This window comes from Pinus tabuliformis, chromosome 1_2, assembly GCF_031772625.1.
Source record: "Pinus tabuliformis cultivar Carrire ecotype Pingquan chromosome 1_2, CPIR1, whole genome shotgun sequence".
Lineage (NCBI taxonomy): Eukaryota > Viridiplantae > Streptophyta > Pinopsida > Pinales > Pinaceae > Pinus > Pinus tabuliformis.
In genome coordinates, this window is record NC_142298.1 from 152,591,333 (window position 1) to 152,663,421 (window position 72,089).

Consider the following 72,089-nt stretch of genomic DNA (forward strand, 5'->3'; position numbering starts at 1 on the left):
GCATGGCTGAGATCTAGGTCCAGCTGAGCTGCCATCCTCAAAGTGTTATACTCAAAATCAATGGACAGCAAAGCTTTCTTCCCATAGACTAGCTCATAAGGTGTGAAGCCGGTGGTGGTCTTCCAAGTGGTGTTGTAAGCCCATGTGGCCTCAACCAGGCGATCTGCCCAGTCCTTTCTGCTGCTGCTCACCACTTTGGTCAAGATCCCTTCTAATGCTCTATTGGTGACTTCCACCTGCCCATTTGCTTGAGGGTGATAGGGGGTGGAAGTCCTGTGCTTGATCTTGTGATGAGCTAGAAGATCTTCAATCAAGTTGGATGTGAACTGGCTCCCCTGATCGGTCACCAGCTCTCTTGGGTAGCCAAACTTGTAGAAGATGTTCTCTCTTAAGAACTCGACCACCTTCTCTTCTGTTGCTGCTTTGATTGCTTTAGTCTCTGCCTACTTTGTCAAGTAGTCAGTACACACAATGATGTAGGATCTCTGCCTCGAAGAGGGATTGATTGGACCCACAAAGTCCATGCCCCACTTCTCAAATGGCTCAAGAGTCACTTGAGGTTGGAGAGGCATCTCATCCCTTTGGGTCGGTTTCCCCATTCTTTGGCATTGGTCACACTGGCTGACATATCTTCTGACATCTTGATGAAGTGTGGGCCAATAGTAGCCTGCCTGCAGGATCTTGAAGGCAGTTCTCTTTGCTGCAAAATGTCCTCCACAAGGCCCATCATGACAGGTGAGGAGGATGTCAAAGACTTCCTCTTCCCTTACACAACGCCTTAAGATCTGATCGGGGCCAAGCTTGAACAGGTTGCCCCCGATCCAAGTGAATGAGGCACTTTTTCTGATGATTTTGCTCTTCTCTTTTGAAGAGAGGTGCAGAGGGAACTGAGCTGAAACAAGGTAGTTTGCTATATCAGCAAACCATGGAGAGAGTACTGAGATAGCAAACAGATGCTCATCAGGCATCTGGTCATCCACCGTCCCATCTTCATCTGCAGACAAATCCAATCTAGACAAGAAGTCAGCAACAACATTTTCTCTTCCTGGTTTATCAACAATGGTTAGATCAAACTGCTGCAATAAAAGTAACCATCTAATAATACGAGCATTCACATCTGGTTTATTCATCAAATATCTAATAGCAGCATGGTCAGTATGTACAAAAGTCTGGTAACCAGTAATATAATGTCGGAACTTGTTCAGTGCATGGACTACAGCTAAGAACTCTTTCTCGGTTACAGTGTAATTCAGCTCTGCTTTGGACAAGTTTTTGCTGACAAAGTAAATGGCATATGGAAGTTTTTCCTCAACTTGTCCTAAAGCTGCACCTATGGCTTTGTTCGAGGCATCAGTGTGGATGTGGAAAGGTAGGGCCCAGTTTGGACCTCTCAAGATTGGTGCTGACACCAACTTGTCCTTTAACTCATTCAAACTCCTCTGACAATCGTCAGTCCACTTAAACTCCACATCTTTTGCCAACAGACCAAACAATGGTGAGGCTAACTTGCTGAAGTCCTTAATGAATCTCCGGTAGTATCCTGCTAATCCCAAGAAACTCCGGACATCCCTTACTTTTTGAGGAGGTGGAACCCTCTTGATGAGAGCAATTTTGTTAGGATCCACCTGCAATCCTTGGGAAGAAATGGTATGGCCTAGCACGGTCCCTTCAGTCATTAGGAATTCACATTTTTCAGGGCTGAGGGACAAGTTCATCTCGGTGCACTTGGTTAGGACCTTTCCCAAGTTGGACAATGCTTCCTGGAAGTTGGCCCCATAGGGAGTAAAGTCATCCATGTATATTTCCACTGCATCATGGACCAACTCCGAGAAGATGCTCAAGACAGCTCTCTGAAAAGTAGCAGGAGCATTGCATAGCCCAAAGGGAAGGACTCGGTAGGCAAAGGTACCCCAAGGACAAGTGAAGGTGGTCTTATCTTGGTCTTCCGGGCTGATTTGGATTTGATTGTACCCGCTAAACCCATCCAGGAAAGAGAAGAACTTCTTTCCTGCCAGTCCATCCAACACTTGATCTATGAAAGGTAGAGGGAAATGGTCTTTTTTGGTAGCTTTGTTCAGCTCACGGTAATCTACACAGATCCTCCACTTCCCATTCTTCTTGGGAACCAACACTAGAGGGGACACCCATTCACTATCTGAGATGGGGTAGATGAATCCGGCATCTAACAGTTTCTGCAATTCTTCCTTGACAATGTCCTTAAGGGCTGGATTCATTCTCCTCTGAGGTTGCCTAACCGGTTTACAGTCCTCTTTGATGTATATATGATGAGTACAGACCGAGGGATGGACTCCTTTCATCTCCTTATAGCTCCAAGCAAAAGCATCTAGGTGGCTGGCCAACAGGTTGCACAGCTCCTTTTCCTGAGAAGGAGATAGGGAGGAGCTGATTTTCAATGCTCTCTCAGGGTCGAACTCCACATTCTTAACTCTGGGAGTGACAGGGTTGGTTGTACAAAGATCCACTAAGGTGCTAGCTTGGGCATCCTCCACCAACTTCTCTAAAGATAGTGCACTGGAAGGTGGATTCTGGATCAGGGTCTCAATCAAATCATCCTCGGTTGGGGGATTTCTTCTAGTGGTATCTAGGGTACACAGAGGTGCTGAATACACCTCGTCTTCTTCTCCTTCCTCCAACCAGAGTGGTAAATCATGCTCTAAAGAAGGTTGGGCAGGAGGGTATAGGACTAGTTGCTTGGACATGGGACCATTTTTGATGGTCATGTTTCCTGCCCGACAACTTATGTAAGCATCTGCAGTAGCTAACCAAGGCCTTCCCAAGATGAGAGGATATCCAGTAAGCTTGGCCTTTGGTTGCAGAACCAGGAAGTCTGCAGGGTATTCCCAAGAATCAATAGAGACCAAGACATCCTCCACAATCCCTTCGGGAGTCACGGTGGAGCGATCTGCTAATTGCAGTACTGTCGAGGTCTTCCTCAAGGAACCCTGAAGATTGAGTTTAAGCATGGTATCCCTGGTCATTACATTAATGGCAGCCCCCAGATCAATCAGGGTGTGAGGTATGATGGTGCCATTGATGTGGACATCTACTACAGGACTTCCAGGATCTAAGTACTTTGGGCAGATGACTTGTCCTAGCATAAGGTCAGACAGTTGTCCTATGACATTGATAGTTGAAGCATCTTTCTTCCGTCTGCCTGGATGTTTGAAACACTTCTCCTTAACCAGCTTGTTATAGATTGGCACATCCTTGATGGCCTGGAGAAGGGGTATCTTCACACACAACTGCTTGAGCTCTCCCAGAAGCTCATCTTCTTCTGGGTTGGGTTGTGTGGTGGCTGTAAGTCTCTCAGGAAAGGGTGGAATAGGCTTTGGTTCACTTTCCTGATGGTCTTCCTCTTCCTCTGGGGGAGGAGGTTGGCGATCTGGAAGAGTCTTTCCAGATCTAAGATTGATCTCCTGGATCTCCACAGCATAGGTAGGGCATGAGGTCTCCCCAGTATATACCTGCTGAGCCTGTCTATTGTTGGGGTTCGGGTTCGGTTGAGCAGGCATCTGAGGTTGCCTTGGAGGAGCAGGAGGTAAAGGCTGAGGTTGAACTGGTGGTGGAGGCAAAATGGCAGGAGGAGTGTTGTATTGGGGCCTCCACCCCGACTGAGGTGCACTCCACTGAGGTTGTGATTGGGCATGTGAGTGATATGAGTGAGTAGTGGGTTGAGTAGGATACTGAGGTGGATAAGACCATGGAGGAGGCATGGACCAAGAAGGATGAGCAGGGGGACCCCAGGAAGGCATAGGAGTCGATTGGTTGGGGTTGTAATAGGCTTGTGGTGCCCCTTGCATTCCCTGCTGATAAGGTCTAGATCCTTGTGGCCTCCTTTGGTTGATGAAGTAGAGAGGTTCAGTGGGGGCTTCAGTCCCTTGGTACATGGCTTTAAACCCAGGTAAGGTGGGACACTGATTGGTAGGATGGTCCTCCTCACAAACAAAACACACTTCAACCGAATGCAATGGGCATTCGTTCTTAGGATGTCTTCTTGTGCACCTAGGGCAGAAGACAGCCAAGGCTCTCTCAGCTTCTTCTTTCTTCTGCTGGATCCTGAATGTGTCCAGCTGCATGGCGATGGTCTGTCTCACCTCACTCTTAAGATCTTCTAATTGGTTTGTAAACTCATGTTTGGAGAAAGGGACACCAGTGGAGAGGAGATTTCCTCTACCTCGTTTTCTAGCTGCCCTGGAATGATTTCGAAACACAGTCTTGATGTCCTCATAAGGCAGTTGGTAAATGTCCCCCCCAGCTAACATGTGAAGGGTGTCTAAGAGATCTTCAGGGACTCCTCGGAGTAGAACCAACTTGAGGGATTCAGGGTCAAGTGTGCACCTGGCCCGTTTATAGCTAAGTTGGAACCTCTCCTCATAATCCTCTAAAGACTCATCATTCCCCATGGTCATTCGAAAGATCTCTCCCTTGGTTTCCTTGGACCTACAATAATCCCTATACTTGGTATTGAAGGCTTGCTGCATCTGAGCCCAAGTAGCGATGCTATTCCCAGGTAATCCCATGAACCAGCGTAGTGCTGCATCCTTAAGAGTGGAAGGGAAAAGCTTCAGCTTTTGCTCATCTTCAGTATAGTCATAGGTTCTACAGAGGACAGCAAACTCAAATAGGAAGGTATCAGGATCCTCAGTGGTCAGTCCATGGAAGTGAGGCAAAGCAGAGGGGCTAATGTTTTTCATTTTCATCTCTCCATTGGTCTCTCGGATGGGGAAAGCTCCTTCTATTCTCTCATCTTCTCTATTGTCAGCCATAGCTTCGGATGGAGTGGTCTCTAACTCTTCTTCTTCTATAGGGTCTTGGTATATCTCAGGATGTTCACCTATAGGTTCCTCTGGGTCACTGTCACCAAAGAAGAGAGAAGGGTGACTCAGTGATGTGGTGGGGGTGTTTGGTAGGAATTTGCCTGATCTATCTCGGTTCCTACGAGGCATGAAATGGAAAGGACTTTTCTTTTTTTGATTGCTTTTGCCTTTTCTTTGGTACCTGCAAAACTGAAACAAAGTGATCTACAACTAACTATATTGCTCAAATGAAATTGCAGAATTGGAAAACTAATCTAGGAAAGCAAGAAAAATTAGTCTAGGAAAGCAAGAAATATTAATCTAGGAAAGCAGGAAATGCTAATCTAGGAAAGCAGGAAATGCTATTCTAGGAAAGCAGGAAATGCTATTCTAGGAAAGCAGGAAATGCTAAGCTACTTTTGCAGAATGGAAATGAAATAAACTACTGAGCAGAAGTAAGAGTACGAAAGTAGAAGAAAAACAACAATTACTAATACTCTGACGCTTCCCCGGCAACGGCGCCAAAAAGATGGTGAGCTCCAGTATTGTAGCAATAATGCTACAACTCCTGGGGCTTCCTGTCTCTCATTTTATCAACCCGGTAGTTCGTACAAACTTGGAAGCGACGGTGCTATATGCACAAGTACTAGCTCTTGTCGCATCTGTCACTTGGTCAGCTGGCACAAGTCCGCTAGGGCTCAAGCCAACTTCTATAGGCTCTCAGAAGAAGCTTGCTAATTGATGGACGAAAGCTAATCTCAAAGGAAAGCTACTTTACTTGACAAAAATGAACTGAAAGCAAATCAAAGCATGTAAACCTAGGAAACCCTAATTTAACTAGTCTAACCTCTACAATGCAAGAAATGTGAATGAAACTTCTACCAATGCTGCTGTTACCTCTAATAAGTGCAAATGCATGGATCTAAACTACTTGCATCATGAAAGATATGTTTTTGTATTTTTCCTTTAAGTGTGTGGAATGATTGTGATCTTGTGCTAACTAGGGTTTGGTTGTGCAGATGGGATGGAGAAGGAAGGAAAGCGTGGGACAGGTTGGGGAGGCTAGGAGAGGTCCCTAGGGATCCTTAGCATCCATCCACAGAGGTTCCTCGCATTCAGATGCTCAGCAACCGAGAGAGTGGCCTCCTACAGGATGGCTGCAGGGGATCCTACAGGATACTCTGGTTTCTACATGATGTCTACAAATGGCTACAGGATGACCTACCGTGAGTGGTTGGAGTGATGGAGGAGTAATGGAATGGTAGGGGGAGATGTGTAAGGTAGGAATGAGGCTGGTGATGGCTGTAGAAGTGGAGGGATAGGATAGGGAGTGAATGTAGGGAGTAGGTTGGAAGATAGAGGGCTAGGTCAATGAAAGGGCTAGAGAATGGAAGTACGTGAGGAGTGAAAGACTTTGGGAGATAACAGAGCGGAGCAGGGGTCGAAGATGTGTGTGCATGCGGGATCAAGATGGAGAATGAAGTAATGGAACGAGAGAGAGCAGTGTAAGTGAAACAAATGCTTATGACTGTCACCAAACCGAAAATGCATCAACCTAACTATCTGTGCTTATAAATTCAATGAACATCAATCTAAACGCGAAGGAGAATGTGCATGAAGCTGTGGTAAAGGAGTGTGGTGCAGGTGTGAATCATGTGGAGGCATCTAACATAACGTGACTGTGTTTGCAGCAATCATGGGACAAAGAAATGCGTATTTTTGGTGGCTAGTCATGGACTGCACTCCAATCCCAGATGAGACGGCAGTGAGCCTTAACAACCTTTTTGTTGGAGCTCCAATCGATTATATCTATCCTTTGCTACACTAAGCAAGTGAAAACAAATTCATCATAAGCAACTCCTATCTAACTCATGAAAAAGACCAACTTAACAACCTGTAATTCGAATTGCATGTACAAATGAAAAGCTCAAAGTGCTGAAATGAAATGGAAACAACACTACAGCAGAGGGGACCTATGGCTCTCAGGTTGGGCCCTAACCTGAGAGCTATAGTCTCCTTAAGAAACTCAGAACTAGATCACAAACTGCCTTCTTTATTCATAATCTGATGTCATGCCAAATTGGCTTACAAAAAGGAACGAAAACTGAACTGTGCTCCAAAATTACAATAGCAATACGAGAGTTTCAACAACCTATCCAAGGCTAAGGCCTCTATACTTATACAAAAACGATGATCCAACAAGTATCCTTGATTTTAGGAGCTCGGCTGTCCAACTTCGAGTTTAACTGCTGATCCTGTAGGACAGTCATAACTACTGTTCCTGTAGAACAGTTATAACTGTTGTTCCTGTAGGACAGCTGGCTGCTTCTTAAGCTCGGAGGGGAGATGGATTGGAGCTCGGAGTTCTTGGTGGGAATCACGAGGAATGTCCCAAGACCGTGGACATCCTCTCCTAAAAACCAGCAGTGCCACCTCATTGTCTCCTTATCTCCTTTTTCGTTGTCTCTTGCTCCCTTTTAATGCCAAAACCTGGAATCACAATGCATTAGTCACGTAGATAGAGTGCCTACCCTTCTTCCTACAAACAACATGAATAAACTAAGAAATGTATGCATAAGCAATAAAAAATGAATGGTTTGAGCAAGTAGAATAGGCCAAAATGAGCCCAAATTGTACCAAAATTGGGGCTCATCACCATTTATGAGTCCAATGTTTGGAATGAGAATTTCGTTTTGTACAATGTATTCTCTCACGCGACTGACTGTAAATACATTTAATACAATCCAACCATAAACACTACATTTAGTAAATACATGCCAAGCAATCACAAGTAGACTGTATATTCACACGTACAACAATTCAAAGAAACCACATGTCTTTGTACATTGTTTACAAAGAAATTAAATGCAGCTTAATGTTAAATCATGTTAGCCTCATACTTAAAATCAATAAGTCCAAAATAATTAAATTATGAAACTTGAAAAATATAATTCGTACTTGTCATTGATGTGATCGTCAATTTTTGAATGAGTATGTTCCTAATACTTGGGAGTTTGTTGAGGACTAGTTGGTTGAGAGGTTCTCTCCAACTAATTAGCTTATTAGATTAGTGTGTGGTTGAGATATTCACTCAAACAAGAGATTGCATGTCCAAGACAGACTAACTATCTCAAGACATAGCTTGCTGTATATATATTGTATCATCATTCTTTGTAAAATACAATCAGGCTAAAATCCTTTTCTACCAAAGTTTTTGTCTCTTGAATTATTTTTTTGTTTTTCATTAATTATCTTCAATTGGTATCAAAGCTGCAGTGAGATTTATCATAGCTTGACATGGGATGAGGGTTTGAGAGTTCAATATTTCCTTATTATAACTCGATAGAGAGTTTCATTGTTGTTCGTTGAAACCCTCATGGAAGCATGTGGAGAATGGATTGTAATTGCAAAGTGGAGTGTGGAAGTCATGTCTGCTAAGACTTGTAGCGTAGAGTCATGAAACATGGAGTCATATTTGTAGAGACGAGTCATATTTTCATTGTGGAGATCGTATAGAGTGACAACCTTTGAAAAGAGTCAAATCACAGAAATCAACTAATTGAAAATGTTGCTTTTCATGTTTCGGTCTCTAGAATGGAGGACTTAAATTTTGTTTCACCAAGGCATTAGGATTGCGTAATCACATAGTGCATTATGCTGGATGAATTTTGAGTGTTGTAGTATAATCCTTGATTATTGAAGGCATCATTTAGTGCTTTTTACGTGGAGAGCAGGATTTGGCATGTTAAAAGCCCCGGTGGTAACGATCGATCTCGAAGATTCTATCTATATGCTCAGTGGTGTTATGCAACAGTAAACGTTGTTTTGTAGAGGTCGATGTCGTTAATCGCTGCAGAAGAGACATGCTGGAGCTTGAGTGATCACTTTCGTTAACGAATTAGATCAATTATGCATGGATTGATCCTTGGGAGTGGATGTCAACAGTAAAACAATTGTACATGTTTTACCCCAGAATTCAATCTCACATGAAGACAAATATTGCAACCAATAGTGAAAAGATGGTACTCCCATGCACTTGAAAGGGGGAATACAACAATGAAACTCTCCTACATCTTAAGGGGGGAGTTCAAAACAAATGAAAATGGTTATGGTCTCTCCCATTAGTTGACAAAGGCGGGAATTGATGATGATGGTTGTTAGACTAAAAGTTTCGTTGACAACACAATTTTCCAGTGGGAATCAAAATTTGTCTGTGGGACAGTGATTGGATGTTGATTGAGAGTACATTTGTGGGCATTTTTGTTCACTTAGATGGTCATTGGACCCAACAAAGGATATATATATCCTTTTGCATTACATCTTGGCATTAGATTGAGTTGTCAAGCATTTTCAGGGATGTGTTAGACTTGCAGTTGATTCACTTATCTTGGTTCGCTCTCTTCATATTGGAGTCTTCGACATCTAGTTTTGGCGGTTTTTCAAGCAATTTTTCATTGAGGTTCAGCTCAACAATTTCAACATGAATTCTTGGAGATGATACCAGGTTTTTACTCTAGACTTATGATTGAGGGGGGGAATGTTAGCCTCATGCTCACAATCAATAAGTCCAAAATAATAAAATTATGAATCTTGGAAAATATAATTCCTACTTGTCTTTGATGTGCTCATCAATTCTAGAATGAGTTTGTTCCTAATACTATGGAGTTTGTTGAGGTCTAGTTGGTTGAGAGATTCTCTCCAATTAGTTGTCCTCCTAGATTAGTGTGTGGTTGAGATATTCACTCAACTAAGAGATTGCATGTCCAAGATAGACTAATTATCTCGAGACATAGCTTGATGTATATATATTGTATCATCATTCTTTGTAAAATACAATCAGGAAAAAATCCTTTTCCACCAAAGTTCTTATCTCTTGAATTATTTTTTTGTTTTTCATTAATTATTTTCAGATCCAAAATTTATTATCGAAATCATTCCATCATTATTATCTTGAGAAAAAAAGAAAAGTGTTATCTATCGCCATCACAATGATTCAATTCATCCCCTGATCCCGAGAACAATGTGGCATTGATGGTGGAGTTTATTATTATTTTTAGTTGTTTTTAAAATGAAAATTTAATTGAATTCAACATCTGAGTTGAGTGTTTCAATACAATTAGTCAAGTGCGAGTCTTCCTTTAGAAAATCTATACTTTACTAAACAATTATAAGTATCACTAGTATATTTAATGAATATAACATTATCGAAATTTCTTTTTGATTATCCATATAAATTGTTACTCATTCTTTATAATTAAGAAAATTTATTTCTATTTCAACAACCTTATAACCATTCTCGCTGTTTATGATTTATCATAAAATATCCAGCTGACATTTCTTGCATTTTTTATACATTGGGAACAACAAAATATTTGCATTTATCAACATAATTTAACATTAAAAGTCGATTTATGACCAATATGTTTTCTTAGTAGAGATAATATTGAAAATACCTTTAAAATACCCTAGTCACATTTTTATCTAGCACATCTTTTAGCTTGATGGAAGCTTCCCATCTAGATTTTCCAGAGTAATTTTCTTTCAAATTAATGTTCAAATGTTACAATGTTTGGTTGTTGTTATGGATAATGACATCTTACTTGTCATTATCATGTGAATTTTTATTTTTATTTTGATTTTCCACATGTGATCTAATTGTGGGGTCATCAACAGTAACACATTTGATTAACAATTTGGGGGTTTGTTTGTGAAGTGATTATAGGGTTATCAACATTAACACATTTGATTAATAATTTTGGGGCTGGTTTGTGAAGATCTTTCACTCAAACTTGGGCTACATTTACATTTAGATTACTTAACATATCACATTTCTCTTCACCTATGCTCTTCCTTACAAAGTTTCCTTTGCAACATGATGTGGTGCAATTATTTGTTTAAACAACAAGAAGTCATAATCCTTCTAGAAATTGTATTGCCAAGGTACAGCCAAAAAACCATTACATCTATTAGTTAGAGTATGTCAAATTAAGTTTAAGATAATAACTAATTTTTATTAATTAACAAGTTTAAATTTCAACAGTTAATAATTAATAATTTAAAAATAATAAATGAATATTTATTTTTAATTTTTTCAAAAACTTCAACAAAAGTTACTACTAATATATTATAATTTATACAAATAATATTTAACAAAAAAAACACTAATACTTAAATATATTTTAGACATCAAATAAAAATTATAAATTATATTACTTTAAAAACCAGCCTAGATACATCTTAACTCTTGATCTGTTGGAAGGGATCAAATCTCTTGCTATATAAACTTTTATTAAAATAAAAAGAGATTTAATCTCTCTTGGAGCTTGATAGACCCTGAGTTAAAATGAATCTAGCCTTTGATAAAACTTAAATTAAAATAGATCTAGAATTATCGTATAAATACACGAGTTTAATATATATGAATGACATACTTTCCAATTTATTTTATAATTTATTATTTAATCTCATAAATACATAAACTGCATCATATCGAATAATTGACCTGGAACTCCACACCAATATGATAGAGATACCCAAATTCAAAACAATATCAGTAAAGATTTTAAGACAGCCACTAGGAAACTAACACCCATATCAAAGAGAGATTAGTAGAAAGTTTTATTTAGTTATTATGGATTTAAACAGTATGCATAATTGTGGCCTGAGAGATCAATGCAGGCTTGGACGTGACTGACTATCAAATGGGAGGAGATTCAAAAGTTGGATGTTTCATTCCATGATTGGAACTTGTCTGCACTCTACAGACTTATGATTGGTGAAGCAAAAGGGACCCACCTGATGGGCCATTAAGCAAATGAGAATAGCAGGTTCACTACTACAAGTTATGAGTCACCATAGCAAATATATGAATTACTGTTGGATGGTAATGCCATACTTTCAACACCTGGAATTAAAAAAATCTTTGAAAAGATTACTGGAATCACAGTTCCTCCACTGAGATTGCACTATTTGTTGATGTCCTGGAAATTAACGTTTATTAGGTGGTGAGAAAGAACTTACGTGTTTCCCACCTTGGTGTCTGTCAAAAAAACAGTACAGATTTTTGGGTTGATGTCAACCATGAATTCAGTACCCCTCTTGCATGAAAGACACATATAAGTACAGGCTAGGAATAGGCTTGGCCTTACCAGATACAGTCAATTGAAGTTTTGAAGCTTTTTCCATGGAGTCCAGTAATATAGACAGTGATCAGGAATTCCTGCCTCTGCATGAGGAAAAGGGAAAGCAAGAGAAAGTAGAGGTGTCAGTAGAGGACATAATAGATGAATACGTTGGTGGCTTTGGGTATGCACAGCTTCTCCATGCTTTTCTGGCTTCCCTTGCCTGGTTTTTTGATGCCCAGCATACCTTGGTTACCATTTTCACAGATAAGCAGCCTGCCTGGCGTTGTGTTGATCATCAATCCCAAGTTTTGCATGCAAACATGAATTCCTGCACCAAGCAGAGTTCTATCTGTGAGATGGATAAAAGCTTGTGGGAATGGGTTGGAGGAGACAATACTTCCATTATTGCAGAGTGGGGTCTGGTTTGTGGAGATAAATTCAAAGCAGGGCTTCCTGCATCCATGTTCTTTATAGGATCTTTTCTAGGTAATGTAGAAATTTATTGAATGATTGGAATTGGATTTCCTGCTGCTCTTCATAGGATCGTTTCTGGGTTACAGTGTAGAATTTTTTTCAATAAATCAAATTGGACTTCCTGCATCTATTTTCTTCATAGGATCTTTTCTATTTTATTGACTGAATCAAATTTCTATAGTTTTTAGTAGACTATCTTATCAATCTTGCACTTGGTTTCAACTGACTGACTGCCCTTTTGAACATTCACTTTTCTGAAAGAAAAGTTCTTTCTTGCTACGTAAGGATGGCCACCAGGCATGTATGCAGGGTTTTGTCTGCAAAATAAGCATGCAGGCTGTGTTTTATATCCCAAGCCTCTTCACTCAGTCACAAAGGTGTGATTGCCTTGATCAGTGTTAAATGTGGCAATAATTTAACATTGTGCGCCCTTGTATTTGTATCCAAAATCTGCTGATTCAATATGTGTGAGATGGTCCCGATCATCCATTGGGTTGGAATTTTAATTTGTCTGGTTTAATTGAATTGAAATGTTTAATTTTTATTTATTGAGCTGTGCACCTGGTTCTATTCCCTTGGTTGTACTAAGGGAATGTTTACCTGGTTTTATTTATTTTTGGTTGAAGTAAGGGAATGTTTAATAAGAATATTTTTGGTGAAAATCATTATAAGAGTTTTGTAGACGTATTTATCTAGTGTGGTTCATGGTCTATGTTTTGTTTATACATTTCAAATTATCTAGTTTATACATTTTAAATTATCTAGTGTGTTTCATCATTAACTCACCATTTTTATTTAGTGTGTTTATTTTCTTTTATCTTCAAGACAAACTATTTAGTGTGTTTCATTGTCAAAACAAACTATTTAGTGCGTTTGATCATCAACTAGTGTGTTTAGTGTGTTTCATCGTCAAAATAGTTTAGTGTGTTTCATTGTCAAAACAAACTATTTAGTGCGTTTGATCATCAACTAGTGTGTTTAGTGTGTTTCATCGTCAAAATAGTGTGTTTAATGTGCTTAATGTGTGTTTCATCGTCAAAACAAACCATCTATTGTGTTTAATGTGTTTCATTGTTTAATGTTAGTGTGTTTAATGTGTTTCATTGTGAAGACAAAATAATTTCTAAATATTCCTCTAATCTTATATTGGTTTTTTTTCATTTTTAATCTTCATTGTTAGGTTAGGAAATTTTAACTTCAATTCATATATTATATCTTTGCCATGCATAATAATTCTATGCATAATTCTATTGAAGGCACCTTGTATTGCCTTCGATTATGTCTCTGATATCTAATAATTCATCTTTCAATGTTTTTGTTTTTTAAATGTCCTTTTTAATTTGAGTCGTAGTTTTAATCAGTATAGTGGTAGTTAGTATTGTGGTAGTTTATATTTTATGTAAAATTAAATATTTTAATATTAAATAAAAAGTAATTAAAATTTTTATTTTTATATTATTAAAAAAATAATTTATTTTTATTTAAATAGTAATTGTTTTTATTCGTTTACATAGAATCTAACTAAATTTTCATGAACTTCAACTTCATCACCAAAAGGCTATGTGAATACGGGAATTCTATATATGAGAGTAGATTTTGCATTTGTTATTTCATGACTGAAGCTTAGGAATTCAAAAAGAAACATGGGTGCTTTCAAAGTACTATTATTTTCTGCATCTAAGATATGCTCTCGTATTATTTATTATTTTGAGGCTAGAAGAATTAAATTATTTATTATTTTGATGGGAGATGAATTATGGATGTGCATCTGAAAAAAGTGTAGAAATATTTTTGAGTTGTCAAAAAGTTTCCCATAAGTTTTGGGAATGTACCTGAAATGTATATTTTATTTTTCATCAATACAAGAGATAGCATATTCCCAAGGCTTTTGTTGAAGGTTTTTCATTAATGTTATGAACAATGTTCGGATTTATTTTATTTTTTTTATTTTTTTTTTCCGGAGATAGGTGTTTTTCTTAGTTAAATATTAAAGAATTATTAATAATAATATATTAATAAAAAATAAATATTTTTATTAAAAAATTGATTTTTTAAACTATTTCATCCATAAATATCATACAATAAAAAATAGCCATATTTTAAGTTGCAGATTAATTATTAATAATTAGTTATATGATTTTATAATTATATATAGTTATATGATCTTATAATTTGTTTTATAATATTATTTTATAATTTAATAATTAAATGGTTTGATATAAATGTTTTAATTTTTCCACTAACTTTATCCCACAAAGAGATCTCACACTTGGCCACTAATGTGATCATTTAGTGCGGGCTGATTAGCTGATTAGGATTGTATTGTTTCATGTCAAAAGCTGTAGCGATTTCTATATATGATCAAATCACTTACCTTGTCTGGAAATCAACCTGCAGGGTCAGCTTTTCTGGGCCGCTTGGCAGATTCGTGGTTAGGCAGAAAAAGAACATTGACGCTGGCCTGCCTGTTGACCGCCACCACAGGATTTCTCACCGCCCTTTCTCCAAACTTCTGGATATACGCCCTGCTGCGTTTTGCAAACGGATTTTCCCGCTCAGGCATCGGAACCTGTTGTCTGGTATTATCAACAGAATCAGTTGGCCGGAAATGGAGAGGCCAAGTGGGGCAGTACGGATTCTTTTTCTTCACAATAGGATTCCTGGCCCTCCCCGCCATGGCCTATGTCACCCAATCCTCCTGGAGAGAGACTTATGTATTGATTTCTGCGCTGCCCCTGGTGTACTGCATTGGAATCCTGCCATTGATTTCAGATTCCCCGAGATGGCTGGCAATCAGAGGAAGAACAGAGGAAGCCATGGGGGTTTTGTCAGATATGGCCAAATTGAATGGGAACAGAATCCCGGACCATATTGTGATAGCAAGGGATTTGAAATCCCAAGAAAGTAGCACAAGCAAGAGCCTCTGGTCTGCTCGTTGGGCTCGCTGGAGGATGATTCTGGTAATGACAGTAGGGGTAGGAATTGGACTGGCTTACTATGGGATTCAATTAAATGTGGAGAATCTGAATTTCGATCTGTATTTTACAGTGGCTTTCAATGCCCTAATGGAGATCCCGGCTGTTTTTGGTGGATCTTTGCTGTTGACTTTTGTGGATCGCAGAATTCTGGTGGCCTCCTGCTCTGTTCTTGCTGGAATTTCTTGCATAATCTGCACTCTGTTCCATCAGTCTGGAACAGGGGTGTCTGTGTATCGCAGTTGGGCTCAGCTGATTGCAGAGTCCATTGGTTTCATGGCAGTGTCGCTGTCCTTTGATGTGATGTATATTTACAGTGTGGAGCTCTTTCCTACCAATGTGCGCAATATTGCTGTGTCGATGCTCAGGCAGGCGCTCATGTCTGGTGCAGCATTGGCGCCCTTGCTGGTCATATTGGGCCGCATCAATGCTTCCCTTTCGTTTCTTGTTTTTGGTCTGGTGGGAATTGCGAGTGGGGTGTTGACTCTGTGTCTCCCTGAGACCAGGAATCGTCCGCTCTATGAGACGTTGGAGCAGCAAGAGCAGCTGGATGATTCAGTGCCACGAGGCCAAGAAGTTGCAGAGCACTGGCCAGAGTTGGAATTGAAGCCAAATTCTTTCGTCATCGGCGAGATGGAAGTATAATCAGCAACTGGACATATGGTGATAAAGTTTCCAGTGATATTCATAATAACCAGCTAGATTAATCCTTTAAATTTGTATATATATATATATAAATTTAATGTCAATTGTATAAAAAAATATACAGTCCAGGTTCCTTTTACAACTTGCCCTCCTTTGCTTGAAGTGTAACTCTTTCAGAAAGACACAATATTATGCAACTCCTTGGAATATACACAAGATTATGTATATTTTATTAATTGTTGTCATTGTTACAGGCAGTATTTAAAACATATATTCAAAGGTGGTATTAAGTCTAATATCTAGGAAATTTGACAAATAAAATCAAAATGATGTAAATTTTTACATTGTAAACAAGTAGAATGGTAAGAATAGTCGAACAATCTTTATCGCCCAATAACAATAGCAATTTTCTGTTATCAACAAAGAACTAATCTGGTTAAAATCTTTTGGATTCTGGACATGGAGAAGATTACACCATTAGCATAAAGAATGTGTACCAATTGTTTGACAAAATGTCACTGAGAACAACTGCAAAAGAAGTGATGGTGATATTTGGTTAAAAAACATCTCCAGAAGACCACCATTACCTTGGAGATGGGCACATTGGACACCACTGCCAGGCCATGATTCAAGTCAAGGTGGGAATTTCTATGGCTAAGTAGGCAACTTTTGGAATTTGATAATAAGTAATTAAAAACAGTTGTTAATAGACCATCTTTATTTATGTAGGTTGTAGATTTTCTCAGATATTCGTAAAACTTGATTAAGTGGAATAAAGTATTTGACTTTTATCATATTTATTAAATTTGTAAAATATTCAAAATCTACCCTGATTTCCATTTACATCAGGAAAACATTTTTTAATTAAAAAGAGAAAAAAAAGAGTCATTAGCCACCATGACTGAAACTCCTTTACAAGTGCCAGCAAGGACCCCATCCCATCTTTTTGTACGAAAAAGGTTGCCTTACTGCCAGTCATGATGTCAGTGGCCACAGTGACTGAAACTCCTTTCGCAAGTCAGTGGCCACAGTGACTGAAACTCCTTTCCAAGTGCCAGCGAGGACACCTGCCATCGTTTTGTATGAAAAAGGTTGCTTAGTGCCACCCCTATCGCATTTGTTTTTTTTGGGTTATAATCCAAAAGGTGAATTCAGTGCATGGGGGATTCTGTTGGTTATCAAAGAAGAGCATGTTCTTGTTAAAATAACATGACCTCAACCATGAAGTATTTTTCAAAATTGTATTTTCTTCATTAAGAGTTATCTCACTTAACAATATATGGGTGAGCAGCCTAATATCTCTCGCGATCATTCGAATGAAATCCAATTGACAAGTATGGAACTTGGACAATGGTTTATGAATGCTAATGTTTGAAATTATAACTTAGACCATTCATTGAAATTATAACTTAGACCATGGTTTATGAATGGTAATGTTTGAAATTATAACTTTTGAAATTATAAAACAGAAAATGGTTTATGAATGCTAATGTTTGAATTTATAATATGAAAATGATGATTAATGTTTATTTAATATGGTTTATTAGAGATTAATTGACTCTTTAATATTTTATTTATATGATTAAAAGAAGGGAGATAAACCTTCCTATATCACTATAGTTTTTGTTGACTTAACAAGTCATGAAAGTTGGTAGTGTGGCAAAGGTTTTGGAAATGAGAACGGATGTGAGTGAGAGCCGAGCAATCCAAAAGAAAGTGTTTTTCATCTTCAACCCTCTTAGTATTGCAAAGATGATAGACTCTTTCGTCCCAAGTTGTTTTGAGAATTGACCAACGTCCGGTTTCACTCCAAAGCTCATGAGAATTAGTTCTTATCTTCACAATGTTCATTTTCTTCTTAACACTGATCAAGATAGAAAGATGATAGTTTAGTTTCAACTGTTATATAAAAAAATTAACTTGCATACATCAACCAACTAACAACACCTTATTAGTAATTAGGCCAATAAAACAAGAAGGCCAATAAAAACGAAGACTTTACAAATACTTTATCATTAAGAACTCTATATTTAATGTGACTATTTTCACATTAGTAGTAATTAGTCCAATAAAAACCAAGGCCCTACAAATACTTTATCATTGATTTTTTTTTTCCTTTGTGGTTCATAGTCCCTGGAGATCGGTGACTGCTATGTCCACAAAATATTTGTACTAGGCAAATCTACTAGAAAGGATCACTTCTTGCCGACTCAACTATGGAGCCTGACCCCGAGAGTGTCGATAGGATTGAACCCTTGACCTCTCAATAACAAAGGTGTTTTGACTACGAGGACTCGACTAATTGGGCTAACCCTTGAGGCTCTTTATCGTTGAAAACTTGAACTTTAATGTGGCTTCTTTTCATATTGATATCCAAATACACTAATTATGTTGAGACTATGTTTTCTTGATCTCTTTATGAACATGAAGGTTTTGTGTAGTGTTAGGGTCCTAAATATTTTATAGGATGAGTTATTGTTTTACCTGATTATTTGGGTTTGAGAGATGTAAATAATATTTCATCCTGCAAATTATTTCCAAGAAAAAATAGAAAAAGTAAAGAAATGGGCTTGCAAGACAAAATGCGCCCTTAGGATAAAGTAATTATGTTTTAGCATAAATTAATTTTGTTTTAATAAAGTTAATCGTGTAATTTAAACACGATTAATTAATATGTAACAAAACCTGCAAGCGACAAAAGACGATTGTCGTATCTATTAAGTTATGCGCTCCATCTGACGGTTCAATGGGCTCCTTGTTAGATCAAAGGCTGACAAGGTTTTTCACCCCCCTACCCATCCTACCTTTATCCATAGGGGGGGTCCGAAAAAGTGGTTTCCTCCCCGCCGGTCCCGCCACTACGTGTCACCTCCGCGTTATTTCGTACTCCCCCTCACAAACCACTTACCCCTTCGACCCCCCTCTGAAATCTGCCAACCTTAACCCCCTTTCCCACTAGCTTTTCCCATGTGCTTCCCTCCACTCCTATCCTGACACTTGGCCATGTTTGTTATGTAATGAACATTTGACCTTGCTATCACTCCTGCACCACTCATTGCCTGCCACTTGGACTGCTTTCCCCACTCACCTCCACGTCATTTCTCCACATCACCCTTGCGGACCCCACTTCCTTTCCACCAACCATGTGCCTCCACATCATTCCCCACCTCCATGTCACCTCTCGCCTCCACGTCATATGTATGTTTCATGGTCAGTTAAAACTATGTTTTTTTCTATACAACATAGTAATTTCAAACATGGTTTACAAACAACTGAGAACGAATTTTCAAAAACTGAAAGAGGTTTTTTTTGATAACATCCTCATGTACAAAAACCTCTCTCAGTTTTCTAACATCTATTATGGTTTGGGATATTCAGATGAAGCTTTGTAGGCATATTTTCCTGAATTTTCCTGTTTTTAGCCAGTGTTTTCAAATGCGGTTTCCGAGCAGGTGGAAATGAATTTTCAAAAAATGAAAGGTTTTTGTTTCCAACATCATCATTTACAAAAAACTCTCTCAGTTTTCTAACATCTATTATGGTTTGGGATATACAAAGGGATCACTAGACCCTATTTTTCAGAATTTTGGGAGGAAAAAGCTCATGGACAGTTAGTGACTTGGATGCCACCTCACCAAATAAGAGTTGCAATCAAATTCGAATTTATCTTCTTTATCACCAGCAATCCTCAAGGATAGTGCCAGAACTCTTCAAATAGTTTTAGTTGCCTTTATTTGTGTTCTATTTTTACAATCAGTTTTGGATATTTTGAAATGAATCTTGATATTTTAAATCAAGATATTTTGTAATAATTTTTTATAAATACTTCATCATTTGAAGTAAGAGATGTTGGTTTTTGTACAAAAGAAAGCTATTGTATATTTTTCAAGCCTCAGTGGACTTATTAGTAATAAAAAGGACATTCTTCACAGGATTCATGTGTTGGACTATTTGGTGAAGTGCTTTTCTCACTGTCTATGTGTTTATTTCTTTTATTTCCATACTTATGTGTTCTTAAATCTGAATTATTTTACAAAAAGTTGATGAATAGAATTTGTTGAAAGATACACTTTGATTTTGTTTGTGGATAATTTAAATATTTTCTTCTGATATCAAGTTAAAAAGTTCTTAATTGCTCTTTAGCTTTAATTGAACCTATATCTTTTCTTCTATTAAATTTCATTTAAATCTAAAAGCTCCAGTTAGTTCAGCTACCTTGCCCTGTGAAACTCTTTTGAAAATATGAGACAAATCCCTACTATCTAAAACATATATTCAAAGGTGGTATTAAGTCTAATATCTAGGAAATTTGACAAATAAAATCAAAATGATGTAAATTTTTACATTGTAAACAAGTAGAATGGTAAGAATAGTCGAACAATCTTTATCACCCAATAACAATAGCAATTTTCTGTTATCAACAAAGAACTAATCTGGTTAAAATCTTTTGGATTCTGGACATGGAGAAGTTTACACCATTAGCATAAAGAATGTGTACCAATTGTTTGACAAAATGTCACTGAGAACAACTGCAAAAGAAGTGATGGTGATATTTGGTTAAAAAACATCTCCAGAAGACCACCATTACCTTGGAGATGGGCACAATGGACACCACTGCCAGGCCATGATTCAAGTCAAGGTGGGAATTTCTATGGCTAAGTAGGCAACTTTTGGAATTTGATAATAAGTAATTAAAAACAGTTGTTTATAGACCATCTTTATTTATGTAGGTTGTAGATTTTCTCAGATATTCGTAAAACTTGATTAAGTGGAATAAAGTATTTGACTTTTATCATATTTATTAAATTTGTAAAATATTCAAAAATCTACCCTGATTTCCATTTACATCAGGAAAACATTTTTTAATTAAAAAGAGAAAAAAAAATGTCATTAGCCACCATGACTGAAACTCCTTTACAAGTGCCAGCAAGGACCCCATCCCATCTTTTTGTACGAAAAAGGTTGCCTTACTGCCAGTCATGAAGTCAGTGGCCACAGTGACTGAAACTCCTTTCGCAAGTCAGTGGCCACAGTGACTGAAACTCCTTTCCAAGTGCCAGCGAGGACACCTGCCATCGTTTTGTATGAAAAAGGTTGCTTAGTGCCACCCCTATCGCATTTGTTTTTTTTTTTGGGTTATAATCCAAAAGGTGACTTCAGTGCATGGGGGATTCTGTTGGTTATCAAAGAAGAGCATGTTCTTGTTAAAATAACATGACCTCAACCATGAAGTATTTTTCAAAATTGTATTTTCTTCATTAAGAGTTATGGCACTTAACAATATATGGGTGAGCAGCCTAATATCTCTCGCAATCATTCGAATGAAATCCAATTGACAAGTATAGAACTTGGACAATGGTTTATGAATGCTAATGTTTGAAATTATAACTTAAACCATGGTTTATGAATGGTAATGTTTGAAATTATAACTTTTGAAATTATAAAACAGAAAATGGTTTATGAATGCTAATGTTTGAATTTATAATATGAAAATGACGATTAATGTTTATTAAGATTAATATGGTTTATTAGAGATTAATTGACTCTTTAATATTTTATTTATATGATTAAAAAGAAGGGAGATAAACCTTCCTATATCACTATAGTTTTTGTTAACTTAACAAGTCATGAAAGTTGGTAGTGTGGCAAAGGTTTTGGAAATGAGAACGGATGTGAGTGAGAGCCGGGCAATCCAAAAGAAAGTGTTTTTCATCTTCAACCCTCTTAGTATTGCAAAGATGACTCTTTCGTCCCAAGGTGTTTTGAGAATTGACCAATGTCCGGTTTCACTCCAAAGTTCATGAGAATTAGTTCTTATCTTCACAATGTTCATTTTCTTCTTAACGCTGATCAAGATAGAAAGATGATAGTTTAGTTTCAACTTTTATATAAAAAATTTAACTTGCATACGTCAACCAACTAACAACACCTTATTAGTAATTAGGCCAATAAAACAAAAAGGCCAATAAAAACGAAGACTTTACAAATACTTTATCATTAAGAACTCTATATTTAATGTGACTATTTTCACATTAGTAGTAATTAGTCCAATAAAAACCAAGGCTCTACAAATACTTTATCATTGATTTTTTTCCCTTTGTGGTTCATAGTCACTGGAGATCGGTGACTCCTATGTCCACAAAATGTTTGTACTAGGCAAATCTACTCGAAAGGATCACTTCTTGCCGACTCAACTATGGAGCCTGACCCTAAGAGTGTCGATAGGATTGAACCCTTGACCTCTCAATAACAAAGGTGTTTTGACTACGAGGACTCTACTAATTGGGCTAACCCTTGAGGCTCTTTATTATTGAAAACTTGAACTACACTAATTATGTTGAGACTATGTTTTCTTGATCTCTTTATGAACATGAAGGTTTTGTGTAGTGTTAGGGTCCTAAATATTTTATAGGATGAGTTATTGTTTTACCTGATTATTTGGGTGAGAGATGTAAATAATATTTCATCCTGCAAATTATTTCCAAGAAATAATAGAAAAAGTAAAGAAATGGGCTTGCAAGACAAAATGCGCCCTTAGGATAAAGTAATTATGTTTTAGCATAAATTAATTTTGTTTTAATAAAGTTAATCGTGTAATTTAAACACGATTAATTAATATGTAACAAAACTCGCAAGCGAAAAAAGACGATTGTCGTATCTATTAATTTATGCGCTCCATCTGACGATTCAATGGGTTCCTTGTTAGATCAAAGGCTGACAAGGTTTTTCGCCCCCCTACCCATCCTACCTTTATCCGTAGGGGGGGTCCGAAAAGTGGTTTCCTCCCCGCCAGTCCCACCCCTACGTGTCACCTCCGCGTTATTTCGCACCCACGCCCCCCCCCATCACAAACCACTTACCACTTTGACCCCCCTCTGAAATCTGCCAACCTTCTCCCCCTTTCCTGCTAGCTCTTCCCGCGCTCCCCTCCACTCCTATCCCGACACCTGGCCATGTCTATTACGTAATTAACATTTGACATCACTGTCACTCTTGCACCACTCATTGCCTGCCACTTGGACTGTTGTCCCCACTCACCTCCACGTCATTTCTCCAAATCACCCTTGCGAACCCCACTTCCTTTCCACCAACCATGTGCCTCCACATCATCCCCCGCCTCCATGTCACCTCCCGCCTCCACGTCATATGTATGTTTCATGGTCAGTTAAAACTATGTTTTTTTTCCTTATACAACATAGTAATTTCAAACATGGTTTACAAACAACTGAGAACGAATTTTCAAAAAATGAAAGAGGGTTTTTTTGATAACATCCTCATGTACAAAATCCTCTCTCGGTTTTCTAATAGCTATTATAGTTTGAGATATTCAGATGAAGATTTGTAGACATTTTTTCCCGAATTTTCCTCTTTTTAGCCAGTGTTTTCAAATGCGGTTTCCGAGCAGGTGGAAATGAATTTTCAAAAAATGAAAGGTTTTTGTTTCCAACATCATCATTTACAAAAAACTCTCTCAGTTTTCTAACATCTATTATGGTTTGGGATATACACAGGGATCACTAGACCCTATTTTTCAGAATTTTGGGAGGAAAAAGCTCATGGACAGTTAGTGACTTGGATGCCACCTCACCAAATAAGAATTGCAACCAAATTCGAATTTATCTTCTTTATCACCTGCAATCCTCAAGGATAGTGCCAGAACTTTTCAAATAGTTTTAGTTGCCTTTAGTTGTGTTCTATTTTTACAATCAGTTTTGGATATTTTGAAATGAATCTTGATATTTTAAATCAAGATATTTTGTAATAATTTTTTTATAAATACTTCATCATTTGAAATAAGAGATGTTGGTTTTTGTACAAAAGAAAGCTATTGTATATTTTTCAAGCCTCAGTGGACTTATTAGTAATAAAAAAGGACATTCCTCACAGGATTCATGTGTTGGACTATTTGGTGAAGTGCTTTTCTCACTGTCTATGTGTTTATTTCTTTTATTTCCATACTTATGTGTTCTTAAATCTGAATTATTTTACAGAAAGTTGATGAATAGAATTTGTTGAAAGATACACTTTGATTTTGGTTGTGGATAATTTAAATATTTTCTTCTGATATCAAGTTAAAAAGTACTTAACTGCTCTTTAGCTTTAATTGAACCTATATCTTTTCTTCTATTAAATTTCATTTATATCTAAAAGCTCCAGTTAGTTCAGCTACCTTGCCCTGTGAAACTCCTTTGAACATATGAGACAAATCCCTGTTAAGTTTGCAGACTCCATTTCCCAATGGCTCTTCCCTTGCTATTCCAATCAAATGAATTCATAAACCAAACTCTAAACTTTCATAACTAGCAATATAAACAAATCTAAATCTGAAAGAGAGATCCCTCTCTGAAGCTAGCAAAGGCTTGATCCCAGTTTCCAAAGTGGTTTTGTGGTTACCTCTGCAATTATTTCTCAGCCTTATTAAATTATAGAGTGTTAACATGTAAGATTTGGGTTTAAGCCTTGGTTACTACCATGGTACCAAATCCCAACAATAACCACCAACGAGTTCAAAACTTCAAGTGACTATGCTTCTATTACCAACAATAAATCAACCTTAATTATGCTAAGATAACAATGCACAATCCCTCAACTTATTTCCAAACAAATGAGCAATGTTACTAGCTTGTTATGCCATATTTAGATAACCAAAAACTCAACTCATTGTACCTTTGCTTGCAATCACCATAAGTATGTATGTGCTTAAACTTCAACTACATTGTTCTTTGCAAGGAACTACTCATCAATATGTATGTATTCTTTCACAATAACTCTAATGACGTGAATGAAGCTTCATAAATAATTATTATTTAGATCAAAATTCCTTCACCATTTTAATGTGATTAAGATCAATTCCAAATTGACCTATCTATCATTATAACAATTTCTTAACTCACTTGAACACCATTTATTAAATCCATATGTAAGGCATTTATTTAATGACATGAGAAAGAAAAACAAGTCTACAAAAGCTAACCCTTTGAACCTAGGAATGCCCACACAAGATTAAGCCACGATATGTCAAATAAAGAAGAGAGGAATCATCATTTCTTATCCTTGTGAGCATCTCTAATTCAACTTATCCATCATTACTTGAACCACATAAGAGATGGCAATTTTTTATTCACTTAACATCATTTATTAAATCTATATATGCGAGGAATTTATTTTAATGACCTGGGAGATAAAAGCAAGGGCTTGAAAGCCAACTTTTTGAAACTAAGAATGCCCATGCAATCTTAACCCACAAAATGTTAAATCAAGAAGAGAGGAATTAAACAATTTAGGTTCTAATTTAGTTGCATGACTTACTACTTAGCTCTTCGCCAAAACATTAAGCAAGATTTGCACTAACTCAACCTAGTGATTGAATTGTATAACCTCAAAGATCAATGATAACCCAATGCCACACCAATATGACCTATATGGTCTATTTATGATCTTCAAGGAAGATGGAATGCCCTATGTGTAGCCATGGGTAAGCAAAGAACTTGATGTGTCTTCTCTCGACAATCAATAAGCTTACAAGCAAAATTAGAAACTTTCTAGAACAATGCAACAATCAATCAATGACATCCATGTGTCTCTAATCTTACAATAAAATGAATGGTGGTGAATAGAGAGCTATTGGAAATATCTATTTGCTAAGGAAGAACGAATTATGAAATAAATCTATAATAGAGATTGATTTCTTCCACCATTAAAATGACCAAGAAACCATTGAAATATAGTGTATTAATAAGAAACCACATTTTTTAGTGAAGCTTCTATAAATACAATGGGGAATTCTCCATTTTAACCATGAATTCAACTATAGGCAACATATTAAGCATAACTAAGAACAAAAATAAGTCATAACTAGTTTTTTCTCCTTGTCATTCTTAATTGTCACCATCAACACATCCAAAGAAGCACATTAAGAAAAAATGAGAGTAGCATAACTGGCACATAGAATTTGCATTAAAATCAAACACACCATAAACACAAATATTTTACCCTAGAAACCCAAATGGAAAACCAATGTTTGAATAATGAGCAATTCTCATTTTGGAAATCTTTGTTTACGATGCAGCGTATGGTCCTCTATGCATCTTCACCTCTTTTGTCAAATTTAGAACCTTTGATAATTAGGTTACAATAAGATATAGAAGAGGAGGATAATATGAAGGGAAATAGTCTATTTGTTCATTCCTAATTTGATATGAATTGGATAATTATTGTAGATTTTAGAGTGGAAAAAGTGAAGGAATCAACTCACAAGACCATTTTTACTAGTGGGACCTAGTTTCTCAAATTAGGGTCTGAAACCTTCCAAGAGCAGTTTAAGGCATCAATTTTTTTTTTGGGTGAAAACTTTTCCACTTATGTGCACACCATTTAACATTATTCTACACACAAATACCTTTCTAGTGACACAAAAATTTCCTCAATCAAAGTTTGTATGAAAAAGTTATGCCACTCAGAAGTTGACTTTCCTATTTTGACCACCATAATTTGAGAGGATGCCACATCAACCTCTGTTATTCATGGAAAATGGGCTAGCCATGTGATCATGATGAAGAAAACTCTAGAAGAGTCCATATCATAACTCTAGTTAAGAGTTGAATGAGTCAAACTTAACCACTAGTAGGCTATTGGGTTGTGTTATAACTAGGCCACTAGGAGGGAAAGAGGTTCTATTTTATTCGAGTGAGTTTTATTTATGCATTGCAATAGCCCATGGGCCGCATACCTCACTTCTTTGTACTTGCATAGATTTTCCATTCAGATAAAGAGAGTAGATCATCCTCACCTTCTAGTCGAGTTTTCTCCTAAAAGGGTTTTCCAAGTTATCTATTTTGTTAATTTGTGGTTTGTGATTTTTATTTTGCTATTCTTTATTTTTTGCATAATTATAATTTGCATGCATATGCAATAAATCATAATTTATAAATACAAAAATCTAAGTAGAAAGAAACCCTCATAGAGTATATATTATATTTTGAAGCGTAATTTTATCGAATCTATTGGGACAAATTATCCAATGGAATATCCACGATAGTTGTATTTCCTCTCTCTTTTCCTCTCCTATTTTCAATTTCCTGCTTTATTTAATTATTTTTTCCTCTCTATATCTCATATCATTCATTGTCCTTTATAGTTATCTAACCTTCATTAATTACCAAATTACATTTCGAGGAACTAAGTGTTACAACCATTTGCTTGTTCTGATCCATTTTGAAGCACATCTCTCCATTGAGAGGAGTTTTTTGTCTTTAAAATCTTATAGGACCAATATGGATCAATGTGTCTTATATCTACTTCTCCAAACCATGGGTCTAACTTTGGCTCTTGACTAAAGCTCTACCTATTGCCCTAGCTCAAGTCTTTGGCTAATGGATTTGGTTATAGTTATGGATCTACATCTACTTCCTGGCTCACTTGTTCCCATAATTTAAAGTATCATCTTTGAGAAATATTCATATTGGAACTATTTCACTAGAATTCATTCCCATATTCAACATGCAATTCCCTTGCATTCTCAAACTTGAACACAATCTATCTCAACCATTAATGAAACCAAGTTGAATCATTATTCCTTGTTCAATGTGATTCCTAGTTATTCCATCATATTGAAATTTCACAAGAGGATGTGTGGACTACCTTCTTCTAAGTCTAGGATCAATTACTTGATGACATGGAAATAACCCTTTAGTATTTGCATGTTCTTACTATCACTTTGTCTCTAGAAAAACACCACTTGATGACCTCATTGGTGTGTAATCATAGCACATTCTCCCACCCAATGCATTTGACTAATATTACACATGTATGGTTGTAGTGGGGAATTATTAATAAGCTATAATCTTGAGGAGGAGGGAATGCCTCAAGATTTGGATAATGCAAGGAAAAGGGACTATAATTAACTTCCCTCTACCAACCTCCAATAGATATCCATAAAGGGAAACTTCTTCTTAAAGACTGAAAGTAACAGTTGGAATGGGATTACCTCAATTCTTGGCATGAACTTGCTATCCTATTTAATGGTGATATAGATCTCCTATGCGGCTATCTATCCATAGACAACTTATATTCCTTGAGTTGGAGATGCAATGGGTTATTTTATCTTTGTTAGGATTCACTTTCCATGTTCTTACGTTGGTTATGTAGTTACTGGAGTGAAGCTCCAAATGAAGTCACAAACACTTTTCTTCCCAATGCCCATTCAACTTAATGGTGGTAAAATTTGTTAGTGCTGCTATATGGACTACTTACATAATCCTTTTCTCCCCTTTGTTGTAGACTCGGGGAATCCTTATTACCGTTCCTCCTTTAATAAAAATCTACCTCATGGCATGTGGTTTGATTCTCCCAGCAAGATGCCATCTAATGGGATTTCTTCCCATAAAATGAACACATTTCTTGGTACTGACAACTAGAAATGTTATGTCCTTTCTTCCTACAATAGTGGCAAATGAGGAATTCCCTTTCTAATGTAGGTTTCATAGCCTTATTCTCCTTGTTTCCCTAGTCGATTTGCTTGCTACTTCTTATAAGTGTTTGGTGCAATATAGATATTTGCACTTCTCTTAAAAATGCCCTTATGTGACCTTACCCAAGTATTTTCACTTCTCTTATCATTTCCATCATTTAATCTACCATAAGAAGGTTGAGGTGGTAGTGGGATTTCACCTTCATTTTCTAATTTATGTTTCTTCCTATAGGTAGGTCAATTTTATCATGTCCTTTGACTTCATAAATATGGTCTTATTGTTCACTTCCATTCGCTTTCCACCATCAAACCTAGCCCTTCATGCTTGGCCCTCATTCAAGTGCAATGCAGCTTAGGATGCATTGTCTCATCTTGTATGATCCTTGTCCAGTGTATCCTAGCTATCTTCGTAACTTGGATCCAATGCCTCTAGTATGCTTTTCAAATTAACCAAAAGGTTATTGTGAAATGCTTACCAAAGTTATTTGGGTCATGGTGTTGGATTTGACAATGGCAATGGAATGTCGCTTTACTTCCCTGGTCTCTTGGATAATAGCTTGTAGCTTCATCAATGCTTCTCCCTTCTCTAGTAAATCCTATTGCAACTAATTCATCATATACTTTAGTATATCCTCCAAACATCAATCCATCTAGAATTAGGGTAATTTAAAGGTAAAAAATGAACCTTAAAACAAAAAATATACCAAAAAAATCAACTTTAAGAGAACCAATAAGATTCAAGATGATGATGTCATCCTGAATGGTGAATAGTCTTGGAGGGAAAAGAAGAAAATTATTCTTTTAATGTATTTTTAGTTGATCTCCTTATAGGTTTACTCAAATCTTAATTATAGGCACATGCTAGATGTGGAATTAAAATTTTGCATCCAACTAGTACCCACTTTACATAATTTTGGTGGACCCACATAAAAAAATGAAAATACATGAAAAAATGGGTTTGTTGAAAGAAAATCATTTTCATAGAATTTAGAATTTCAATATTTTGGGATTTGTGATGAACATATTTTAGATCTCTGAAAACATCTTCCATTTTTTTTTTTTTTTTGAAATATTGATGGGGCATGCTTGAGACCAAAGAGCATAACCTTCCATTGGTACTCTCAATGAGGAACAACAAATGTTGACTTGTACCTATCATTGGTATTTATCCCACTCTGCTAAAATTTTCTTTTCAAATCAAACTTAATGAAAATATTGTTTGATCCAATATTTGCAAACAACACATCCTTTGAAGGTATAAGATATCTAATAGTAGAAGAGATTCATTTAAAGCTCTATAATTTATCACTAGATGAGGTTTTCCACTTTTATACTCAGAGTATTTATTAGGAATTAAGTGATCATATAGTTACATAGCTCTAGTTCTATAGGAGGCATTTGGTTGTTTGAATCCTTGTGGGGTTTTGGCTTATAATCCTCCTTTTATGGGATATAAACAAAATGTTTTTCTTCATCTAGATTACATATGAATAGTCTAATGTACATCCCTTCTCAATTTTATTCCTAATTTCACATATTACTTATACAACATGAAGTTCTTCATACTTTATGAGTTTATTAAGCTTTATCAATGCTTATACAATGTCTTCGATTTCATGCGAAGGACTGTAGGCTACTTTATTTGATAAAGTGTTTTTTCTTGGCACAATAATCTTATTTCCTGAAATATGGAAGGTAATAATTCCATGGCCGAATTCCATAAGCAAGTATCTGTTTAAAAAATATTTTCCTAAGAGGATGTTAGCTCTAGTATCAAAACAATATATATATATATATATATATATATATATATATATATATATATATATATATATATAGGCCTTACAACCGTCAAGGGAAACCAAAAAAATTAGGTGCATACCCTTTAATAGGCAACTTGGTATTGTTCACAACTTTGAAAACATTTGTTTTGGTTGCCAGGAGTAATGTGGGATAATAGTATATCTATCACAATACATAATTGTCCAAGTATCTATATGTGCATCTAAAGAATACTTCTTATAACTAGATACCTTTATATCAATGTTGATAACAATTCTATCTTCTAACGTATTCAATTAAGGTGCAAGAGTCATGACAATTTTTTCTTTAGGAATGTATTGACTAGCATCTTATTTAGTAATGGTTGTCTTGTTGGGACCAGATAATTCCGCAAGTTCTTCTTCTAAGGTATCTCTAGGTGTGCTCGCCCATTTCTTTTCTAGATTTTTCACTTGCATTTTATCTTTTTTAATAGATGTTAAGATTTCTTGGTTGAGATTTTTTTTTTACAATATTGAAATATTATTTTCTTGGATTTCATTTTGCAATTGCTTCCTTGTAGATAATGCCTCTATTGTTAGTGGTTAAAGTGGGGTACTTTTGAACCTAGCAAATCTTTAATTGCTGTTAAACACACATGGACAGTAAAACAATGTGAAAGATAAATCATGTGAGTTCGTTTTTTTATTAACAGGAGATGTACATTTATAATACAATGTTGTGACTCTTGGGTTTCAGATCCCAAGGTCTCTTGGACTGCTTAGTCTTTTCGGCTTCCGCACTAACCCTTTAGGATTAGGTGTCCAACATTCCCCCCCTTAATCCGAAGGGTTATGTATGAGTCCAAGAAGAGAGCTGTAATACAACATGTGCAAAAATGCATGGCAGCACTAGGCTGAATGTGCTCTCTGAAATGTTGGTATAAAGGGCGGTGGTTTAAGGATGACCACCAACACTGGAACGCTTAGTGCAGTTCCCGGAACTCTTCCAATACTGGCAAGAAACTGAAGTTTTCTGCTAGAGGAAGTGTTCTCAATCTGTGATGGTTTAAGGATGACCAACAACTCTGGAATGCTTAATGCAATTCCTGGAACTCTTCCAAAACTGGCAAGAAGCTGGAGTCTTCTGCTAGAGGAAGTGTTCTCAATCTGTGATGGTTTAAGGATGACCAACAACTCTGCGATTCCTGGAACTCTTCCAAAACTGGCAAGAAGCTGGAGTCTTCTGCTAGAGGAAGTGTTCTCAATCTGTTCACGGGCATCTTTGTCTCTGGCTACAACTCTGAAACTGGTGTGGCAGGTTGTAGCTTAGGCTCGCTTGATGTGACTTTGAAGCTTGTAGATGACCATCATTTTCCCCCCTGTCAGGTACAAGGTGAGAAGATGGAGAAAACTCAACTGCAAGACTGTTCAATACTCTGGAACAAGTTCTGACATGTGTTTGGAATATCTTCTTGGTTGTTGATGCCCATTGCCAAGAAGCGATCCATCCAAGATGAATCTTTGTTCTTGCAGGACGTTTGTTTCTGAAGCATCTGTGTGAAGAATGGCTGGTTTTATGACAGTGCTTACATGGATGAAGATCAAAACAGTGATCTTTCAAATGGCCAACTCGGTCACAGTGTTGGCATTTCACAATCTGCTGTTGTTGTTGCTGCGGTGAAAGAGGAGTAGAATCTGGAACAGCTGAAACTGAACTGTCATAAGGAGCAAGTGAACTGTCATGAATGAATCCAACAGTTTGAAACTGAATGGGCTTAGCATAGTCTGGAATATGAAAGGACAAGTCCTTGTCATATCCAAGACCAGTTCTGTGCTTGTTGTGGACAAACTGTTCCCAGGGCCTGATGATGGGCTTGGGAAGTGCAGATTGAGTTTCTGCATCTGCATGTACACTTGCTGCTTTATTGGGTACTGGATCTGAATGAACTTGAACAATATTGACTTGCTGTTTATGGGAGTCTGTTTCATTGTTCTGAACAGAAACAGGTTCAGAATGACTCCTTCGTTTTAATTCTTCTTGCTGCAATTGTGATTCAAGCTGCAAAAACTCTATCTTTTCTTGTGCATATTGTAAACATGTCTGAATTTCTGAGAGAGATCCTTTGCTGATTTGGAATGTTTCATGATTCGAGGAATATATCAGAGTTTTTAATAACTCTAATATTTCAGTAATTCGAGGCATATTCTTCATTGTCAAAATTACACCCCTTTAAAAGACTGATTACAACTATGACTCAATGAGTAAAAGTAACACCCACTCACAGTACAGTACAAAGACACAGAAAAATCCTTTGTAAATGTGCAGTAGATGAATCAAGGAACAGAACCTATAATGAGTTTTAAATACAGTTCCACAACTGGGGCAGCAACAACTGCAAACTTACTTGGATCCTTCAAATACTCCTTCGCTTTTGAATAAAAAATGATGGCTAACAAAACTTCAACAATTATAACATTGTCATGGACAGGACTTGAATGTTCATATGCCTTGACTGGGGTACGAATCAAATATGACAGATAATACTAACAAATGGCAACAAACACTTGGATTACATGTTGCGTTTTCAATCAAGAAAACGGAAAAGCTTAACTGGTTAGGATTCCCCGGGGGAAAAGCTATGCACAGATCGAAAAGATTTCTGGCAGTTCTCGAGCAATTCACAGCCACGAATAAGCAAAGAAACTCTATTGACGAAAATATTTATAGATTTAAACTTGCAGAGCTGGATATTATGAATAAATGATAAAATGTATAGCTGTCTGTCAGTTTTCTTTGGAGATCCAAATTGTCTGTCAGAATACCAAAACGATAGAAAAGTGTCCTTCACTGTACAGTTTCTTCCAGGTCAAAATTTGTTTTAAATCCCTTTTTCTCGCTATTTTCTGCCATATCCCTTCAATACGGGACCCCTCTAAATCAAAGGCTAATGATGTAGAATGAAAGATGCGGCTAAGCTTTGCAGCAGCAGTCGCCATGGAGGCTTCAGACTCCGAAACGGCGCATTTTCAAGTAAGCTACTTTTCACCATGAAAAGTCCTCTCCGATGTAAAACGCCATTAATAACTCTGTTACTGTAAATAATGAAAGCAACCAAAGGCTTATTACTCAAAACTACAGCGAGCTTTAGCAGAGGGGTGAGTGCGTGGCAACATGCAAACCCAATCTTCTGCACAATTTCACCTTTAGGAGGTGCTGTCGTTTGGAGCTCGGAGGGAGTGCAATGGACTGTCTCTGATGCAGTGGAATAAAAAAGGTGCTAAATGAGTATCGCACGGGGTGTTATTCTATGTGCAACACACTTCGCAAGAACTAGACGCCTTACAAACTAACAACATAATGATGGAGACATTCGAAGATGGCCACACCAGAAAATGGAGCAAACTCGTGCCACTTAGCACCATAGCCAAAACATGTAACATCGCTCCATGCAAACCATACTTAAAGAATGAAAGCACATGACTCCAATGCACCTCGTAATAGAACCAACAAGACTACAATTTCGAGTGAAAGAGATAAACTCCCTGCGGAACTGCGTCGAGAAGAAATTCGCCGAGAGGAATTGCTGAGAGAAGATATGCTACGCTATCAGGAGGAAGCAAGACGTGCAACACGTACTGATTATCCTCAGGCTCCTTTAACTGGTTATGGTGTTGATCCTGCTATAGCTGAGAGGGAGCTATTACGATATGGAGCTGGAAGGGATTATATTCCTCAGGCGGCTCTGCAATCTCAAGATCCATATGCGAGTCTGCAATCACAATCCCCACGCAGCCGAGAGCGGAGGCGGAGCAACGGCACCGCCTGTTGAAGAAATGGAGACCTTATTAGAATCCGGCGGACACGGGCACGGATTAGGACCGTCGTCGGATGAAGAATTGGTCGTCGTCCTAGTTGCAACAGGTTCAGTATTATTCACTGTAACTCTCGCACTTTCTTCAGCCAAAGCATCACAGAAGGCCCTGTGTGTTATAAAACTATCTCTCCTGAAAAAGAGAGTACTGCAATCGCAGCGATATTCTCTGGTGCCACAGGTCTTGGAATGGGCCTTCCAGTCGGACTGAACCGCATAACGCTTAGAACACTTGTCGCACTTCCATTTCTTCTCGCCGTGCTTCCGACAGAAGTGTTTCTTGATGCCCGTAAGGTCGCCCAACGCCCATCATTTCTAAAAGGTAACGGGCAACCTCATAATTCTCAGGACAATCCTCATGCTCCACATGGAATTGTAGCAGACCACAGGTAATGGCAGGCACTCAACGCATTCAAACAGGTGGTCAGACAGCGCAACAGAAGAGCAGGAGAATAATGTCGGACCAGCGTTCAAATGTCAGGTTTGTATGGAGCATAGCGCAGGGAATATAAATAGAATATGGCAGAAAACGGTTATAGAGAGTGCACAGAGCGTAGGAAAGAATATGGTGCAGAATGAGGAATACAAAGCTCAATAAGGTGGCAATTCTGATCAACTCTCATTAGTAGAAAGACAGAACTGACATGTAGGTAGAGACCACAAAACAAGTGGCTCAAATATGAGCAGGGCCAGAATTCGCCCGCTCTGATACCATGTTAAACACACATGGACAGTAAAACAATGTGAAAGATAAATCATGTGAGTTCGTTTTTTTATTAACAGGAGATGTACATTTATAATACAATGTTGTGACTCTTGGGTTTCAGATCCCAAGGTCTCTTGGACTGCTTAGTCTTTTCGGCTTCCGCACTAACCCTTTAGGAATTGCCAAAATAAATTTTTTGATGTAAAAAGTACCTTCCTTGGTATGGCTTTTAGGGACCCTTTTTGGAGCAAAGAAGGAAGACACATCATCATAGGGATTATATTTATGTAAATTCACCATTCTAGGCTATGTGAGAACTGGAGTTGTGATTGAAAGGAAGTAAGTTGTGATTTCAATTGTTGACAAAGTTTGAAGTCACTAGGAGTAAGTGAGGAAATATGAGATTCAATATGATGAATCTGTAATTGAAGTTATGGAAAAGAAGGATTAATATGAAGCATTTTCAACTATTTAACATAAATCAAGTTAATATCACCAGAAGAATTAGTGTTAGAATCAAAATGTACAATGAAATAGTGGAGATCAAGGTCATTTTCAAAAGTTTTAGTGATAAAAAATATTCACCATCTGAAAGAGGAGAAGAGACTTCTTCCCATTATGTTGGATCATAAGAATTATAGTAAAAATCAATAAATTTAGACTGATGTTTTGTTTTTCCTTGCAAAGGACACTGATTTTCCTAGTGGCTAGAATTTTTACAAATAAAACACGAGGATTTAGAAGTGGGAGATATTATTTTCTCAAATAATGACTTCGTTGGTTTGAAATGTTGTTTATAATATTTGGAATTTTAAAACTTATATATTAGGTTATATGCAGATTGAAACTTTTTGCAGTAACAATTGAACCCACAAGATTTTTTTTTCTTATGCTTGTTTCAACCAAAATGGTAAGTTTTAGCATAGATGTTACAGACATAATGATCAAATCCTAATTTCTTCTTAATGGATCTAGTTATTTTTCTTCAGATACATTCCTTTTGTATTATTTTCATTACTTTCTCATATAGGCCACCTAAAGACAATCCTTATATTTGTATCTTTTCATGTTCAAATCTTTCTCTAGTAAGGTCTGGAATTCTTCTTGGCATGAAATAAAGATATTTGCAGAAGTATGATACATTATTGAGATCATGTGTTGTATAGAGTAAATCCTACATTGTGTAAAAAGTTTTAAGCAACTCTTTGAGCGATCATAATTTTTAACTCATAAATAAATATTCATACAAGTGAGTATCAATTTCAACATTTCCATAGAACTCATGGATCACAACTTTAACGAGTTTTTCTAATGGTGTATCACTGTTCATTATGTATAATATATTAGACTCTTGGATTTTATTCCACCACAGTCCTAAGTTTCCTACAGTAAAATCCCATGTGAGTCAGAAAGCCAAATTTCCCCAAGTGACTCTACTTTTGAAAATGGATTTTTGAGTTTTGGCCCATTCATAACATTTTTGAATGATCGTCATTAATTCATTTATTGATTTGAAATTAAGAATTGTTGTCGGGGTTGGATCTATATTTTCTATAGAGATATGGAGAAATATGAAGAATTTGAAGGGTCATAAGGAATCTTTTTATTTGACTCATATTTTGCATGGTACCATTTCTCCCAAGCTAAGTAGAATGGATTCCCTCAACTATCATCTTCAAATGCTCATGGTTTCTCATCACCAAGGATCCCCAAAGATTCACCTTCTTCCTTGATAAATTTTATTTGTGGGATTTTGGACTTAATAAGCAACTGTTTTTCTTTGGCAAGGTCAATGGAAAATTTATTATTTCCAATTATGGATTCATTTTTCCTACTACCTTTACTAACAATTTCTTATCAAAGTTTTTCTTTCCAAATAGGTTATATGTTTGGGATTCTAATTCTCTTATATAAACGAGAGAAATAGATACTCCTTCTAGCACCAAAGATCTTTCTTCTTGAGCTAAACTCTCTTTTAAAGTAGTTACAACTTTTGTGATGACATCAAGCTTTCTTTGCATTTCTTGTAGATCAATAGCCTACTATTTTGATATTTCATTTATTTCAACAATATCAATATGTAGGCCTAAGATATGCATTTTACTTTGAAATACATCCTCTGCCAAGTCACCTAGATTATGACCTAGGTAGATAGACTATAATTGGAAAAAAAAATTGCATTCTAATGATTACTTATGGATTTTCTTTTGAACATGTTTTTATTCATGTATTTTCATTTTTTTGGTGTCGGTTCACTCAAAATTGTGTAGAGTGGGTGTTTATTAGATGCTGAACTTTAATTCCGAATCCAATGGGTGCCTTTAGTTTGCATTTGAGTCAACCTTTAAGGAAATAAGTTGAAAATATAATTAAAAATGTAGGGTTTTTTTTTTTTTTTTTTTTTTTTTTTTTTTTTTTTTTAATTCATAACTATTATTTTATTATTTTAAGTACTATTTTAGTATTCTCTTTAGGAGGCCCATTTTAGACCCTAAAATCCCCCGGATGGATGAATTTCTCTCATAGTTGTACAAGTTGAACTTTACTCATGTCCCAATTTGTCATAACTATGGTGAGGGAGTCTCGATGATCATCAAATTTATTCTTTAGCAATGGCAATAGTATTGTTGATGTCTCAAGGTTATTCTCCATATTTTCCATCCTTTGGAAGTACATCTAAACTTTCTCCTTATTGTGCCTCTTCTGTTCTTGAAACTGAGCATTGATCATCTACAATTTTGGCAACCTTTGTCTATTTTTTTTACCATATTGAGTATTCTTTATCTTCAAAACACTAACACAATCAAATATTTAGTTATTTTGGTACCATAAGATAAGTAAATGAGGGAGTTATAACTCACTCATTTCACGTGCATGGATACTTTATAGAATTAATTTTTTGAACTTTGTTTCTCTAACTTATGCAGAGATATTTGTTCTCTGAATGGACATAAAGCCTTTATTCCTAGTTCAATTCTTAGTATAACTACCCTTGAGGATTAGAGGTATGGCCTATGATTTTGGGTAACCTGCACACATAGATTATATACAAACACAATAGTAATCAAGCCAATAAAAACCAAGATTCCACAAATATTTTGTCTTTCATGCAATTCCTTTGCATATTTTTATATAAGAAAGCTAAATATGTAACAACGCTGGTGAAAATTCCATGTAATAAAAGTAAATAAAGGAAAAATAATAACCATGGATGATGGGACACTTATTCCAAGTTGAATGTTGGGAAAAATCCTAGTGATGGGGATCGCTTGTGATTGTTTATGGCTAAGGAAATTGGCAAAGGTAATGGCTAAGGCTTTGGACACGCAAAATTGAATTTTTGGCACATTTATTTATGAAAATAATGGAAATTAGGAGAAAAAGGAGGTGAAAGGTCATAGGTTTGCATGTGAGGAGGAAAATGAAGAAAATAGAGGCCTCATTCATAAAAGGGCTTTTTAGGATCAGTTGGTAACCTTTTGTCAGTTCAGTTTTGGAGCTCTCTTATTATTCTCTCTCTATCATACTCTTGGAGACTTAGAGTTTTCTTACAACACTCTTGGTGAGCATGGCATACTTGGATTCTTGGAGAAAGAATGCAAAGGAAGAGTAGAAATGTGCAAGAAAGCATCGTGATCAACAACTACATCATATTTGCTTGCAAGTACCAAGTGGCATGTATGATTTCCTCACTGGTTTTGGCATGCATGGCATATGCATGTGGATTATTGGTTGTGATCTGTCATTGGCATGAATGATTTCCTAGATTGACAATGGATTACCTAGCCTTGCCATTTCCTGGATAACCATGGCGATTGTGGGTTTTCTTTCATTGTGTGTCTTGGTTGGTTCTCATGTTTCCTTAGCTTGGGTTGAGTTACTAGTTCTTGGAGCCTTGGTTGGACAAACACTCTGGAGCCTTGTAAAAGCTTGGGTTGAGTTACTAGTCTCGTAGCCTTGGTTGGACAAACGCTCTAGAGCCCTTGGTGGGCTGAGATACTAGTCCTGGAACCTTGGTTAGACAAATTATTTGGATCTCGATGACAGTTGTAGGTTGATTTACTAGTCCTAGAGCCTTGGTTGGAACAAACACTCTGGAGCCCTAGATGGCTCGGGTAGATACCAATATGATGATGGTTTTGTGATGTCCGATCGTGAGGTGGAATCATTGTTTGATGGGTTGAGGTGGATGGCCTCTGGAATCCCTGGATGAGTTTTGATTGATTCGTTCTATGAGATCCCACATTCATGCTAGGGAATATGGCATGGGGGTGAATGGATGAGGAGATATTTGGCTCAACCATTCTATGGTTTGGTGGAACGTGGAAGTCCCATCCCGGTTTGGATTTTCGATCATTCATGAAAGGTTATTTCTCCTTGTATTTCTAAGAGCATTTTGATGGGTTATATGTAGTTTATATGGTTGTAATTTCATTAGTATTTTTGCTGCTATTATGAGCCTGGTTATGTATGTGTTTTATGACAACATCTATGTATGGATTTCATCATATTTTTACTTGTAATTGAATGATCAATGTATCTATGACCTAATGGATGGAATGGCAGTTGATGTGTTGAGGCATCAATGGTTCTTAGAAATTCTCAGCTAAGTATGAGACCCCTATGCCCATAACTGTTATTTACACTTGTAGTTTACATATTTGTGATATGTTTAACGAAATGCCTATCATGGCTGTTAGGGGTCCAGTCAAGGTATTAAACAAATATTTTCTTTATTACTTTCATTTCCATGTTATTTTAATGTTATAAATATATGGTTAAATTTTGGGCAGTGACCTGGGCTCTGGGCTTGAAAATGTGGCTCAAATCTCGGTGACGCAAGCATAGCACTAACTAAATGAGTCTCTGGACACTAGTAGGAAAGCCTGTGAGAGAAACTTTGGGTTTCTAGACACTGTCATGCCTATAACATGAGAGTGACTGAGGCTTAAGTATTCCAAAAGCTTAGTGGGACCCAAGGGCAAGTTGTCTAAAGTGTTTAATTGGTTCCTGAGGGTCCTAAAGCTGATGTTGAATGTCTATATGGTGTGTTTCCACCAGTTCCACTTCCTTAACATGAATTAGGAGGTTAGATCATATCATAGTGGCCTCTCATCGCATGTTTACCTGGGCTGGCCAATTTCTTGGGTAGATGTGGGCGGAGGGTGTTATAGAGTGGTATAAGAGCATGGTTCACCCCTTGGACTAGATGTGCTATGTGTTGGTCATGCATGCAAGTCAATTTCATGTGTGTCTCTCACACTTGCATTCTATGTGCTTGTTGCATTTGCATAATATTGTTCATGGTAGTAGTGATGTCGTCATGTGAAATTTGAGGTTGTTATTGTGGAATGCATCGTTGTGAGTATATGATTGGTTACTTGTCGTCTTATGTCACTTACATTTATTTTTGTAGTATTCTTGGTTACATTCTTGCATGTTGGGTTACATTTTTGTATGCTTGGTTGCATGTATCAGTCTTGTAGGTTTGGTTTCAAGTATCATACATCCATGCTTGATCATACATGCTTATGCATATGTGTGGAAGATTATGCATTTCTTATGCATGTTCATGTTTTCTTGTGGTCAAGTATATAGTGATGTAGTGGTTGTTGTCATGCATGAGGTCATAGTATGTTTTATTGTTAAGGTCATGCATTGGTGACTGGACCCTATAGCTAGAATGACTGTTGCATGATCATATGCTTATGTATTAAATTTCTATATGTTGTCATGATTATGTTATAATGTATCACGTTGCTTTGTTGATCTTGCAGATAAGGTATGCTCCCCGAGCTATGCTAAGGTACGTTGGTTTATTTTGATTTGGTTTAGTTGACATGATATACCTTGTAGGAAGAAATATCAAATGGCTAGCAAGATGGTTGACTACAAAGACTCTCCCTATGAATCTAAAGAGAAGTATGATGTTGGGAACTCTTCCTATTTGGCAGTTACACTGAGAAGATTAAAGGAAGAGATAAGGAGTTGTAAGGCAGATATTGAAAGAATGATACAGGCATAACAGAAACAAACAGAGGTAAATGCAGTGATACTTTAGAGTTTTTCATATTTGCAGTGATAGGGACCATTTGGATCAGCTACAAGCAAGAGGATAGAACTAACAGGGCATATGGTAGTCGGTTGCATGGTGGTCATAGGTCAAATAGAGGTGACATGGTCAGAGATGGAAGGTTGTTGGACACTCCAAGTAGGAGAGGGGATATACACATGTATTATTCCAGTTTTGATTCAGATAGGCATCATGATAGTCATCATTATCATCCTTATAGGAGGAGTGATAAGGGATATTTACCGGATAAGTTTAGGAAAACAAAGCCATCTACTTTTGATGGATAGATGAAGAAACTGCAGGGTGCAGAGGCATGGTTACTTGGCATGAGGAAATTCTTCAGATTGCATGATTATTCAGAGAACATGAAAGCTAGAGTAGCTACATTTAGTCTCAAAAGTAAAGAAAACATTTGGTGGGAAGATGTGAAGAACGTCAGATGTATTCATGATGAGGATCTGACTTGGAGTGAGTTTGAGCGACTATTTTTCAGAGAGCTACTTTGATGACAGGGTGAAAGAATTTTATGAGATAAAGATGGGTTCCATGATAGATGATGAGTACACTAGCATATTCTTGGAGTTGCTGAGGTATGTGCCTTATCTCACAGAGGAAAAAGCCAAGATTCAGAGGTTCATTAGTGGATTACCGGTTGCATTTAAAGACATGATTGAGTTTGATGAGCCTAGATCATTGGAGGAAGCCATTCGAAAGCTAAGGCAGTCCTATGAACAATCGGAGCATAGGTCTGAAACTAAGCCAGACTGGAGAGGTAATGCAAAGAATAAAGGAAAATGGGACAAGAAATGAGCAAGACCTCAGGATTCAGGTAATAAGGAGAATGTTGCACCACCTAAGAGGTTCAATGCATCAGATAGAGGACAGGGACACCGATTTGAGGAACAGAATAAGGAGCCCGTGCAGTGTTGGACTTGTGGAGGAGATCATCACATGAGAGACTGTCCACAATACCAGAGTGGTAGGCCTAATATATACAGTGCGCAAGAGGCACATACTCTTGGGAATGTTGGTTAGAGTATTCCACATATTTATGCAACATTGGATAAAAATAGGCAGAGCATTAGGCATATATCATTGAGATGGATGGTAAGCTTTGTGATCAAGTTATTTTTATTTTGATTGACCCTGGATCTAATTATAGCTATGTTAGTCCTAACTTGGTGGATAAGTGTGGTTTGAGTAAGAAATTGCATGCAAAATCTTGGTTAGTGCAATTGAATACAGGTACAAAGAAGAGAGTTCATCATTGGGTAAGAGCTTGTGCATTTGATTTAAATGGTATGCCTACTACAACACATATAAATGTATTATCTTGGGATCATACAATATATTGTTGGGCATGGATTGGTTGTATCTTCATAGAACCAAGGTATATTGTTATGAAAAAGTTATTGAGTGTGTTGATGACAATGGGGAACCAAGAGTCTTACAGGGTAAGAATATAACTACATCAGTTAGGATGGTGACAACTATGCAAGCAAAGTGTAGCCACAGGAAAGGGTGCAAGTTATTCACAATGCACATTTCTAGTGATAAAGGTAAATAGTTTGATGATATAGATGTGTTGAACAAGTACCCAATTTTGCAGCAGTTTCAGGATGTATTTCCCGAGGACATTAGAGAGTTTCCACCTCACAGGGAGGTAGACTTTTCTATTGAGTTAGTGTCAGGGGCAGCTCCAACATCAAAAGAACCTTACAGGATTAGCACACCCGAGTTGGTTGAGTTGAAGCTACAGTTGAAGGAAATGTTGGATAAGGGATACATTAGGCCAAGTGTATCACCATGGGGCACATCGGTATTGTTTGTGAAGAAGAAAGATGGTACTTTCAGATTATGCATTGACTACAGGTAGTTGAACAAAGTGACCATCAAGAACAAGTACCCATTACCAAGGATTGATGACTTGTTTGATCAGCTGAAGGGAGCAACAATGTTCTCAAAGATTGATCTAAGATCTGAATACCATCAGGTACGCATCAAAGAAAAGGACATTTACGAGATCACGTTCAGGACCAGGTATGGGAATTATGAGTTTGTTGTAGTTCCATTTGGCTTAACTAATTCTCTAGCTACATTTATGTGTTTGATGAATAGTGTTATGTGTTCGTACTTGGATAAGTTTGTTATTGTGTTCATTGATGATATACTGGCATATTCTAAAAATGAGGAAGAGCATGTTGAACATTTAACAGTAGTGTTGAGGTTGTTGAGAGAGCATCAATTGTATGCTAAGCTCAACAAGTGTAGTTTCTTTCAGACTGAGGTACACTAGTTGGGGCATGTTGTCTACAAGGAGGGCATTGTAGTAGAACCAAAAAAGATAAGAGCCATCATGGAGTGGGTAGCTCCTAAGAATGTGGACGAGGTGAGATCTTTCATGGGTTTGGCAGGCTATTATAGGAGGTTCATCAGGAACTTCTAATAGATTGCTTATCCTCTTACGTCATTGCAGATAAAAGGTAAGAAGTTTGAATGGACAGAGGAGTGTGAGGTTAGTTTTGAGCAGGTTAAGCAGTTGTTGACACATGCACCAGTGTTAAAGATTGCAGACCCAGACAAAGAATTCATAGTATGCACAAATGCTTGCAAGAAAGGACTTGGTGGAGTGCTTATGTAGGATGGATAGGTGGTATGATATGAGTCGCGAAAGTTGAATGAGCATGGGCAGAACTATCCCATGCATGATCTTGAGTTGGAAGCGATTATACATGCATTGAAGATGTGGAGACACTATCTTCTAGGCAGGAGGTTCACATTGATGAGTGATCACAGTGGTTTGCGATGTCTATTTGACCAACCTAATTTTAATGGTAGGCAGGCTCGGTGGTTGTCTACAATCAGTGAGTTTGATTTTGGGATCAGATATATCAAAGGTAAAGAGAACAGAGTGGTAGATGCTCTTAGCAGGCGGATACAGGTAAATCACTTAGCAACTATGAGCTCATATAGGACAGATCTACAAGATAGGATATTGCAGGCAGGTCAATAGGATGTCAGATATATATGGATATTGTACATATGTTACAGAAGAGTACTGGTACTGGTACAGGTTATGACACATTTATAGGTTATATTATAGGTACAGGTACAAGTATAGGTACGAGTACAGGTGAAGGTGCACATGATATGGATTATTGTCTTATAATAGATGGATTGGTCAGGTTCCAAGACAAGATATATGTGCCGGATAGCAGTGAGCTCAAGAAGGTGATCTTGAGGGAGTTTCATGTGAAACCTTATTAACTTCTCCCAGGATATCAGAAGACACTGACAACAGTGAAGAGATTTTATTATTGGCTGAATTTGAAGAGGGATGTAGCAGAGTTTGTGGCTAGATGTTTTGATTGTCATCGTGTGACGACAAAGTGTAAACATCCAGGTGGAATGCTACATTTGATTGCAATTTTAGAGTGGAAATGGGAAGTCATTTCAATAGACTTCATCACAAGATTGACAAAGACAGTGAGACATCATGATTCCATCATGGTTGTTGTGGATAGGTTGATACCTGTGCTAGTGATGTAGCACAGGTATTCATCCGAGATGTTGTTAGATTGCATGGTGTTCTAAAGAAGATTTTGTTAGACAGGGATACAACGTTCACTTCCAAGTTTTCGAAGGATTTGTTTGCAGGTTTGGGCACAAATTTTTCATTTAGTACAACTTATCATCTGTAGGAAGATGGACAGATAGAGAGGGTCAACAAGATATTGGAGGAAATGTTGAGGATGTATGTGATGCATCATCAACGAAAGTGGGAAGAGTACCTTCTACTAGTTGAGTTCACATACAAAAATGGGTATTAGGAATCGTTGAGGATGAGTCCTTTTGAGGCATTGTATGGACGAAATTCTCCTATCAGTTGGAGTGGTCTGGTTAACAGGGTATTGATTGGACCAGATATGTTGGCTGACATGGAACATGAAATGCAAGTAATCAAGAAGAATCTAAAGGCATCACATGATAGGCAGAAGAGCTATGCAGATCATAATAGGTTGTTCAAGGAGTTCCAGGTTGGGCAACAAGTGTACTTGCACATCAAACCCAATAAGATCTCCTCACAGATTAGATCATCTGCCAAGCTGGCACTACAGTTTTGTGGACCCTTCAGTATCATCGAGAGGATTGGGCTAGTAGCCTATCGACTTGCATTGCCTCCGACAATGAAATTCCATGTTGTTTTTAGTGCATCATTGCTTAAGAAGTATGTTAAAGATTTTGATCAAGTGATTGACTGGTTTGTATTGCAGGTAGAACCAAATGGAGAATTCCAGTCAGAGCCTCAATGTATATTGCAGAAAAAGGTGCTCATGCTCTGAAACCAAGTAATCGAGCAAGTTGAGGTGTAGTGGAAGCACTTTGGGCCCAATGAATCTACATGGAAGATGACAGATTAGATGCGAGCTATGTATCCTTCCTTGTTTTCCGTTGAGGAAAAGCAGTTTTGGTTTGGTGTTTTGGTATGGTGTTTTGGTATATGCTTTGGTATATGTTTTTATATATGTTTTGGTGATAATGGTTTATGCACATATGTATATGGATGTCAATACCACCATGAGCTACGTTATAAAGCTCCAATAAGTGGTATGGGTTTCATTCAATATGATGTTATGCTTTCTATGTTTCATGTTGGTTTTCTTCTCAACAGGTTGATCATTGTAAAAACTGCAATGAGCTAAGTTATAAAGCTCAATCGACAATATATTTTTCTTACAACAGTTTTTTGGTTATATGAGTTTTTGAATGCCGAGGACGGTGCTTCGGTGAAAATTCCATGTAATACAAGTAAATAAAGGAAAAATAGTAACCACAGATGATGGGTGACTTATTCCAAGTTGAATGTTGGGAAAAATCCTAGTGATGGGGATCACTTGTGATTTTTTATGGATGAGGAAATTGGCAAAGGAAATGGCTAAGGCTTTGGAAAGGCAAAATGGGTTTTTTGGCACATTTATTATTGAAAATAATGGAAATTAGGAGAAAAAGGAGGTGAAAGGTCACAAGTTGCATGTGAGGAGGAAAATGAAGGAAAGTAATGAAAAATGAAGAAAATAGAGGCCTCATTCATAAAAGGGATTATGAGGATCAACTGGTAACCTTTTGTCAGTTGAGTTTTGGAGCTCTCTCATTATTCTCTATCTCTTATACTCTTTGAGACTTAGAGTTTTCTTACAGCACTCTTGGTGGGTGTGGCATACTTAGATTATTGGAGAAAGAAGGGAAAGTAAGAGCAAGAAAGCGCAAGAAAGCATCAGGACCAACAACTATGTCAGATTTGTTTGCAAGTACCAAGTTGCATGTACGATTTCTTCACTAGTTTTGGCATGCATGGCATATGCATGTGGATTATTGGTTGTGATTTGTCATTGGCATGGAGGATTGCCTAGCCTTGCCATTTCCTAGATACCCATGGCGATTGTGGGTTTAATTTCATTATGTGTTTTGGTTGGTTCTCATGTTTCCTTAGCTTGGGTTGAAGTACTAGTTCCTGGAGCCTTGGTTGGACAAACGCTCCGGAGCCTTGTAACAACTTGGGTTGAGTTACTAGTCTCGTAGCCTTAGTTGGACAAATTCTCTGGAGCCCTTGTTGGGTTGAGTTACTAGTCCTGGAGCCTTGGTTGGACAAACATTCTGGAGCCCGATGACAGTTGTGGGTTGAGTTACTAGTCTTGGAGCCTTGGTTGGAACAAACACTCCAGAGATTTGGATGGACAGGATAGAGACCAACCTGATGATGGTTTTGTGATTATGGCTGTGAGGTGGAATCATTGTTTGATGGGCTGAGGTGGATGGCCTCTGGAAGCCTTGGATGAGTTTTGATTGATGTGTTCTATGAGATCCCACATTCATGCTTTGAATATGGCATGGGGGTGAATGGTTGAAGAGAGATTTGGCTCAACCATTCTACAGTTGGGTGGAACGTGGAAGTCCCATCCTGGGTTTGGATTTTGCATCATTAATTAAAGGTTATTTCTCCTTGTATTTATATGAGCATTTTGATGGATTATATGTAGTCTATATGGATGTAATTTCATTAGTATTTATGTTGCTATTATGTTGGTTATGTATGTGTTTTATGACAACAACTATGTATGGCTTTCATCATGTTTTTACTTGTAATTGAATGATCGATGTATCTATGACCTAATGGATGGAATGTTAGTTGATTTGTTGAGGCATCAATGGTTCTTAGTGATTCTTGGCTAAGTTTGAGACCCATACGCTTATAACTGTTATTTACAACTGTAGTTTACATATTCATGATATGTTTGACGAAATACCTATCATGTCTAGTAGGGGTCAAGTCAAGGTATTAAACAAGTATTTGCTTTAGTACTGTCATTTCCATGTTATTTTACTGTTTTGAAGAGATGGTTCAATTCTGGGTAGTGAACTCAGCTTTAGGCCTAAAAAAGTGGCTCAAATCCCTAGGACGCTGGAAAAGCACTGACTAAATGAGTCTCTGGACGCTGGCAGGCAAGCTTGTGAGAGAAACTCTGGGTTTCTAGACGCTTTCATGCCTATAACATGAGAGCGACTGAGGCTTAAGCTGTCCAAAAGCTTAGTGGGAAACAAGGGCAAGTTGTCTAAAGTGTTGGATTGGTTCCTAAGGGTCCTGAAGCTGATGTTGAATGCATGTATGGTGTGTTTCTGTTGGTTCCACTTCCTTAACATGACTTAGGAGGTTGAATCATATCATAGTGGCCTTTACCCCGACTGACCGATTGCTTGGGTAGATGTGGGAGGAGGGTGTTACAAAATATATCAAGATGATCAAGTTAATGGCTATTCTTCTTTGATAATTGTATGGACATGAAGGATCTACTTAGGCTTGGGTAGAAGGCTTGGTCACTAGTTTGATACCATAGGCCAATAATACCATCAATGAGTTCAAGTGAATTTTCTTCTATTGCTAGCAAAATATCAACCTTTGTGTTGCTAGTTAACAATGCACAATTGATTAGGTGATCAATATTTAGCTCAAAAATAAAAGTGTTCATAATTTCTCGAAACCTGAACAACCGTGTCCATCTCAGCATTATGATCCCAACACAACTCATTTCACCCAAAACTGAGCTCGTATGAGGAAGGTATCACGTTCTATCCGCGTTGCCAAACAAAAGAATTTTTGCAAAAAAAGGTACGGCCACTGCATATTTAGTAGTCTGTACTGCTGACGTGGTAGGTGACTGGGTAGGTCAAAGTTGGTCAAGGGCCAATAAGGTTTCGCCAAGTGACATATTGTGGTTGGTCGACGGGTTGATGATTTGGCTTCATTTTATTGGTCAGAGGATGGACCAATGAGGAGGGGACAAGTGGCAAGCCCGGAGGCTACCACGTGTCCCTCCCCAAAGGTATGACATATTGGCACGCTGTGGAAAAATTTATGTGCAGATCAGTGGAGTCAAACCTGCGACCTCGCCCGAAAAAACTCCATGACTTACCATTACACCGTGTTGATGGTTCTTAATAGTCAATGAACACAAGTTGTATTTAAAGTTTAATGACTTGGCGGTTGGGGGGATGAGGGAGCCAACCTCGCGGGTCAGCCCCCTCCCATATAACTAGTTGCGAAAACTGCCAGCCAGAAGTTAGTATAACTGACGGCTAGTGTAAACCTTGACCGTTAAGTTTAACCGTTGGCATTTATACCACGACATGTGTCCACTTCCATGAAGGCCGCCAAGCTAACGGTTAGCCTAACTGCGCACTTAAAGCACTAACCACAATTATGTTAATAAATCTTGCTTATTCGATAGTTAATTGTGCAATTAACTTGGCAGAGAAGTTGGTGGTTCGATAAATTTAGAGATTTCTCCATTTTTGGCAGGACTAACTGGAGTTCTCCAGTTTTACTAGGAAAAACAGTTTTTGCCATAAATTTTGAAAAATTCGACCAAATTGGGATTAGGAAAAGGCATTCCTAGATGATTTTGATGTTCTGAGCACATTGAAGTAGGTTTCAAGAGAATTAGAGCATTGTAAACAACACTTTTTCCATTGTGAGCTAATACAGGGGCCCAAGCCATGGAAGTTGGACCAAAGAGATGTAACCCAGGAGGGGGGAAATCCTTCATCAAAACACTATGTTAAGTGTTCATTTTGATGGTTTGTTGTACATTTGTTTGCTATTATTCAACATTTCATTTACATGCTATTTTTCTCATGAATTTAACATAAAACTTGATAAATATTTACCTGTTCATTCGCAAACACCATAAAGGAAACCTATGCACTTGAAGCAAATGATAAGTAGTTGTTTTTAATTCTGAAGTTGAAATTAGCACAACAAAATAACATTCAACAAAAGATCAAGTGGTATCAGAGCCAAGGTTATTTGCTTGATTGCTTGAGTTTTGTGCAAGTAGGGTTTTAATGGTTGCAAATTTGTGATGCTTACAAGGTTAAAGTTGCAGAGAGGAGAAGGGAAACTATTGGTTGCAACTCCTAAGGTAATGTCGAGAAGAAGGAGATCCACAAGGCCACAATCTCCACCCAAAGTTCCAATCCTAGTTGCACTTGAAGCACCTCAAGTTTTACCTTCAATTGAGATTGAGGAGGTACAAGCAGTACCAGAAGTTGAGCTTGAATCCAAAGCCATCATATTTGGAGCAGGAGAGACTGAAGGTCTTTCAGAAGAGGAATCATTCAAGAAATATTTCTATGACTTAACTGACATGGTTAGAGTCCTCTATGAAGAGAGGAATACTAGAATGGCTAGACAGAGTTCTAAGTCCCCACATGGAGAGGGAAGCTCAGGAGATATAAAAAGATAAAAAGAAGGATTCAAAGGGTAATGGAGGAAAGCCTCCTCCATCTCCACCATCTTCATCTTCCTCATCATCTTCATCATCTCAAACAACATCATCTTCCACTTCCACCAAAAAAACTGTTCATACTCATTCAAAAACCCCAAAGGAAAAAACTCCCTTACTCAAATTGGACATTAAGTTTGAACTTCCCATGTACAATGGTGAAGTGAATGCAAAAGAGTTAGAAAATTGGATTAAAAAATTGGAGGTTTATTGCGGAATTCAGAACCTTCAAGAAGATGACATAAAAATCCAGTTTGCTTCATTGAGGCTAGAAGGAGCAACATTAGTTTGGTGGGAAGCAAAGACTCAGGAGGAAATGTGAGTTCATGGTAAGATATCCATTTATTGGGTTGAATTTGTTTCTGCAATTAAAAGACAATTTTATCCTTTAGCCTATATGCAAAAATCCATTATGAGTTGGCAAAATTGTAGGGCCAAACAGTTCAAGACTATATGTAGGAGTTTAGGAAAAGGGCTTTGTTGTTAGGAGTAAACTTGAATTCCCAAGATACATTGTTGAAATATATTGGGGGTTTACATTCCTACTTAAAACATACTATCCTTATGTTCAATCCAAGCAATTTAGATGAGGTATGTGTGCAAGCCACACACCTTGAAGCAAGAGGAAAGAACATTCAGGAAGAGGGTAGTAAGAAGAATCCATTCAAGGGTAAGGAGAAAGAGAAGGGTGGAAAATGGAAAGGAAAGAAGAATGCAAGTGTGAAGAAATAAGGGGAGAAAACTATATGCCAACATTGTTCCAAAGTGGGGCATGATGAAACCCATTGTTGGAAATTACATCCTGACTTAAGGCCTAAGAAAACAAACAATAAGGGAAAACAAAAGATGATAACTACCACACAACATGATCTTGGATCAGATTCTGGTAATGAGACCAATATTTCAGCCATGGTCACAAAAGGAAAGGAAGCTAGTGCACAAAAAAGGAAAAGAAACTATTGCAAGCACTAGTTCCTCACATAGTCACAACAACACTCCAAATGAAGAATCGAGGATAAAGTTGTTCCATGTAAGGTTAATTTCAAAACATACAAAGATTGATGCATTATTTGATAGTGGGTCACAATCGAACTTAATTTCAGAAGACTTGGTCAAAAAGCTTAACCTTGAAACTATACCTCATCATAAGCCATATCCCGGTTGGATAGTCAATAATGAAACTTTGCAGGTTACAAGGAAATGCTTATTTAGGTTTTCCATTATTGAAAAACTCATTAATGAAGTTGAGTTAGATGTAGTTCCACTTGACATATCAGGAATCATTATGGGGAGTCCATATTCGTATGATAGGAAAGAGGTATTTTATCGCCATGAGAACAAATACCAATTGCTCAAGGATGGAGTGGAGTATATTGTGAGAGCCCATTGCAAAAAGTTAAACATTTCTTTGGTTAATGCAGGGCAGATGAAGAGACTAGTAAATGAAAGTAAAAATTTTGTGCTTCTCATGATCAAGAAAAAGAATGATATTGATTATGAATCTTTTGAAGGTTGTGATGATAAGTTAAAATCTGATTTGTTTGATGTGGTAAGCAAGCATGGCGAGATGTTTCAGGAACCAAAGGGGTTACCTCCCAAGAGGGGAATTCAGCATGAGATACAACTGTAGTAGGATGTTCCACTTCCAAAAATTGGCATGTATCACATGTCGATCATGGAGAGCATGGAAATCAAGAAGAAAATTCAAGAATTGTTGAACAAAGGTATCATATGCCCATCTACTTCGCCATGTGGTTCACCCATTGTCTTGGTGCCAAAGAAGGATGGGACTTGGTGCATGTGTGTGGATTTCCATGCACTGAACAAAATAATGGTAAAGAATCATTATCCACTCCCAAGAATTGATGATTTGCTTGATTAATTGAGGTATGCAAATTATTTCACTAAGTTAGACTTACGAAGTGGTTATCATCAAGTTAGAATAGTTGAAGAGGACATTTGGAAAACCACATTTAAAACTAAACAAGGATTGTTTGAGTGGCTTGTTATGCCTTTCGGTCTTACAAATGCTCCAACTACTTTCATGAGAGTTATGAATGATGTATTGAGACCATTTCTAGATGAATTTGTCATTGTTTACTTAGATGATATTCTCATATTCAGAAAATCCATAGATGAACATGTCATGCATGTGAACAAAGTACTTGATGTCTTGAGAAAAGAACAATTGTTTTTAAAGATGTCAAAGTGTGAATTTGGCAAGACTTGTTTAGTGTATTTGGGACACATTGTTGGAGGCGGTGAGTTGAAGATAGACCCCTCTAAGGTTGAGATCATTCTGAATTGGCCCATGCCCAATACATTTACAAAGGTAAGAAGCTTTCTTGGGGCAGCACAATATTGGAGGAAATTTATTGCTAATTTTTCTTCCATTGCAGCTCCACTACATGCATTGACTAGTGTCAAGAAAGCCTTCCATTGGGGAGATGTACAACAGAAAACATTTGATGATTTAAAACAAAAGATCATTTCAACAATGGTATTGGCTCTTCCGGATCTTAGACAACCATTTGAGATTCAAACGAATGCTAGTGATTACACCATGAGAGCAGTTCTTATGCAGCATGGTAAGCCCATTTAATTTCATTCTAAATTTTTTAATGGTGATGTGACTAAATATCCCACTTATGACAAATAACTTTACACATTGGTACAAAGTTTCAAAAAATGGAAACACTAATTGATGGGGAAGGATACCATTATCCATACCGACCATCAACCATTATAGTACTTATAGTCACAGTCAAAGTTGCAGCAATCATGACACTTCAGATGGATGGGTTTTCTACAACAGTTTCATTTGGTTATCAAGTACAAAAAGGGAATCTACAATAAGGTAGATGATATGATTTCTAGGCCTATTGTAAATTCATCTATTATACTCAAGCACAATTCCATTTCACATGAAAGTTACATTGAGCATTATGCATATGATAATTACTTTCAAGATTGAGGCAAGGAAACCAAATTGAAGAGTTAGATTACCATGTACATAACAATTTGTTGTATCACATGGGCAAGTTATGTATTCCACAGGGAGAAATAAATAGTATCATAAGGGAGGCACACACTTCATTGATTGCTTGACACTTTGGTGTAGGCAAGACAATAGCGAATCTCCAAAGGTATTGTTATTGGACACACATGTTTGATAATGTATCTCGTTTCATTAAAGGATGTTCTTTGTGTGAAATAAGTAAGCCTAGCAATAGGAAACTAGGATTTTCACTCCACTTTCGGTACCTTCACGTCCATGGGAGAGTATTTCAATGGATTTTGTAGGAGGTCTTCCATTGTCAAGGAAAGGTCATGATTACTTGTATGTAGTTGTAGACAGGTTCAACAAGATGTGTATTCTAACACCATGTAAAAAGAAAGTTACAGCTGAACAAAAAACTCATCTTTTCTTCCAAAATATTTGGGTTCATTTTGGTCTTCCTACTTCCATTGTAAGTGACCAAGATTCTCGATTTGTTGGGAACTTTTGGTCAAATTTGTAGGATATGATGGACACTAATTTGAAGAAGAGTACAACCTTTCATCCGCAAATAGATGTACAAACCAAGGTGGTAAACAAGATAGTCATTCATATTCTTAGAGGATATTGCAGCAAACATCCCAAGTTGTGGGATGAATAGTTGCATTACTTACAACATGCATAACAGGGCAAAGCATTCTTCCACAAACACATCACCATTTGAGGCATGTTTTGGGTACTTGCCAAGATCACCATTGGACTTCATCTTTGAGAAATATGTAACCATCTATGGTCATAATGACATCAATAAGGCAAGGAAGTTCATTGAGAAAATTTATTTGATACAACACACAATGCAAGAACAACATGCAAAGAGTCAGAGCACCTACAAGGCAAGGCATGACAAACACCGTGTCAATCATAAATTTCAATTTGGAGACGAAGTTTCGTTATATATTAGCAAAGAGAGACTTTAAGGGGAAGGTAAAAATATGAAGCCAATCTGTTATGGTCCTTTTAAAATTCTAGAAAAGATTGGTAACAATGCATTTAAGCTAGATTTGCCTCCTTATATGCAAATATACTCTATTGTTAATGTTGAGAATTTGAGATTGTTTGAGCCTCCTTTGATTGATGATCAAGGAGAGCATGTTCAGCTGCCATCAATAGATGATTTCTTGCCAGAATATCTTGATGAACTTCAACAAGATCTCATACTTGACAGAAGAACCAGAACTTCAAAGAGAGGGAATGTCAAATACCTTCGAGTGGGATTGAAGGAACAAAGTCCTTCTAAGGCCAAATGGTTGCAGATCAAGAAGGTGAGGCATTTGTACCCTCACCTACTGAACAATTGATAGTATATTTTGGGGTCCAAAAGGCTTCTAGCGGGGAGGAATGATTAGGTGATTAGTATTTAGATAAAAAAAAGTGCTCAAAATCGCTCGAAATTTGAATGACCATGTCTGTCTCGGCGTACAATCCAAATGCAACACGTTTCACTCAAAACCGAGCTCGTATGAGGAAGATATCATGTTTTGTTCGCTTTTCCAAACAAAATAATTTTTGTAAAAAAAGGTACATTCATTGCACAATTAGCAGTCCGTAATGCTGACGTGGCAGGGGACTGGGAAGGTCAAAGTTGGTTAAGAGCCAGTAAGTCTTCGCCAAGTGGCATATTGTGGTTGGTCGACAGGTTGATGATTTGGATTCATTTTATTGGTCAGAGGATGGACCAATGAGGAGGGGACAAGTGGCAAGCCTAGAGGCCTCCACGTGTCCCCCCCCAAAGGTCCAATATATTGGCGCGCTGTGTTAAAATTTATGGGCAGGTCGGTGGAGTCGAACCCGCAACCTTGCCCGAAAAAACTCCATGACTTACCATTACACCACACTGATGGTTCTTAATAGTCAATGAACGCAAGTTCTATTTAAAGTTTAATGACTTGATGGTTGGGGGGAGGAGGGAGCAGCCCCATGGGCCAACCCTCTCCCATGTGACTAGTTGCGAAAACCGCCAACCAACAGTTAGTATAACTGGTGGCCAACGCAAACCTTGACCGTTAAGTTTAATCGTTGGCATTTATACCACGACATTTTTCCACTTCCACGAAGACGCCAAACTAACAATTAGCCTAATTGCGCGCTTAAAGCGCTAATAACGATTATGTTAATTAATCCCACTTATCCGATAGTTAATTGTGAAGTTAACTTGGTGGAGAAGTTAGCGGTCTAATAAACTCGGAGATTCCTCCATGTTTAGTGGGACTAACTAGAGTTCTCTAGTTTTAGTGGAGTTTTACTAGGAGAAATAGTTTTTGCCATAACTTTTGCAAAATTTGACCAAACTGGGATCAAGAAAAGTCATTCCTATATGATTTTGATGTTCTGAGCACATTGAAGTAGGTTTTAGGAGAAACAGAGCATTTTAGACAACACTTTTTCCATTTTGAGTTAATACAGAGGCCCAAACCATGGAATCTAGACTAAGGATATGTAGCCCAGGAGGGGTGAACTCCTTCATCAAAACATTGTGTTAAGTGTTCATTTGGATGGTTTGTTGTACATTTGTTTGCTGTTGTTCATAATTTCATTTACATGTTATTTTTCTCATGAATTTAACATAAAACTTGATAAAAATTTACCTGTTCATTCACAAACACCATAAAGGAAACCTATGCACATGAAGCAAATGATAAGCAGTTGTTTTTAATTATGAAGTTGAAATTAGCACAACAAAACTAACATTCAACAATAGATCAACTATCTATAGACTTGTTTCTAGACAACATGGAAAACTATCTTTCTATGCAATATTTGACAATTGAGATCTTAGCTCAATGTACTTTCAATTGTAATCACCATAAGTATATACTCAACTTCAACTAAAACTTTCATTTTAATCCCCTTCTCATCAATATGTATGCATTATTCCCAAGTGATTGTAATGACATGAATGAATCTTCATTGGTAATTATAATGTAACTCACAAGGCATTCACCAATTTTAGGTGCTTATCATCAACTCCAATTTGACTTATACATCATTAATTGAACTGCATAAGAGATGGAAATTTCTTAATTCACCTAACACTATTCAATAAATATTTATGTGAAGAATTTATTTTAATGACATGGGAGAGGGGTGGAAGTCGTGACAAAAATCCAATGCTTTGAACCTAGAAATGTCCATACAAACTTAGCCCACAATATGCCAATCAAGGAAGAGAGGAGTTAAATAATTTAGGTTTTTATTTAATAGCCTAAATTACTACTTAGCTCTCTACCAAAACATTAAGCAAGCCTTCTAATAGCTCACATCCAAAAATTGAATTTTACAACCTTAGGGGATCAATGATATCCCAATGCCATGCTAGCATGACTTGTATGACCTATGTATAATCTTAAAGGAAGTTGCAATAACCTATGTGTAGTCATGGGAAAGAAAATAACTTTTTGTGACTCATTATGTCTCCCCTCAATAGTCAATAAGATTGACAAAAAGAATTTGAAACCCTCTAGAATAGTGCATCAATTAGTTAATGGGAGCCATAGCTCTTTAGTCACAAAATAAATTGAACGATGGTGAATAGAGCATTATTGGAATTTTTTTATTTTTTAAAGAAGAATGAAATTTTGAAGTAAATATATACAGATACAACAAATATTGAATTGTCCCACCATTGAAATAAGTAGGCAAGTATTCACATACAATATATTAATAGGGATTTTTTTTATGTGTGAAGTTAACTAACTCATTTTGACCATGGAATTAACTGCATGTAGCATACTAAACACAACCAAGAAATGCAATAAATCATACATGCTAATTTCTTCTTGCCATTCTTAATTATCACCATTAGCACACTCACAATAACACATTAAACAAACAAGAAAGCAACATAATTCACACATAAAATTTACATAATAATAAAACTAGAATCACTATACACATGAATATATTAGCCTAGAAGCCAAAACTGGTAACCAACATTCAAATCATTGCTCAATTCTCATTTCAACAATCATTGCTTATGATATAAAGCATGGCTCTGTTTGCATACCCACCTCTTTGGCCAAATCATCCTTTGAGAGTCATGCTACAATAAGATATGGGAAGGCCAAGAGATTGACGTTTCATTTCTCATTCATCTCCCTTTTCCTCTCCAATTTTCATTTTTCTATTCTATTCAAATAGTTTTTTCTCTATCTCATTTTTTTGTACTTGCATTATCCTTTATAGTTTTTCTAACCTTAATTAATTTTTGAATTACAATTGTAGGTACTAATCATTACAATAATTTGCTTGTTTAAATCCATTTATGATCAATTAAACTACATTTAGGAAAATTTAAGGAAAAAGGAAATAAGAAGAAAAGTTTGATCCTTGAAATGGGTAATTCATGGTATATTAATATGTATATTGGTGTGGATATTCCACTAGAAACTTTTTTAAAACAAATCTTATAACTCACTCTAAAGCAATATGAAAATATCGTCTATTATGCAACCTTTACTTATGAATACAATTGTAATGCTACAAACATAGCCCTAAAAACTATTCTTGCGCACTAAGAAAATAAAAAAGAAGCTACAACAATGAAATGAGAACATCATGATCAACATAAGAACACAAGACATACCATGAGAACCTAATATGTGAAAACCTAGAAAAATATTGTGCTTTGTTCTACATATTATTCAATGGTGAATCCTTGTGATGTGGCGAAAAAGTTTGTTTCTTTTGCAGATATGGTTGTCGGTTAAGCTAGATATTCTTCGGTTTCATACATATCTATGCTGAAATTTAGTTTTGGTCTTCCGGTGGTTCAAGAAATTTCTTCCCTCAATGTTCTAGTGGATGAAGAATCTTTTTGTTGTGAAAAATATTTTTCGGAGAATAGCTTGGTTTGAATGTTTAATGGGTACTAGCCGTGGCTAGCCAATCTGCATAATGGATCTCTAAAACATGGAAGCCCCTTTTGATGGACGAGCTGAATATTTACCCTATGGCTCAAGGTTTCTTCATTGTGGTTTTTTATAAAATTGAGGACAAGAAGGCTGTTTGTGAAGATGGGTTGTGGTTTTGGGGGAGTGTTGGCCTCTTCATGCAGCCCTGGACTCCCACTTTTGACTTGATAACAACATCAATCTCCATGACACCAATTTGGGTAAGGCTTCTAAACCTTCCCTTGCATTTTTGGTACCATACTTCGCTTTCCTCCATTGGGAATGCATTGGGAAACTTTTATTGGCATTATCCTGAAACAAAAAACTTTACAAGACTACTTATGCCTGCATTTATGTGGAGATGGACTTCAACAAGGGTTTTCCCGCAAAGATTAATTTGATGGCTCCAAGCTATGTTTGGGTCAAAAAGTTTGACTATGAGAATATTTCATTTCAGTGTAGAGCATGCTATAAAATGAGGCATGTAATTAAAAATTGACCCAAACGTTCTCAAAATAGAAAATATCGGAAAAATCTTGAAGGCCCAAATGGTGGGAAGGAGCACAAGGTGATCACTATACAGTATTCAAAGAGGAAGAGCTCCAGGACAAGAAAGAACTATAAGATAAGAAGGAAGCATATACAATAAAAAAAACCACATCCGCGACAACAAAATCTAAACAGGAAAAATCGCTTGCCAATGTGGATCCTTCGATCACCAATAAGCATTCCCTGAATGCAGCGTTAGTAGAAAAGAAACAATCCCTTGTGGAAAACAAATACCCTGCATTAACCACAACGAATATTATTGAAAAGGAAACTTCTTGGGCAAATCAGGTGGATGAGGAAGATTTCAAGAATATTATCATGCACTTGCCGAAGAATGATCCACTGGAATTTGCAGAAAATGTGGGTTGGATTCAAGTTGGAAAGAAAGGAAAAAAAAATCTCCAAGAAAAACTAGAAGTCAAACTAGATCAAAATAAAATTATAGTGAAAAATGGAATGTAAATGTGTCTATATTTTGGGGGTCTTTTTGAAAACTTTTAGTTGGAAAGAGACTAAAGTTTTTGTGTCACAGGGAACTTGCTTGAGGTCTTAGATTGAGCCTCCATGCCTAATCTCAGACTTGCAACAAAGATTGGAATATTTAAAGGTTCTGGCCTTGTAATCGAGATTTTTTTAATAATACAAATCTCTACCTATTTCATTTTAATTTTTTTTTATAAAAATTAATGATATTGTAAATGTTAAAAAATGAGAATTAATTTGTGTTGTTTGTGCATTTAAAAAAAATATATTTTTCATATTCAATCTTATTAGAAATGTAAACATCATAATTTTTTTAAAATGTATTTAAAGTCTTCTCCATCTAAGAGTTTCATTAAGACTCACATACATTTCTTGTTACTTTGCAGTGTTATTTTCTTCTAAAAACTAGTAACAACAAATAAATAAGTTTGATATATAACTTTAGGTTAGTTGTCATTTTTTTTCTTATTCTTAATATCATGATAGTGCAATATATTTTCTTTAAAGTTAATTGTGATAATACTAGTAATGGTATCAATATTGTTAAGGGCATCACGTTATACTATCACCTAATACCAAGGAAAAGTAACATCTCAAGTCCACCATTTATTTAGCATTAACTTTACCAGTGTTTAAATTTTCTATATGAGGCCTCTATTTATTCATGTTAGCCAGCGTATACTTGTACGATAAGTACCTTATCATGTTCTTTAAATAAGGATAGGGTAGGACATGTTGCTTCTAATTCTAAGATTGTGTATTATACAATGCTCCTAGATTTGCTCAAATTTCCTCCAACAATCCATTAAAATAATACAACCCTATAATTTCTCACAATATAGAATTATTCACCTTGTTTAGGAAATAGGAAAGGGATATGCAACTATACTACCATCATTTGACCATTCCATCCCCATGTAGTGGAAGATGGTAGTATAAGGAAAAAGGTATATATGAGTATAGAGGAGAATTTCGAACGGAGGAGCCTTCCCATGCATGAACTAATGGTGAATTATGACATAAGTTAATGTATACCTCCTCCCCCACCAAGAATTTATGTTGGCTCTATGAAAAATCATGGCAAGAAGGGAATGCATATATTTGTTGGAATTGCAGTGGATTTGGAAATTTGTTTACCACTAAAGAGTTTTGTGGAAGTAGGGCCTTCCTATTCTTTTCATGTTGAGCACCCTACCCATTAAGACAAATATTTCCTTAACATCCTTTCTCAGCATTCGACTCTAACTCCACAAATCAAAAGCAACAAGTAATAGGATGTATTGAAAAGCTCAAGTATTGGTAGATCATATACTATAAGTTAGATGGAAATATAAAAAATTTAGATAATTGAAAGTGTTTACCCAAAGCCACCACCCACTTATGAAGTTAGACATCTAGCCATATTTGCAAAGAAAAAACCACCTTGCCACCATTAGATCAAGAAGAGATAAACATAAGCTCGACATTAGCCATAAGTTGTGAGTAAAGGCATAGGCTAACAACCATACATAGAATTTGCAAGTTAGAAGAAGAGGTTAGATAGAAAAGAAAATACATTACTAACGCATTGACATATGAGGAACTAGACAAAATAATATTGGATATGGGGCACACTAAAGATTGAGTTATCCACTTCTCTACCACACTTGATCTATAGTGGAAACCAAAGAATCAATAGCATAATACTATAATGAGATGGAAAAACATCATACCAAGGATTTGTTAGCAATTCAATTTGAGCTTAAGAAGTCAAATACCAATTATCATTTTCTCCTACATGTAGTCTAACACTTAGCTAAGAATTATGCAAATTAGACTATGAAGATGACGAAAATATTCTTGGAGTGAACTCCCTACCCAATCACAATTGAGGGGATTAATGCATGACAAACATGGCATTTGCGTGCTTCCATATTTTGGTTATTTTTATATTGTTTTCTTTTCTAGGTATTAATGTCTAATACTCATAAGAAGAGGCAACAAACCGAACCTATTTTGTAAAAAAATTTAATTTCACGGCTTCAAACCAAGGTAAAACATTTGAATCCATAAACTTTATATGAATAAAGGCTAAGAAACTATTAAATATAGCTATTATATATGGGCTTATAGACTCGATTTTAGACATGAACTACCTTAGAAAGATCCATATTTGTCACTAGTTTTTCAGTTCCAAATAAGGTCAAATTTTATAACACTATTTTTTTCTCTTTAATATAATGGCCTCTATGCTTACTTAAAAAAACATACATAATTATTGGGATAATAAAAATTGATGAGCCTCGGTATGGCAACAAGAATGCTGCAACTCCCAAGGCTACGAACTTTAATTATCAACTCGAGGTTCATGCAAACTTAAGAGGTATCAACACTATATATGCAGCATACAATGTGTCCTTCCTTTGTTGTCATGATGTAATGGAGTCCATGCAATGAAATCAAATCCTAAACTAATTGCAGAAAATGAAATGCTTGAAATTGAAACCTTAACCTATTGCAAGAAAGAAAGAACAAGGAAAAAAACTTATTCTAATTGCATAAAGTAAAGATCATGAAATAAATTTCAACCATTAAATTTCAAATAGTTTAGATCCATTAACAGAGTTCATTGGATGTGACAATCAAGAAAATCATCATTGTATTATCCAATTCATAAATCTATCCATTAACCCAAATCACTGAAATATTTTGCATGGGTAACGAGGCAAGTCCTAAGTGGTCTATAGTATTTCCTAATAATTTATTTAGACCCTATGGGTATTGATTCAACCTTAAGGGATCATAACCAAGCTTCTTGAGCAAATCTGGGCAAGTATATACACGCTGGAAGGTTGTTACAGGGTTTTCTGTAATTTACTACAAGAAACAACAGATTTGCTATAAGGAGTTATAATTCACCGAATAGACAACCAAATCAAATCCAATTTGGATGGAATTTTTTTTTAATTATTGAATGGAATTTTTTTTTTATTGAATAGGATGTCTTAGGTCTCCATTCCAAGTGGAATCACTCAAAAATACCTTTGTTAACCCATGGTAAAAAATGACAAAAAATTACTAGTCTATAATCTAGAAATTTGAGAGTTAGTGAGCTAGTAAATCTATCAAATTCCTAACCTAATCAAGTGCAAATTAAATGGGGTAATTTTTGTTATTAACTAGAATTTTTTTGTGATCTAATTCAAGTGGAATCAACTCGATTGAAGCTCGTTAGCATGCTCTAAAAAATAGCAGAAATTTACTGTTATTTGCCACAAGGGACTTCCAAAAATCTAGATTTGGGAATAAGCAAACTAATCCAAGTAGCTCAATGATTACTATGACCTTCAAAAGTTGTTCCAATGATTAAATGATGCTTTTGATCCTGCAAAATAACTTACTTCAACCATTTAACCCAATCCTACAACAAGAAATCATTAATACTAAATGCAGAAATAGAAAAAGACAAGAAAAAGAGATGCATGTGAATAAGTAAAATGAAGAAAAGTAAATGATACAAAAGGGCTTTGAGGCCCCTAGGATGGCCAAGCCCAAGGAAACTCAGATTCCTATGAAGGAAACCAAGGTTTAGAAGTTGAACATGACACCAATATTCATTATTTCCATCAATACAATTACATCCCTGCAAGAAATGACAATGGCGCTGCAAAAATACGAGTTCTCTCCACAAGAAGACTAATAAAACCCACCCCTAGAGAAAAATTCAGCTTGGTAATTATACAAAATGATTATGAATCATTCCCTGTGAAAGGAGGAAGCTTTCCCCACCAAAATCTCTTGATTAGTGGATCTGGTTCCAAATACTAGGAATATGCATTAAATGGCAGGGAACACATTCCTAGATTTTCTCAATCATTGGAGCTCCACAATCTGTGCCAAAATTCTAGACTATCTTGTTGATTTATTATTTAATATTGATCCTCCTGTAGTAGGGAGAAATTCCCTAAATTATTTCCTCCTCCAAATCTTCATAATCTGCCCAATATTCTCACAATATTCCACAAAAATAAATAATATTAGGCACAAATATGCAATTATCAATAAACCTTCCTAATTAACATATTAAAGTTAAAAACACATTATTTAATGCAAAAATAGAGGTTTAATGTGATGAAGGATGGTCAGATGGGCCTTAACTTATGTCTAATTTAGAGGCCCGTCATACCCCCCTACTGAAAGTGTTAGTCATCCTATGAGAGGCTTAGTGACCTCATTGTGCCCCATTAATGGCCCCGATGGCCTCTCTCTTGTGCATTCCTCAATCCTTTCGTTTACGAATCTTGGCTATAAGTTCTGCAAGGATAAGAACAAAAATGTAGTTGCTCTTTTCATGATTATTTAATAGTCTTTCAAGCAAAAAAACATAACTTTCCTCTTTGCAAGTGAACTCTATTGGCTTGTAGATCCATTTCATTCATATCCTCTCCCTTGAAACCTTCATTCCATTTTCACTCATTTTTACAAAATTGTTTGTACATAGAAAAAATCACAATGTTTCTTGAGACCATTAGCTTGCCTTCTTCCCCTTATTGAAGATGGGTTCATGAATATTTTTTAGTTTGTGAATGTCTTCCACATCCTTTTCCATCCTCCTACTACCTTTTGCCACGATTTCGACACCTCTAAAAACCTTCAAAATGCCTTTAGATGAGAACTAGGACATTCTATAGTAAATTTGTGTTTCATGTAGTAAACTACAGGAAACCCTGTAGCGATTCTTGTGGTATTATAGGAAACCTTGTAGCAGTTCCTGTAGTATTACAGGAAATTCTGTTTAAAACTGTTTTGAGTAGAAATGATAGTTTGAGCCTAGGGTAGGCCCTCAGCTTAACTTCCATACCTTTCTCCCATTTCTATAACATCTTTTAGGCCTTGTACAAAAGCTAGAAAGAGATTAGAGACATCTTGGAAAGTCTCTTTTCATCACCACAACTTGAGCTCTATTTTGATGGTGAATGCCTTCTTTCCTTTTGTTACCTTCTTCTTCTCTTTTGTGGCCTAGATGATTGCCTAATGGCCTTGGAGTTCTCTATTTTGATTAGGTCTCTCTTATGCACTACCATTTTGGGTTTTAGCACAATTTGTTCCTTTCTTACTTCTTGTAGCAACATTATGCTTCCTGTAGCAGTCATTCCTTCTGTTTTAGGGTCTTCTAACTGTATGAGAGTGATGAGAAATGATGTAGAGGATTTGGAGGATGATGCTAGGGCTCAGAGGGAGTAGTGTAGGTTTGTGAAAATGGAGAGGATGTGCTCTATGTGTTTTTTTTAAGAAATTTTCAGGGTGAGACAGAGTGTAGGGTTTGTTCTTGAAAAATATTAATTTTTTTCTTATGAAATGGGATGGATGAATGATGGATAGATAGTGGATATGAAGTGGATGGAGGGCTTGGAGTGTTGTGGTGACTTGGCCTTTGCAAAAATTTCTTCTTTTAACTATTGTCCCCATTCCTCGAAATCATCACCCTTCCTAATTTGGATTTTCCACATTGCATGAGTGAAGGAGTGAGTTGCAATTAACTAGTTGAAGGTGGTTGAGACTGCTGACCCATCCTTAGCTTATAAAACCTCATCTCTCATGCATTGAAAAAAAATTTCTAACTATAATATGCTCAAGGGAAGAGGTCAAGAATATTTCATACCTACCTGATGGTTGTTGGAGAGACATGCATGCTGATGTTGAGTTGATGATCGATCCATGGTCCTTTGGAGGTAATAATGTCCTTTGTTTTCCTCTGCACAAGTCTTCATATCTTGGTGATTCTAAACCTCTGTCTTCTAGTTACCATGAGCAAAATATCTTAGTCAAATCCGGCCTTCTTAGAGTGCTGGGCTTGGCCATGGGTGATGTTCACATTCTCTATACCTTATTCCACCATTAGACGCCTTTCCCACACTTTATTTCACCTTATGTACCTTCCTCTAGCTTTCAACCTGTTTCCTGTAGTAAACTAGGACTCCTGTAGTACTACAAGAAACCTTGTAGCATCCTTGTTCTATCCATATCTCCCAAACGGTAGAATGGATTGACCTGAAATTTTCTAAGCATGTTGCAATCATCCTTATGCATGTCCCCATAAAAAAAATTGGCAAATGGTTGCATGAATCTCGAGAAAAATAAAAAATGGTTGAAGTTGATGAAGGCTGATTTCTTGGAAACCATGCACTGGAATTTGCTGAGATTGCTCGGGCATGTTACCATCATCCATATGCATCTCCCCATGAAAGAAGTTTTTAAATGGATGCATTAATATTGTGAAAAAATAAAAAATGGATGTAGGTGATGGAGGCCAATTTCTCGAAAACTATGCACTGGAATTTTCTGAAATCACTTCAGCATGTAACCATCATCCATATGCATCTCCCCCTGAAGCAGATTGACAAATGGATGCATGGTTTTCAAGATATGACAAAAATAGTTTTCTGGTCTATGTATTTTTGTTTCCTGTAGTAAAATAGAACATTCCTGTAGTATTTCAGGACAAGAAGGAGAATGAGTGGTAAAAGGTTGGGAATGATGAGTGGATGGTGGAATTAGATGATGGTGATGGATTTGCATGGCCTTGGTCCTTTTGGAGCATCTGAGCAAAGGAGGAAAAATTCCAAATGTGACTTCCTTTGACTAGAATTTTGGACCAATTTTTTCTTTTCTTTGTGCCAACTTGTTTTTGTTGCTTGTAGATGTTAGAGAGAACCTACATTCATCAGACAGAAACATGGAGCAAAGGTTTTTTTCTTCTTCTTTTTTTTCTTTTAGGTCTACTAGCTGCCTCAATGAGGTTTTCAACTAGTAGGTCTGCCTAGGCACCTCAAAGGAGGTTTTCACCTAGGATCCTTTTTTTTCCTTTTTTTCACCCAACCCATTGACCACCTCATGGAGGTTTTCAATCAATGAGTCAAACTTAGGCACCTCAAAGGAGGTTTTCACTTGAGATTTTTATTTTTTTCTCTTATTTTTCATTTTTTATTTCTTTTCCTATCCTACTATACTTGAAAAAACAAAATCATTTTCAAGTGTAGGAATACTTCCAATGGAGCCATGTGCACATCAAGATGACAAATAAACGGATGTGTAGGCTTTCAATATATGATTTGACATGTACCTGAATTTCAAAGACCAAATGCTTTGACTTGGAAAATATCAAACACAATTGAAGAAGAGAGTGATGCTCCATCTTGTTGATTTTCTGGAACCGAACCTCAATATGACTTTGATGCCCTTGGTTTGCTTGCTTATCTGGATCGTTCTTCATGTCTTCTTCTACCATGACCTTCAAATATTCCTCTTTTTGTTGATCATTCTCTTGAATACATGGAGGATCTGATGGTAACCATGAGGGAGCTTTCTCAATCTTTGATTTTGATGTCTGCTCTTCATCAAGTGCAGCCCATGATTCTTTGGTCTTCTCCTTTGAATCTTCCTTTTCTACATGTTGTCCTTCAATGGCACCAAGAGAAACAATTTTTTGTAATATTCTTCCTAAGATGAGATCAATACTATTGATATCAAGAGGAGATATTTGGAAGTGTTGTACCTCAACATTGTAAGTGGGTTGAGCTACTTCATTGTGTGGGTTTGGAAATGGTGGTACAGGTAGTTGAGTGGGAGTGGATATTTGAGATGGATTTGTTTGGGGTTATGGTTGTGGTGGAGGTGGATGGTAGGGATAACATGGAGTTGAGTATGTAGGATATTAAGGAAAATATTGAGGATATTGTGGATGGCTCCCATAAGTTGTGTTATCCCTTAGAATTTTCCTTAGAAGTTATCAAAAGAAGGAAGAAACCGAGGTAACCACAAACCAATTTTTTAAGTATAGGCTCTAGCCAACCTATGACTTAGAGAGGGCTCTCTCTATATAATTTAGCTTTGTTTCTTATGGGATTTTAGGCTAGTTCTTAGTGTTCTTTGGGGTTTTGGTTTTGATTTGAAGGTTGGGTGGTGGAATTCATAGAGCAGATGGATAGAGCTAGGTTTTCAAGCCATTGGGCTATGGATTCAACAAATGGATAGAAGGACTGGAACAATTCATTAAAGGGAATGTTCACAGGGCAGGCTAGTAGAGAAAAATGCAAATCTTTAGGCCTAATGGGTGAAGTAATTCTAACCAGGGTGAAAGGACGCTCAAGAATCCTTAAACCAGGATCAGAATGGAGAACATAGGATATTAATGAACAAAGGGAAATTAAGAATCCTTTGCTATAGATCACAAGAAGTCACCTAAACTAAGGAGCAATCAAGAATTCCTTAACTTAGATTTGTGAAGAAAACATATAATAATGCATAACAGTCAAGGCAGAGTGCATTTAAGCAATTTCTGAAATATCATTCCATGTTATAACATTTAGATTTTAGAGATACATAAAAGATTATGGAAAAAAATTGAAGGAAAACAACATTGAACATGAGAGAATACTTATTTGTATTTCACTTTACACAAGAATCGTGTGAAATATCTAATCTTTATTCCTTGATCCAGTAAGCCAATCCAGTCATTGATACAATAGAATTTCTGATTCGAGAGAAAAAGTCTATAGAAATGTTTTGGAATCCACACTACATACTTCGAATTGTGAAGTATTTATACAAAAACTAATTACAAAATATCTCAAAACAACTTGAGATTTATTCTAGGAAATACAAATATCTTCTAGCAAGAAGATAGAGATAGCTAATGAACTGTGTCTTGTTTTCCATTTAATTACGGTTGTGCTGGCCTTTGTGGTTGAGGTGTATCCCTTTATGTTGGCTAATAGTTGTGGCATTTTTACATTGGAGTCTTCTTTACTTTGATCTTTCATCTGATACTCTTTGACCCTGTTGTGCTATTTTTACCTGTTTTACTCTGTTGCCTTCATTTTTACTGCACAGTAACTTTCAGTTGTTTATTTATCACAGTAAATTTGTCATTGTCTCCCACCATTCTGCACTTGGTAATTTCACATTTACCATTCTCCTGTAAATCTCATTAGCCTCGGTATATTTAGCAAAATTTGGCTTAGTGAGGAACAAATGTTTTACCTCATGCTCAAGGAAAAACAAGTTCTCAAATGTGTCATATAATACTTTTCCCGTTGGCAAGGCTTTAATGGATGAAGAGCTGGCTTGTTCCTTAGCCAACTGTTTGAGTCTGTTGCCATAGTCCAATTGTGTCATGAGTTTATCATTGATGACCATAGGACTAGGCAGACCCTTTTCCCTCAAAATTTGAAATTTAGCCATGAACCTATCAATGGCTACCTGCATATTGTGGCACTTTTCTTCCAAATTAAGCATAAGGTTCCTTTTAGAAAGGACCTTCCTTATTTCTAGAATGGTGGCAGTTTTGTCTTCAATGTTCAGCTCATGTAGCTCATATCTGTTTTTTCTATTGAGGAAATGGATGAGTCTATTTGCATCCTCAGGCTTATTTCCCAATTCCTCCTTCACTTTCTGGATAGCTTCAGTAGCTATCTTTACTAGCTCTGTTTGCTCAAAAATAACTTGGATTGATGGCCAAATATCATTGACAGAGTCAATGATATTGGCCCACAACATTTCCTTGGTTTGTCCAAGTGGCTTCTCAAGTGTCAAATCCTTTTCCAAGATTTTGATCCTCTCACCCATTCTCTGGGCCCTTTGTGTTTCCTCTTTCTGCTTGAGTTGGGAAAGTTTGCAGTCAGTTTCCAAACTTGCCACCTTTTCCTTCAATATTTTCATCTCTGTAGCCTGGATAGACATATCTTCCATGGCTTTCACAAGTTCTGCTACTTTGTCCCCTGGTGCTCCTGCTGCTGTAGTAGATTATGTTGTTACTAGCAATGTTGTTGCAGGTGGAGTTGTGGGTGTCAGTGATACTGCCAATGTAGAAGGAACTGTTGTGGATACCATGGGGATGGCAGTTTTGGAAGTTGTGGCCAAGTCACTTTGCTTCGATTGAATTAAACTATCCAACTCCTTCTCTGTCTCCTTGAGTTGATCATTCAGCGTCAGGACCAAATCCATGAGCTCTTCGTGTCCTTGCTGGGCTTCTAGGACCTCTAATGTTTGTGGGTGATGCATCTGGGGTATCTTTAGCTGCTTCTTCAGTGCAACGATATCATCGTTTTTCTTCTTAATTAGCTGCTATGTGGCTTTTATATCCTTGGGATCGTGTCCCAATTCAATTACTAAGTCCTCTAAGGACTTGATTCTTGTGTCATTGGCCTGTGAGGAGGCATTTTCCAACTGGAATTGTGCAGATATGTTTTTTAAGGAATTTTGTAGTTGGTGGGAAACTATGGCCTTTCCAGTCAAATTTGAGTATATCATCTCCCCTGTTTGCTTGTGTAGCTCAATCTGGTCATGGGATGGATATCCCTTGCCAGCACTTCAAAATCTACTTTCTTGAAATCTGAGGCAGTTTTTGGCTGTTGAGTTGTAGGCTTGATAAAAGTCATCTACATTTTCCCCTCTTTGATATCAAAGGCTGACAGTAGCATTGTTTGAGTGGTAGGGCTCATCTTCAGGCACTGGGCATAAGTTTGGACATTAAGCTTCTCATTCCTTTCTTTTATTTCCCTGTACCTCTCCTGATGTCTTAGTCTTTGTTAGCAAGCATTCTGAAGGAAGATACCTCAAGACTGAGTTGCCTTTCCAACCCTTGAGTTTGTGATGTGGAGGGTGTGCCTCTGATGGGGTGATGAGCCTGCTCCTGTTTCCTTCTGTGCTGGTGAATTCTGATGTTTCCTCTATGTATTCTTGTTTAGAGACAGGATTCACTCTCTATCTTTTTTCTTGGCTTGTATTTGCATAAGTCTGTGAAGTGGCCCTTGCTGATGTGGTGGCCTCCTCCCTACTTCTTTTTAGGCTCTTCTCCTCATTTAGAGGAGTCTGCACAATTGTAGGGGTACTCATGGTTGTCTCTGGTTTGCTTGATTTCTCTGGCCTGTTCGACTGCTCTAGCCTGTTTGACTGCTCTAGCACCTGCAGGAAAGGACCCTCATCAAGTTGTTTTTCAAGATCGATTACAACATTCTCTATGTCTATTTTGGTGCTGTCTTGATCAACTAGGGTTCCTTCCACCCATTCTAATTGGTTAGCATAAGCTTCAATCTCAAGTATGGGATGGTGAATAAAAGGTCCCAGCTTGACCTTTTGCCTCTTCTTGGTGATGAATTCCAAAGGGTCATATCTCCAAACAAAACTTCTCTGGAACTTCATCTTCTGTAGTATCAAATTTGCTTTTGTCCCAACCTCCCTAGAGTTAATTATGAAGGGGCCTAGTTGGTCTTTTATTTTGAAATTGGCCTTCTTTTTGGCATTTACAAAGTTTATCTCATCTGCATTGATAATTTTCCTGTAGTATTCTAATGCAAACAACCTCACAGGGAGGTATCTTGGCAATTTGTATGGTGCAAGCATGCAACCATATATCCTGATTTCTGTGTGGTTCTGGCAAAGGTACCAGTCACCCACTTTGGTCTGCTTTGATAGTTGAAGGACTCTCTTTATTTTTGGATTGATTCTTGGAGGAGGGTTTCCAGTCAACGTTGTCATAACTGGATGTAAAAATAAGTCAATAAAGTCTGAATAAGAGTATGGAGACCGATACTTGTGGATTAATGGGGTCAAAAAAATGACTGACCTTGGTTGACCCTTGGTGTCTAGTTTTTGGAGGGTGAATAGGAACTTATCAGACTGATAATATAAGAACATATGGTATAACACTAAAGAGTATTTGAAGACCCTTTCATTCCCCATTCTTGTGAACTGCTCATGCATCCTGTCAGCTATGAATGTGGCAAAGTCATAAATGGTTGTAGGAGACTATCCTGGGGTATAGATGGACATGAAAGCCAGGATAATTTCATCAATATACTCACTTGTGGAGTAACCCAAAACACAAGATATCATGGCTACAATATTTCGGCCCCAAGGGGAAAATATAGTTGCTACATATGGAGGGGGGTTGTTAGGGATGTGCTTTTCTTCTACGATGAAGGTTTGGAATAGTTGGGCCAGTTTGGCAAGTCCAAGTTCGGGGTATAAGTCCAACAAGTCTCCAATTGAGAGGGGAGTTAGGTTTGGTCCTAGTTGGAGTTGCAGCATTTCATTGATGGATTCAGTGATAATGGTGAAAATGAACTTCTGGTCATGAGACATGATGGTTCTGTGACTGGGGACGTAGCAAGCATAGCACATATGCACAATTTTAGGAAAAATGTGGACTTGGGGGGAACTGGTACTTGGTAAAATTTGACTCCCAAAATCCAATTTCATTAGCATGGTTCAGGAACTTGTCCCTACTTTGGAAATGAACTTTGATCAGGAGCTCTATGACAGTGGTATCTTTTATCTGGAAGTCTTTATCAGCAAGGGGAAGGTGGTCTGGGTCTAAATGAGGTGTAGTGATGGGCCTCACATCGATTGCAATTGGGGTAGCCATACTCAGATCTTGTGGATTTGAGTGTGGGGAGGGATTCAGAGTTTTTAGGGCAATGGTGTTCTGCAGTGGTTTATGGCTCAAGCTCTTGATTGTTTCTAATTAATTTTTAACTTAACTAAAAACACTCAGCAACTGGTTACTTTGAAATTAACAAGGTATTTGGTGAATTCTGGTTTAAATACCTGGAACTGGGGTGAATTGGCTCTAAGCAGGGTGGCTGGCGACTGCAAGTGGTTGAATGGGCTTTGTATAGGTTGCAAGGTCGACTGGGTTGCCTGCGGCGTCTTTGGAGTGAAATAGTACGTGGGTTGACAGCTTTGACATTTGCAAGTGTTGTGCATGCGTATAGAGGCTTGTAGATGAAATTTCAGCGAAAACAAACAATTTTGGGGCTTTTGGATTTTATACGCAAAAGGTTATTTTTTTGGCGGGTATGGGGTGAATAGTGGTTAATTTGTCACGTAGCGAGAGGGCGGTAAGCAGTTTATTTCGCACTGCTTTTGGGCACTCAGTGGTATTTGGGAGGGGCCGCCCGATTCCACTCATCGAATGACACGTAGCATTGGGGGCCAGGGGGAAACCACTTTATCGGGTGGGTAAAGGACGGACATCGGGTTGGCCGCGATATGGATAAGGGTCGTCAAATGAGGAGGGGGGATGATTGCACAATGATCGGGTGGAGAAGCTATGCGAGGCTAGTGGGGGGCCCGACGAGCACTTAATTATGGCAGTATCAGGGTTAATAATGGCTTAAAGTGAGATTAGGCCATCAGGGTAATTAACGGAGGATTAAAAGGGGGCTTAATTAACTTGATCGCAGATCAACCAGTTAAAGGTTTTGGTCGGGTTTTAGGTGAAAATATTAGTTTGTAATTAAACTGGGGTGTAGGGTTAATTTATACATTGGAGTTAAATATATACGGGAAATTGGGTTTTTATCGGGATT

General features: G+C 37.1%; 1 protein-coding gene across 1 annotated transcript; it reads left to right on the top strand.

Moving 5' to 3' along the window:
• The first annotated feature begins 11,900 nt into the window (after positions 1-11,900).
• On the top strand, positions 11,901-16,271 carry LOC149204967 (organic cation/carnitine transporter 1-like). The gene is made up of 2 exons (XM_089394854.1): positions 11,901-12,427; positions 14,813-16,271. The coding sequence occupies exons 1-2, from the start codon at positions 12,001-12,003 to the stop codon at positions 16,033-16,035; spliced, it is 1,650 nt and encodes a 549-aa protein (XP_089250980.1). The 5' UTR covers positions 11,901-12,000; the 3' UTR covers positions 16,036-16,271.
• The last annotated feature ends 55,818 nt before the right edge of the window (positions 16,272-72,089 follow it).

Excerpts from the sequence above, each read along its gene's own strand:
- LOC149204967 (XM_089394854.1), top strand. The coding sequence starts at position 12,001 with ATGGAGTCCAGTAATATAGACAGTGATCAGGAATTCCTGCCTCTGCAT. Across the intron at positions 12,428-14,812 it reads CTTTATAGGATCTTTTCTAG|GGTCAGCTTTTCTGGGCCGC; the intron begins GTAATGTAGAAA and ends ATCAACCTGCAG.